At 37.7% G+C, this 62,168-nt stretch overlaps 1 protein-coding gene across 2 annotated transcripts; it reads left to right on the forward strand.

The window, feature by feature from the left end:
• Positions 1-5,622: 5,622 nt before the first annotated feature.
• Positions 5,623-47,098, forward strand: Fbxo33 (F-box protein 33). Of its 2 annotated transcripts, XM_074068088.1 has the most exons (5): positions 5,623-6,481; positions 41,476-41,586; positions 42,749-42,953; positions 43,044-43,434; positions 45,074-47,098. In XM_074068088.1, the coding sequence occupies exons 1-5, from the start codon at positions 5,874-5,876 to the stop codon at positions 45,343-45,345; spliced, it is 1,587 nt and encodes a 528-aa protein (XP_073924189.1). In that variant the 5' UTR covers positions 5,623-5,873; the 3' UTR covers positions 45,346-47,098. The 2 variants fall into 2 exon arrangements, with proteins under 2 accessions (XP_073924189.1, XP_020039029.1); XM_020183440.2 differs by having other exon boundaries at positions 5,626-6,481; positions 42,749-43,434.
• The last annotated feature ends 15,070 nt before the right edge of the window (positions 47,099-62,168 follow it).

Consider the following 62,168-nt stretch of genomic DNA (forward strand, 5'->3'; position numbering starts at 1 on the left):
AATCCTACTAAGAAGCAGAATTTTATTTTAAGGAAGATTGATATACTTTATTTAGGAAACATTCCTAGTAATTAAAAGCTAATCATTAATGATGCCCAACAAGGTAGCTTGTTGCTAGTAAAATGCTAAGGAAAAAGTATCAATCTCAAATCAGTCACAGTCAACTTCCAGGTCATAAAAAAAACCCAGAAAACTAGACATCCTTATACATTGCTGGTAGGAATGAAAAATAGCATAGCCACTTTGGAAAACAGTTTGGCAGTCTAACAAAAAGTTAAATACAAGCTGGGCATAGTGGCACACACAAGCCACTCCAGAGGTGGAGGTAGGAGGATCGCAGTCTGAGAACTCCTGGATAAAAGCATGAGACCCTACCTGAGAAAATATATTATAAAGCAAAGAACTGGGGGCATGTTTGCCTAGTAAGGATAAAGTCCCAAGTTCAATCCCCAGTACCCCCAAAAAAAATTATACATAGAACTACCACTCAATCCATGAATTTCAGTCCCAGGCATCGCCCCAATTGAAATTAAAACAAATGCCCAAGTGCTGGGGATGCTGGGGTATAGTTCAGTTGCAGAGCATTTGCCTAGCATTTGTGATACACTGGATTCATTCCCCAGCACTGAAAAAAAAATCCACGCAAAGACTTACACATGAATGTTCACAGCAGCATTATTAATAACAGCCCTGAACCGAAAACAATCCAAGTACCCATCAACTGGGAATGGGAAGAATAACAACAAAAATTGGTGTAACAGAATGCTATTCAGCAACACAAAGGAATAAATTACTAATGTATTCATGGATAAACCTCAAAAACTTTATACTAAGTGGGGCTAGGAATGCAGCTCGGCAGAGCACTTGCTTAGCAAGCACAAGACCCTGAGTTCAAACCCCAGTACCACACAAAAGCAATAAAAAAATAAATAAATATGTGTATGTATAATCAAGTACACAGCCTCAGGCATTTGAAAAATTATTCTAAGTGAAAGATGCCTGAGAGAAATCATATATGACTCCATTTATTTGAAATATCCAGAAAAAACCAAATTTATAGAGACAAAAGGTACAGCTGATGGAGTGACTCAAGTGACAAGAATGCCAGCCTAGCAAGCCTAGCAAACTTGAGACCCTTAGTTCAAACCCCACTACCACAAAAAAAAAGTGTGAAGAGACAAAAGGTACATCATAGAAGTTGTGGGGGTGGAGAGATGGAGAAGTGGCAATTAGCTGTAGATGGGCATGACGAATTTTATTACAGGGATAAAAATGTTCTAAAAACAGTGATGGCTGTACAACTGACAAAATTACTAAAAATCACTCAATTGTATATATGGGCAAATTTTAATGACATGCAAAATATATCTCAAATAGTGCATTTTAAGAATCAGAGAACAGCAGAGCTACAGGGATCTTTGCCAAAACTCTGCTTGCACAGATGAACCAAGTAAAGACCACAAAGGTTAAGCAACTTGTTTAAAGATCACCCAGATAGATTATGGCAAATTCAAAAGAGAAGAAAAAAAAAAAAGATCAAAATCCAGCCTCACCTTCTCTCCTGGTTAGGGTTAACTTCTATTAAAACTGCTCAATTTTTAAAACTATAACAATGATTACATAGAAGACTGACACGTTCTGGAAAAATCAAAATTTGAGAAGGAAAAATTATTTGATTAAAACCTATAAAACATTCATAAATACACACCAGTACTCAGAAAAAAAAGCTAAAAACATCATTTGTCACCTTTAAGGTCAAATAACTTACTTTCAAAATGGGTAATAAAAAAAAAGAACTAAGCATTTTTTCCTGCCTTTTCAGTACAAGCTGTATTTCAGGGTTACTAAATATTTCTGGTTTATGAAAGAAAACAATACAAACTAATAAATGTAGATGGAATAAAAGAATAAAAATTAGCATTTTACAATCCCTAATAAAATTGTGATTCAGGAAAGCACTATGAATTGGTGCTAAACTCATTAACTGAATGGTTGATGTGAAAGCTGAACATCTGTAGAAAACAAAAATGACACTTCACGAGGGATGGTGGAGTGGCTCAAGCAAGAGTGCCTGCCTACACTATTCACAATAGCCAAGTAATGGAAACAGCCAAGATGCCCCACCACTGATGAATGGATTAAGAAAATGTGGTATCTATACACAATGGAATTCTATGCAGCCATGAAGAAGAACGAAATGTTATCATTCGCTGGTAAATGGATGGAATTGGAGAACATCATTCTGAGTGAGGTTAGCCTGGCCCAAAAGACCAAAAATCGTATGTTCTCCCTCATATGCGGACATTAGATCAAGGGCAAACACAACAAGGGGATTGGACTATCAGCACATGATAAAAGCGAGAGCACACAAGGGAGGGGTGAGGATAGGTAAGACACCTAAAAAACTAGCTAGCATTTGTTGCCCTTAACGCAGAGAAACTAAAGCAGATACCTTAAAGCAACTGAGGCCAATAGGAAAAGGGGAACAGGTACTAGAGAAAAGGTTAGATCAAAAAGAATTAACCTAGAAGGTAACACCCACGCACAGGAAATCAATGTGAGTCAATGCCCTATATAGCTATCCTTATCTCAACCAGCAAAAACCCTTGTTCCTTCCTATTATTGCTTATACTCTCTCTACAACAAAATTAGAAATAAGGGCAAAATAGTTTCTGCTGGGTATTGGGGGGGAGAGGGAGGGGGTGGAGTGGGTGGTAAGGGAGGGGGTGGGGGCAGGGGGGAGAAATGAATCAAGCCTTGTATGCACATAAGAATAATAAAAGAAAAATGAAAAAAAAAAAAGAGTGCCTGCCTAGCAAGCATGAAGTCCTAAATTCAAACTCCACTGCCACCAAAAAAAAAAAAACCCCCAAAAACAAAAACAACAGGCACTTCACAGATTAAGGAGAAAAAAAGAAGAAAATGCAACACAGAACTTTACATGGAAGGTCAAGGGGTCAACAACCTAATCCAGAAAATCTTTTTTTAAAAAAACTGATAGTTATTGAACAAGACTGTGAGATTCAATGCAAAGTATTCACCTACTTTGCTTGGAACTTTTTTTTTTTTTCTGTGCTGGGATTTGAACTCAAGGCCTACACCTTGAGCCACTTCACCCGCCCTTTTTGTGGTGGGTTTTTTCGAGATAAGTTCTCACTATTTGCCTGGGCTAGCTTTGAACCACGATCTTCCTGATCACTTGCCTCCTGAATAGGTAGGATTACAGATGTGAGCCACCAGCGCCCGGCTCTTTGCTTGGAATTTGAACCTTATGTAAAATCTTTAACCTAATCAATCCTTCAGCTTTAATCTTCACATTTGTAAGAAATACAGGACAACTGGTGACATGGCTCAAGTGGTAAAGTGCTTGAACAGCAAGCATGTGGCCCTTTGTTCAAGTCCCATACCACCAAAAAAATATCCCAAAACTCAAGAGACTAGAAGATGTTAACTAAGCATTAAGAGAAAGTAGTCAACTCAGCCATGAAGAAGAATGAAATCTTATCATTTGCAGGTAAATGGATGGAACTGGAGAACATCATTCTGAGTGAGGTTAGCCAGGCCCAGAAGACCAAAAGTCATATGTTCTCCCTCATATGTGGACATTAGATCAAGGGCAAACACAAGGGGACTGGACTTTGATCACATGATGAGGCAAGAACACACAAGGGAGGTATGAGGATAGGCAAGAAACCCAAAAAAACAAGATAGCATTTGATGTCCTCAATGCAAAGGAACTAATGTAGAAACTTTAAAGCGACAGAGGCCAATAGAAGGGGACCAGGAATTCCAGAAGAATTAATTTAGAATGTAACACATATGTACAGGAAAGCAATGTGAGTAAATTCCCTGTATAGCTATCCTTATCTTAACTAGCAAAAACCCTTGGTCCTTCCTATTATTGTTTATACTCTCTCTTCAACAAAATTAGAGATAAGGCCAAAATAGTTTCTGCCTGGTAGGGAGGGGGGAGAGGGAGAGGGGAAGGGGGGGAAGGGAGGAGAAATGACCCAAACATTGTATGCACATATGAATAAAAGTAATAAAAAAAAAAAAGAGAAAGTAGTCAGACGGTGAGCAGCAAATTATTCTGCAGGGCAATTTGCCTGATCTCTTTGGAAAATCAGAATGTAAACATGAAGTTATGAGACAAGTGCAAGATTAATCTTTTTAATTTTTAGATTAAAAGTCATGAGATGCACAACCAAATACAAGTGTTGTCCATAACTGGCTCCCGGTTTGGCCAGAGCAGTAGTAAAAGTCGGAGGGTTGGGGGGAATGGAACCATAAATCTGAATATGGAATACTTCATAATATTCAAAAAATTATTTTATGAGGTGTGATGTCATTTTTTTAAACAGGAGTGTTTTATTGAGATGTACACTGAAATATTGAGAAGCTCTAGATGTCCATCACTCACTTCAAAATACTTCAATGAATTTAAGAAATTAAAATTCAGGTCTTAACTTCCTAGTTCACTGCTGTTACCACTGAATGGTCGTTAAATATTAATTGGACATAACATTTAGGGCTGGTAGAGCGGCTCAAGTGGTAGAGTGCCTGCCTAGCAAGCATGAGGCACTGAGTTCAAGCCCCGGTACCGCCAATAAAAAGGCTGTAACAATTACACACAAATCTTGCAGACTAGGTTCAGAGAAGTGACCTACAAATAATTTTTAAAAAACAGCTACCTGAAGAGAACTCAGAAATAATTACTGGAGACCTAGTAGGTGCAAGACACCAAAATGTACCAAAGAATCACGAAAGGAGGGCTTTTTGTCTTCGTGTACTGAAAACATCTTTAACAGCTAGAGAACAAGACTGTTTCCAACCACAGTTAAGGTTTGAAGAGGACTCCCTAAAGCAGTCCTCAGCTATTACATAAATCACCTAATGCTTTCTGACTTACCTGCCACTTACAACCTAGTTAATTACTTCGCAGGTTGTGGTGAAACTAAGGGACAATGTTTGGAAATGTTTGATAAGAGAACCTCTGCCACCCCTAGCTTCTTTTCAAGGAGGGCCCCTAAGTCTCAGCACCAGGGGCTGGGTGGGTCCCTTCCTCGAGCCACTGGAGATCGGATTCACTGGCCATTTCCCCTCACGGTCTAAATCCGGAGGGTGGCGATGTTCTCACTCCTTTCCACTTGGGGGGCGCAGGGTCCATGTGGACGGCCAGCTAGAAGCAGGTCGTCCGGCCTCCTGCCCGCCCTGCCCGCGCCGCGCCCTCCTTCGTGACCCCTCGGTTGGCGTTAGCATGCCTGCTCCGCTCCTCCTTCGCCTTAGTGGCGCAATCTCGTAAATTCTTGATGCTCTGAGCAGGTGCATACCTGCACTATGGCTCAATCCAGCGACTAGGAAACTTGTAAGAGAAGCATCAAGCCCTCTCGCACTGAGCCGCTGTTCTACCATTTGCACAGACCAAAAAGCCAACTTACAAGCACTTACTGACCCTAGGAGCGCCCACTGCAGCCCCGCCCCCGCACCGCGCCGCCTGCGTGCGTCAGAGGTCACGTGCCACCTCCCTCCCTACTGGCTCCCCTCTTCCGGAAGTCCGCGCCGGGCTCCTCCCACCAACGGTGACGTCAAACTCAGGCCCTACCACTTCCCAGCCCTCCGCCTCCAGGCGTGGGGAGGGTTACGGTTTCCTTCCAATAAGCTCTGTCGCTTCCGGCCTCCTAGAGCGTACCAGCGAGGGTTTTGAGGTTACTGACCCCGCAAGACTCTGGAAGCCTGTGAGTAGAGTTTGAAAGGCCAGGGGCTGGCTCTCTGCAGGCTACGCCCGCAGAAGCCTTTCCCCCTCGCCGCAACTTGTGCTCCACTTGGTTCCGCCGAGACCCACGACGGTTCCGCCCCCTTCTTCCTTGTCATTGATGTTGTTGTTCTTGTCAGTGCCGCATCCCCGACCGCCGGGAGCTCGAACCCGAGCCGGGGCCACCCGGGTGGCGCGGTGGCGGCGGCAGCGGCTGCGGCTGCAGCAGCTGAGACGGCTGCGGGGGCTGCTCCGGGGACTGCGGCGGCGGCCCGGAGCCGGCAGCCGGCGGCGGGGCCGGATGGCACTGTGCGGGCAGACGGCGGGCGCCGCGTCGCTACCCAGCGAGCTGATCGTGCATATCTTCTCCTTCCTGCCCGCGCCCGACCGCCTGCGGGCCTCGGCTTCCTGCTCGCACTGGCGCGAGTGTCTCTTCTACCCGGCTCTGTGGCCCCAGCTCCGCATCTGCCTCCGCGTCTCGCCCACGGAGCAGCCCCGGCTCGAATTCCTCATGCGCAAGTGCGGCTGGTTCGTGCGAGAGTTGCGTGTAGAGTTCTTCGCCGAGAATTACCTGAGCGGAGGTGGCGGCCCGGGCGAAGGAGGAGGCGCGGACACCCGGACTGGCGGGGACGAGGTCGAGGCCCTGCAGCTCTCCTCCCCGTGGCTGGAGGTGCTGCGCACCTATCTGGAGCTGGTGCTCTGTGTGCTGCTCAGCATCAGGAACAACAGGTAGGCTTGTCCTGGCCCTGGCCCTGTCGCCCCCTTCCCCTGTCTCCGAAGTGGGTTCATGGGACGCGCCGGTCCGCTCAGCGTCGCTTGCTTCAGTGGCTGGGGGTGTCGGTTCCAACCGGCAAGAAGGGCATAGTCATAAAGTGATGGGCTCGGGGGTGGTCGGACACCGCTCCTGGCGCCTTCCGGGCGCTGTCCCATTCGTCCGCTCTGTGTCCTGGGATGGAGGGGACAGGTGCTGTCGTTTCTTTATTTTCTACAGGGGAGGTTTGAGGCTAGGGAAAAACAAAAATGTAATCTGGGTTTTCTGACTCTGAACTTAAGCTTCAGGAATAGGTAATAAGTGGTTGCTGGGTGTCCCACAGTTACACGAGAATCTCCCAAAAAGAAATCGTCTGGGCTAGGCCCAAAGAATAGGAGAAGGAGAGTTTGTTAAAGGTATTGAGGAAGAGGTTGATTGTCAGGGTTGGAAGTCCCTCCCCACTCACCAGCAGACTGAACTTATTCCCAATGATTCACCTGAAAATAACAACATTGTAGCCTGGGGGTGAGGGGAGAGCACTAGCCAGTGTCTACAAGGGAGAGAGAAAAATTGTCCTTGTTTTGCATCAGGACTTCACCGAAATTCTAGAACAAATTCCCCATCTTCTGATACAGTATCCTAATTATTGTTTTCGTTTGTTTCTCTATCACCCTATTAACTTATAGGGTTCTCTAAAACCCTATTAACTTATATTTTTATGTCTGGATATTCTAAGCTTACAGTGAAACTCAAGTTGAAAGAAAGTTCACAAAAAGGAGAACTTTACCTATTAATAATGCTTGTGGTGGTTTACGAATACTTTCACATTTCTTTCTTATTTGAGCCTCTCAGCAACCCTGTGAGTCAGGACAGTAATTATCTCATTTTATAGAAAGGAAGGTGACCCTTAATAGGGTCAAGTGATGTGCACGTTGTCACCCAGCATTGTTTTTCTTCAATAGCTGTGGCCTTCCTTTTGCAATAAATACACCACCATTATTATGTTAAGTAGGGTTGTGAGCAGGCCCTGAGTAATGCTGAGCATCTGTATGTATCCATATATAGATATGTTTCCACAATTCTGTGACTGAATCAAGAAGTTAAGAGATAAGCATTTGTAGCCTCAAGCTGCATGCCCTTATTCCAGTGGCCTGGGTATTTCCCCAGCTTTTCACATCAAATCGTTCTACTTCCTTACTTTGATTTTATTTGGCAAGAGAGGCTGTTAAAGCGAAAAAATAGTCTTAATCAGGTTGGAGACTATTTCTCAGAATTGAATGTATGACTTGAGGACCAACTGACATAGAGGTTGGTGACCAACTTACCGATGAGACCAAAATTAGGAGTAAGGTAGTGAGCAGCAATTAGATTTTTCTGTTCTGAAATCAGATAGCTAATCTGTATAACCATCCAAAACATGTGTTCCTTTGGTAAGAATGAACCTCAGATAGTGCCTAGTTTCTTTTAGGTATTGTAATGTTTGGATGGATGGATGAAATAGTAGTATATCACATCTTCCCTTTGGTCAGTTCTCGCCTCTTCCTCACCCCTACCACTTTAATTAGCTTCCTTATCTTCCTTTGTGTAAGGCCATCTATGCCTGCCCTTGTAGTCTGCTATCAGTTCTATACAAATAACAGCAGTCTGTCACCTGTTTTAAGGTTTTCTTGTCATCTGTTGTAGTGATGGAGCTGCACATTGTGCTGCTTTGGTAGGACATTCGTTATGTATGTCTGAAATTAAAGAGCAGTGTAATTATGTATCTTATTTGTACTAATGATATTTCCAATTTTTACAACATATGTTTATACATTTGAAAATAAGTTAATGTCTATTTTTTAAAATGTCAAGATACTCTGGTAATATTGGATTTATTAATTCAAATGTTAAAAATATAAATGAGATTACTTTCCTTTAAGTTTTAACAAATTTTAAAATGTTTTAAGCCAAGTTGTTTAATAATTTTGGTAAGTCCTGTTATTTCTTTAATAGCTCTTGTGATTATTCTACAATCACAAACTACAGACTTCAGATTCATTTGAAGACCCACAACAGTGTATAACAACTTCATTTAGTAGTTTTTTTGTTTTTTTGGTCTTACAAGCCACAAAATTTAATAGCTAATAAGAAGAATGAATGTTTGACATTCTTCTTTCTAAAGTCGCAGTGTTTTTGCTTTATGGTTTCTGCCATTTTATAAGTAAAGGAGAAGATGAATCATACTAGATCATAAACATTCTGCTACCAGGTTTTGTGCTGATTTGTTTTATACAGTTCATACGATCCAGACTATTGTTTTATTTTGTTGCAGTTATTTTCAGACCCTCAGGAAAAAAATTAAACCCATGACCAAAATTAACCCCATGACCTTGAATTGTAGGAGATTTACAAGCATATTGATCTTTTGAGAGGATAATTGACATTTTGTTTGGCCTGATTTGGATTAAGCATCCACATGTACTGTAAGTGTGATTAGGTGTTAGCAAGGACAAATGATAATCAAAGAGGCATAAAATTGCCTTCTAGAAGGTAAAACACATTCCTTCAGGTTTCAGAAATCCCCTCTGTATTTGATAAATAGAGCAGAAATATAGTAAGTACTCATTAAATTGTATTATAGCTTTAAATTATTCTGCAATTTTGCTAAAAGAAATTTTAGGGTATAGCTCAGTGGTAGAGCATTTGCCTAGCACTGCAAAAAAAATTATACTCCATTCAAAACAACAAATTTAGAAATGCATTTATAGTTTTGAATCTGGTCATCAGATTGAATACTGACTGTTGAAAAGCTATATAGTATTTCAGGGTTCTTAGGGAAAATGAGGGTTCCTGGTCAATAAGATTTATAATATGTAATAAGACTCACTAAAAAGACTTATTCTCTTTCTTCTTCTCCTTTTCTCTATCTGTGTGTGTGTGTGTGTGCATGCGTGTGCATGCATGTGTGCTGAGGATCAAACCCCAGGCCTCATGCATACCAGGCAACTGCAGTTAGTACTTTAATAGTAGCCCTGGATACGTCATCATCTAATTTATGTTTTCCGCACTGCATAAATATTTTACATAAGCTTTTCTTGAATGAAATACTAATTGGGGCAGTACTTTTTTAAAAGAATCAGTTTGTACTAGGCCAGAGATATTTTATATGAGGTTGCTTTTTCTTTTTTAAATTCTGGATTATAGTTAATCCTATAGATATGTAGATTGACCATTTCATGATTGTGTCTAGTTCTGTGACCTCTGTGTTAGTCAGTATTCCTTTGCTATACTAAATACCTAGATAAATCAACTTATATAAGTAGAAAAGGTTTGTTTTGACTCTCAGTTTTGGAAGTTTTGGTCCATGGTTGATTGGTTCCATTACTTTGGGGCCTATGGCAAGATAGTAGATCAAGGCAAGGAACACATAGTAAAGCAAAAAGCTGCTTGCCTCATGTTCAGTATGTGAAGGAGAAAGAAAGAAGAAGAGAACTGAGACCCACAGTTCCCTTGGAGGGTACACCCCCAGTGACCTAAATCTTCCCAGTAGGCCTTACTTCTTGAATTTTTAACCACCTTCCAATTGTGTTTGGACTATGGACCAAACCTTTAACACATAGGCCTTTGGAGGACAATCTAGATCCAAAATATAGCACTCTTATAATAAAGGGTCTAGATTTGGTCTCGTTAATTTGGCAAACACAGTGAAGAAGTCATACTTTTATATGGTTTCCTCAAAATCAGTCTACCAAGACACAATAACTAATAAGGCCTTTTAAAAATATAGTTTAAAAATAAGCTGTAAGTTCTTTGGACACATCAGATTACTATCTAAGATGGTAGGAAATGCCTTGTTATTGCTAACATCCTTCAGCCTTACTTTTCTTGAAATATTTTTCCTGTCAAAGGTAATATATACTTTGGAACAGCATTTCACTTTTGGGGGCTTACTTTTTTATTTGCTTCATTTACAGAAAAAATAAGCCCATTTACAGAAAAAATAAAATATGTTGGGGCTCTGACCAATGTATACTGCCCAAGTAGTAGTTGCCTAAAGAGATGACAAGTGACACTGCATTCCCAACAGACTCCTTACCTTAAAATTGACATATGAACCTGGTTTCCTAGGGATAGCCTCAAGGTCATTGAGAAGAGAGGCTAAAGAAACTAATTTCTTGAGAGGGCAGCTATGAGAAAGATTAGGGCTCTCTATAGTTTATAGGTACATTCTTGTTTATTGAGAAACTGATTGGATGAAGATTGAATGTAAAAGTGAAAAAAAAACTAGTAAAAGTAAAATGTTTTTTCAGATTTCAATGAAACCATTAAACAGGTTTTGAGTGAAATAACTAAATTATTTCCATTTATTTGCATTTTAATGTACTGTTATTTCCTGAGACAGCCCTGAAAGCATTTACCCAACATGACCAATTTATATAGGACCTCAGATGATAGTTACAGAAAATTTGGAGGTTATTTTCCCTCCAAATATTGAGAGCCTAGTATTTTGCAAATAGTGAAAAGCAGCTCCCTGTTCTCATGGAGTCTATATTCTATAAGGGGAAAAAGAGAACTCAGTAACCAAATAAAAGATTATTTCAGGTTATGAAAATGAATGGAAACCTGATAATGAAAGAGAACTATGTAATAGCGAGCAGGTAGCAATGTTAGAGTAGTCCATGAGAACCTCTCTTGAGGACACTTGAACTATCTAAGAATGACAGGAGTTGCCCATCTGAATATCTAAGAAACTAGCATTCCAAACACAAGAAACAGTAAACACCAAGGCCTTAAACCAGATGAGTTTTGTGACTGTAGGAACAGTAGGAAAGAGTGACAGGACCATCGCAAATGAGTGTTTGAGTCGAGTCATGATGAGCTCTGATAGGTAAAGGAAGGAAGCAATGGGTTATGTGAGCTTCTGCAATAAAGTTTGGTTTGTATTCCAATAATAAAAGTCATTGACAAAAATTTTAGGGACAAGAGCAATGTAATCTAATTTGCATTTTAAGATAATCTCTCTGGTAGCTGTATAATGAGTAAGAAGGAGCCAGAGGACAATCAAGGAGCAAATTGGGAAGCTATTGGATTAATGTAGGCAAGTAGCTTTGCCCATGGTGGAGACCGTAGAGATCGAAAGAAGTGGACAGATTTGGAATTACAGAGCCAAGAGGACTTACTAAGTTGATCTGAATGGTAAGAGAAAAGGAGGAAGCAAAATTTTTTGACCATTTCTAAGACTCAACTCAATTTTCTTGTTATTATCGTTAAAGTTATTTTGTGATAGCATGTTAAATAGCAATTTTAAACATTAATTGTATTTAAATGTATCTTTTACTTTTGGGATTTGGGATGAGGGCAATTCTTAGATGGAACTAATAAATTCTGAGAAATAACTTTAGTTAATAGATTTTAATAAAACTAATAAGACACACTACTTCCGGCCAGGAACTTAGTTCTGGGCTCTAATGTTGTGCTGTCCAATATGGTAGCCACTAGCGAGCCACTACCACATTTCAAGTTCTCTATAGTCGCAGGTGGTTAGTGGCTTCTACAGTATACAAGCATAGAATAGAAGAGACCGTTTCTATCTGTTGCAGAAAGTTCTACTAGGTAACATTTTCTAGTGTTCGTTTTTGTTTGATTTGTTAGGACTTTTCATTGACATTTTTGAGGGGGGGAAATGTTATTAGCAAATGCTGTGTGTGTCTGTAAAACACACGGTAAAATTGACCAGGCGCTGATTGCTCACGCCTATAGTCCTAGCTACTCAGGAGGCAGAGATCAGGAGGATTGCAGTTTGAAGCCAACCTGAGCAAATAGTTTGTGAGACCCTCTCGAAAAACCCATCACGAAAAAGGGCTGGTAGAGTGGCTCAAGGTGTAGGCCCTGAGTTCAAACCGCAGTAGAGCCAAAAAAAAAAAAAAAACCACTTAAAATTGGGCATAGGCTAAGAATAATAGAAATGGCCTGCAAGAACTTTATGTAATTATGGTGATTACTTTAGCTTTCATTGATTTAGGAAAGGAAAAAAATACCACATTGTATTATCTCTTTTTTGGCATTGAGAAAGGTTTTAACCTTCTCATGAGTACCTTTTTTAAAGAACTAGGTTCTTTTGTCCTCCTTGTTTTCATAGCTAATTACACTTAGCTGTACAATTTAAATATAATTTACAGTGACTACATTTTGCATTTTTCCACACATCCTTGTCACATCAAAGAAATAGTTTTGGATCCTTCAGATGAGCAGATAAAGGAAGTCCCCCAGCTCTGGGTTACAGAAGAAAGAACGAGGCCATCATGCCCAAGGCTTCTGGAGCTTTGAGTCTCAGTGGCATTAAATAATCCAACTAGAATCGGAGAAAATGGTAATAAGTTTTAGCCCTCTGCAGTTGGACCTTGAGGAATATTTCTTAGGCACATAGATGGTTAATGTTGCTTTCAAAGAATTGCCTGACTGACCTACTAAGTCTACAGTTGTAGTTTTTTCTGAGAGTGTTATAAACCGTAATACGGAAATTGTTATGCTAAAATGAAAACAAGATATCATAAAGTATGTTTTTTCAGTAATTATGGTTAAAAGTTAATTACAGTCTGGGCATGGTGACATATATTTGTAATCTAAATGATTCAGAAGCCGAGACCGAAGAATTTCTTGAGCCTAGGACTTTGAGACCAGCCTGGGCAACATCTCAAAAAAGAAAAGAGAAGTACAAATCGCAGATTATGAGAAAAAGAAATTTCCATTTTCTGGACAAATGTGTTATTTTAGAGGGATTCCTAGTATATAATATAACTGAAAACTGTTCTGAAAGCTTAGTTACCTTAGGTGAACTAAGGTGACTATATTATTCAACAGGTTATTTATTGATTGTCAGGTCCTCTTCTAGAAACTGGTAAAATACATAGTATGTCAGTTGGTAATATATGCTGTGAAGAAAAAACCCAGCAAAGGAAGATAGAATTGGTAGAAGTAGAAGGAGCACTACTGTCAAAATAGGACATTAAGGAAGGTCTCAACTGCAGAAGTGGTTTTTGAAGGACAGGAGAGACCAATTCATGTATCTGTCTGCTAGGGATTGACTCGAGATGAAGTAGCAGTAGGCGCCATGGTCTGCAGTGGGAGCCTGACAGGCATTTTTAAGAGATAGCACAAAAAGCAGTAAGACTTAGAGGAGAATAAGGGGAAGAGGGTGTGGGAACTTGTAAGCCCCTTATTAGGCTCTTGTAAGGACTTTGCCTTTTACTCTAAAATGAGGAGCCATCCAAGGGTTTTGAGCTAAGGAATGGTGTGGTCTGATGTTTCAAAAGGTTCATTCTGGGTACTGTGTTGGTAATAGTTTGTAGCTTGACAAGGTTAGAAGCAATGTCCATGACAGTCCAGGAGGCTGTTGCAGTAATCCAGACACAGGAGAGGATGCTGATGCCTTGAACTGTGGTGTGAGCAGTAGAAGTGATGAGTAATCAGATTCTGTGTTTATTTGATTGTTTGTTTGTTTTTCAGACAGGCTGGCCGTGAACTGTGTAGCCCAGGTCAAGCTCTAACTCTCAATCCTCCTGCCTCAGCCTCCTAAGCATTGGAATTACAGGTGTGTACCAGCAAACCCAGCTGTATTTGTTGTTATTAGGAGAGGTTTTCTGGAAGTGAATGAGCATAAAAATTATGTAATTGTTTTGCTAACATTATAATGCTCTTTTAATTGTTATTCTTTATCTATTCTTTTTAAATAAAAAGATTTTTTACTTTTTGGTTGTTCATTTTATCTTCCTTTGTATTAATTATTTGTATTAGGACTTTGACACAGCTTATTTTCTGAAAATACTTCTTATCTTTGGTGTTTGACACCTTACTACTAAGTACTTGTACAGCAGTGCTCTGTTTATATAGGCCATGGATAAATTTGGGGTACTCTATTGCATTTCTTCATAAACTTCCTGATATTCATTATTGTAGTCATTTGTAATTTTCCTTTTTCTCACTCCTTTTCACTCACTTCTGCTTATAAATACTCATTATTCCTTGTACTTTTTTTATGTCAGACCCTCACTTGAATAGTGGATTCAAGTGATAGGACTTGGTGGAAAGGAAGCAGGTGGTACTCCAAACAAGCATTGTTCCCCATCCTTGCTCCCAAATCTCTGGTCTCATCACCTATAACATGAGGCCACAGCTTAGCAGGTTGTATCCAGTGTTGGTACCTAGTTGTTCTCTCTATTCCCTTTTACCATTTGAAACAATAATGAGCAATGTGTTGCTAAATGAAAGAAGCTGATCTGAAAAGGTTACCTACTCTGTGATATTCCTTTATTCAAAAGAATGGAATCTTTTTGAGGCTTAAATATTGAATTTTGCTTAATGCATTTCTACATCGCTTTTGCTTTTCATAATATAATAAAAACCTTTCAAATCTAGTCTAAAAAAATACTGAGCAATGTGAAAGCTATATGCAATTTCCTTGGCTTCTCCACATGGTCTACAATCTAATTTTAGCATGATATATTTGAAAGTGCTCTTGAGTTGACAATTGTTTTTCTGTTTTTTTAAAGTTAGTATTTTCAAACACATTTTTTAATTATAAGAAACAGCCAGGCACAATGGCTCACTTCTGTAATCCCAGCTACTTGGGAGGCAGCAATCAGAAGGATCATGGTTCAAGGCTAGCTCAAGCAAAAAGTTAGTAAGATCCCTGTCTCAGTCAATAAGCCAGATGTGGTACTACTGGCCTATGATTCCAGCTATGCAGGAGGCTATAGGTAGGAGAGTATCAGTCTGAGGCTGGCCTAGAGCAAAACACATGAGACCTTTCCTGAAAACTAAAGCCAAAAGGGCTGGGAATGTGTCTAGCACACCCAAGGCCATGAGTTCAAATCTCAGTACTGTCAAAAAGGAGAATATGCACAACATTGTGAGTGAGATCCTGAGTTCTGTACTTGGCTTTGCCTTAACTAGTTACAATCTTAGACAGTCACTTCAGTTTTCTCATCTATAAAGGGAGAAGATTAATTGGCTTCCACAAATCTTAGAAGTCTGCCTATTATTACACCTGTAAAGAAAGTTTGTGACTTTACTATTGATTCTGTAACAGGATTATTACCATTTTATTGCTACAGTTAGAATTTTTGTTCAGTTGCCCTTGAGTGGTGTGTTTCCAGCATTGCTAGGACATTTAAAAATATTGCACTGCTGAAACTAAAACTAGAAATCTTCCAGTGCATGTCCTTATATTAACTTGTTAAATTTTAGTATGGTTCAGTCTGTTAACTTAATAAATGATTTTAAAGTTTATTTTTTATAAAAGTTAATGCTATGTACTGTTGCTTTAAGTGTTTTTCTGAATTCTCAAATAATGTTTGTAATAATAGAAAATTTGAAAAATATAGAAAAAATAAACAACCGGATATGATCATTGGTAAAATTCGATGCATCAGAAGTCCAAATCCTCATTTTCTCACAGAAACATTGAGGTAATATTCACATAAAAGTATGTTTATAAGAAGTCCAGAATCCAGTGAAGAAGTTGTAGCTCCCCAGATAAGCACAAAGCTGAAAAAGTTTATACTGTTGTAAGAGGAGGAAATTCACTTTGCTTATGTCAGCCCCTCCCCACACCAGCTTAGCTAAAGGCCAAGAAAATCTACTGTGATTTCTTCTGTGGTGTACAAGGAAAGCATGGAACATGCACTTGGCCATCTGGTCTCCTAGCCTTTTGGTGTACTCCCTAATGAGCCAGTTTCTGTCTTAACCTCACACCAGTACAGAAAGACTAGTGGAGCACAAGACTTATGGGACAATTAAGAACAAGGGAAAAGGAGTGCTTACTCTCCTAGAGTTGGCAGTGTTGTGCAAATCCAGGAAAAGATTCAGAACTGAGGCTTTTCTTCCAAGAGGGGAGAGAAATGAATTGAAGCTTGTACCCTGTCTTTCAGTGTGATTCCCCAAAGAGCTGGCTTCTATTTTGGCTCACACAGAATACAGAAGGACCAGTAGAGCCTAGGTGCCTGGGATACTTAGGAACAAAGGAAAAGGGGAATAACACAGCACAAGAATAATTTTTTAAAAAGTAAAAGGATGAGCACCTCCAATGGCAAATACTATTCTGTGAGATTTCTTCAAATGCATAGACACCAGTATGACCATACAGTAATATCTCCTTATCCATTGTTAACTTTCTGAGATTTCAGTTACCATCAACTATGGTACAAAAATATTAAATGGAAAAATTTCAGAAATAATTTTTAAATCACATGCCATTCTGACAGCATGATAAGATCGTGTGCCAGATCATCCCTTTGTTCAGCATATCTATACCACCCACTCAGCCATCTAATCAGATTGACTGTCAAGGCATCACCGTGCTTGCACTCAAGTAATCCATATTTTACTTAATGACCCCAAAGCACAAGAGTAGATATGCCGAAGGAAAGCCTTGAAGTGCTCCCTTTAAGAAAAAGGTAAAAGTTATTAACTTAAGGAAAGAAAATCATATACTAAGATTGGTAGAATCCACAGTGCAAACAAATCTATCTGAAACTGTAAAAGCTCTGGCCACAGTGTATGCTAAGTGCTTAGTTAAGATAGAAAAAGCACTACATTTATGAATGAAAGACGTGAACTGAAACACATTCCAATCAATAACAGCATATTGCTCCAGCAAGCATTAAGCCTGTATAAAGACTTTGACAAGGAATGCCCTGAAACAAGTGACACCAAGCTGTTGACTTAAAACACAGATTAGGAAATGGATTTAGGTTAAAAGATACCAAATTACTTGAGGGGCTTTGTCTGCCACCGAAAAATCTGCTACCTTTCTGGAAGAATTGAAGATTGACCAAAGAGAGATAGGCTACCATCCAAATCTTCAGTTACAGCAAAACCAGGCTGTTCTGGAAGAAGATGCTCAATAGAGTTTACGTTCATAAAAATGCAGAGGAGGAAACGACATAAAACATTGAAGGACAAATCAACTGTGGTTCTATGTGGCAGTAGTATCAGGCATATGAGAAAGCAGGAGTAGTGTACAAAGTGAAGAACCCAGGGGCTCTCAGAATCAAAAATTATGTTTTGAGAGATCACATTCATACAACTTCTGTTATATTGTTGTAATTGTTGTAGTTTATTATTGCTGGTTATTTCTTTCTGTGTCTAATTTATAAATTAAATTTTATCATCGATATCTGCATAGAGGATAAAAACATAGAGAGAGAGTTCAATACTATCCATGGTCCCAAGCATCCACCTGGAGGGGGCAGGGAATCTTAGAACATATTTCCCTTCAAATTAGGAAGAACCAGTATGTAAGGAACATGGAAAAAAATTTTAAATGACACAAAGAAGATAAGTAACCAACTCATAAGAAATGGAGACTTATGAATTTCTTGGAAAAGAATTCAAATTAATCATCATTTAAAAGCTCAGTAAGTTTCAAGAAAACACTGATGAGCCATGGTTATCACTGATAATCCCAGCCCTTGGAAGACTGAGGCAGAGGATCATAAGACCAACCAGTACTGCATAACAAGACCCTGTGTCAAAAAAGAAAAAGGAAAGAAAAGAAAACACTAGTATGTAACCAAATAAAATCAAGAAGTCAATACATGAGCAAATTGAGAATATTTACAAAGAGATAGAAATGATTTTTAAAAATAAGAGCCAAATAAATGCTGCAGCTGAAGAGTACAATAATTGAACCGAAAAAATCACTGAAGAAGTTCAGCAGCAGACATGATCAAGCAGAAGAATTAAATCAGGCAACTCAAAGATAGATCATTTAAAATATTAAGTCAGAGGAACAAAAGAAAAATGACAAAGAGTGAATAGGGCCTATGGGAATTATATGACTACATCAAAAGGAGCAAATATAAGCAATGGAAGGAACAGAAAGGCTATATTAAATAATGGCTAAACATTTCCCATATTTGAAGATAGAAATAGGCATACAGATGCATGAAGCCCAAAGTCTACAAAACAGGATGAATCCAAATTGGTCCACACCAACACCATTCTAGTCAAATTGTCAGAATTCCAAAGGTAAGGGAAAAATTTGAAAACACCAAAAGAGAAATGATTTCTCACATACAAAAGAGCCTCCGTAGGACTATGGCAGATTTCTCAACAAAAACCTTACAGGCTAGGAGAGAGTATGCAGAGAGTGAGATGAAACGATATATTCAAGGTGCTAGAAGAAAAAAAACCCACCAACCAAGGATAATGCTCAGCTATTCAGCAAAATTGTCTAAGCCAACCCAAGCAAAAGTGTGAGGAGACCTGATCTGAAAAACAAAACTAAAGCAAAAAAGGGCTGGGGGTGTGATTCAAATGGTAGAGTACTTGCCTAGCCAGCACAAGGTCCTGAGTTTAAACACCAGTGCTGCCAAAATAAATAAATCTCAATAGTGAAGGTAAATATATAGCTATAAAATGCTCTAACATTGTAATATTTGTGCTCTCTAGTATAAACATTAAAAGACAAAATATTAACTACAAAAATTAATGGGAACATAATACAAAAATGTGTAATTTGGAACATCAGCAACAAAAGTGTGTAGGGATAAATGTTCAGGGATTTTGTACTTGAGTGATGCTATCTTAGCTATTCTATCTATAAGATTATGTAAGCCCCATGGTAATCATAAAGAAAGAATCATGTAGTAGATACATAAAAGATAAAGCATAAGATTATAAAAAACAGATCACAGAGGAAGGCAGCAAGAGAAGAAAAAAAGGAATGAAAGAACTCTAATACAAAAGAAAATGCCAATAGTCTTTACTTATAATAATTATTAAAAATGCAGGTGGATTAAATTCCCTCATCAAAAGCTGTAGAGTGGAAGAATAGATTTTTAAAGAAAATCAGTAAGGAAACAATGAACTTTAACCACACTATGGACCAAAAGGCATACAGTATATTTCATTCACCTGCAGCAGACACATATTCTTCTCAAGCACACACAGAATATTCTCCTGTATAGAGCACATATTTGGCCACAAAGCTACTGTTAATAAATTTAAGAAGATTGAAGTCACATTTCATATCTTTTCTTACCACAGTGACATGAAACCAGAAATCAGTAACAGGAGAAAAATTGAAAACTTGACAATATATTTCTAAACAAACAATGGGTCAAGTAAGAAATCCAAAGAAAATCAAACAAGTAAATCAGACAAGTAAATGTAAACACAACATAACACAACTTAGAGTGTGCATCAAAAGGAATACTAATGGGAAGATTTATAGCAACAAACACTTAAATTAAGAAAGGAAAATCTTCAAGAACTTAACTTTAAAACCCAAGGAATTAGAAAAAGTACAAACTGAGCCTTAGCAGAAAGAAGGAAATAATAAGTTAGAGCAAAAATGAAATAGTAGGAAAAAAACAGTAGAAAATATGAACAAAGCTAAGAGATTCTGCTTAAAAAGAAAATTGTCATGCCCCAGCACTGACGAATGGATTAAGAAAATGTGGTATCTATACACAATGGAATTTTATGCAGCCATGAAGAAGAACGAAATGTTATCATTCGCTGGTAAATGGATGGAATTGGAGAACATCATTCTGAGTGAGGTTAGCCTGGCTCAAAAAACCAAAAATCGTATGTTCTCCCTCATATGTGGACATTAGATCAAGGGCAAACACAACAAGGGGATTGGACTATCAGCACATGATAAAAGCGAGAGCACACAAGTAAGGGGTGAGGATAGGTAAGACACCTAAAAAACTAGCTAGCATTTGTTGCCCTTAACGCAGAGAAACTAAAGCAGATACCTTAAAGCAACTGAGGCCAATAGGAAAAGGGGAACAGGTACTAGAGAAAAGGTTAGATCAAAAAGAATCAACCTAGAAGGTAACACCCACGCACAGGAAATCAATGTGAGTCAATGCCCTGTATAGCTATCCTTATCTCAACCAGCAAAAACCCTTGTTCCTTCCTATTATTGCTTATACTCTCTCTACAACAAAATTAGAAATAAGGGCAAAATAGTTTCTGCTGGGTATTGAGGGGGGGGAGAGGGAGGGGGTGGAGTGGGTGGTAAGGGAGGGGGTGGGGGCAGGGGGGAGAAATCACCCAAGCCTTGTATGCACATATGAATAATAAAAGAAAAATGGAAAAAAAAAAAGAAAATTGTCAAGTCTTCAGGTATAGTAAGAAAAAAGACTCAAGCAGACATCAAAAAGTGTAGAAAACCTGATACCACTAGCATAAGAGGAATGCTGTGAACAGTCATGCTGTAGTATATGCTAAGAGAAATCCTACAGACATACACCCTATCAAAACTGAACCATGAGGAAACAGAAGATATGATAGTGCAATATGAGAAAAGAAATTTAATCAGTAATCAAAATCCACCTCCCAAAAAAATGGCTAAGGATATAATTCAGTAGTAGAGTGTTTGCATGGCATGTACCAGGCTCTAGTTTCAATCCTCGGCACTAGAAAAGGAAAAAAAAAAAAAAAAACTGACTCCATTGCCGAATTCTACCAAATATTTAATAAGAATTAATGCTTCTCAAATGCTTGTAAAAATAAACTGAATGGGAGGGAATACTTCCAGACTTGTTTTATGAGGCCAGCATTACTCTGCTATTAAGCCAGACAAGGACAGCATAAGAAAATTACAGGTCAATATCCTAAGGAGCATTGGAGAGAAAATCTTCAAAATTCCAGCAAACCAAATGCATTAAAGGAATAGTTATCATGATTAAGTGGGATTTATTACTATACACAAAGATGGCTCACTATATAAAATCAGTAAATGTGACCTACTACGTTAATAGAAGAAAAGACAAAAACTATAGATGCAGAAAAAGCATTTGACATTCAACATTCTTCAATGATTAAAAAATGCTCAAAAATTAGATATAGAAGTAATGTGACTCAACATAAAGACTATATATGACAGATCCACAATAAACATCATATTCATGGTGAAAAACTGGAACCTTTTCCTCTAAAATCAGGAACAAGAAATGGATGCCCACTAATGGCACTTGTAGTTAACATAGTGTTAGAAGCTCCTAGCCAGAGTAATTAGGCAAGGAAAAGAAACGAAAAGACACCCAAATCGAAAAGGAAGAAATGAAAGTGGCTATATTTGTAAATGGCATGTTATATAAAGAAAAACACTGAAGACTCCACAAAATGCTGTTACAACTAATAAATTCAGCAAAGTTGGTGAACGCAAAATCAACATACAAAAATCAGTTGAATTTCTATGCAGTAACAGTAAACTATTGGAAAAGGAAGCTAAAACAGTCCCATTTACAATAGCATCAAAAACAGGAATAAACTTAACCAAATATGTGAAAGATTGTACTGAAAACTAAAACACTGAAGAAAGAAATTAAAGCATGCACAAATAAATGAAGAGACATCCCATGTTCATGGATTAGAGGAATTAATATTGTTAAAAGGTGCATGCTACCCAAAGTGACTCCACAGATTCTGTATAATTTCTACCAATATCCAATATCAGTTTTTACAGAAATAGAAAAAAATTGTAAAGGTCATGCAGAACCACAAGGGCTCCAAGCAGTTAAAGCAATCTTGAGAAACAGCAAAGCTGGAGGTTTCACACTTCTGATTTCAAAATATATATTTACAAACCTACAATGTTAAAACAGTGTGGTACTGAAATTAATACAAGATATACAGATCAATGGATAGGTCAGAAGTAACCTACACATTTATGATCAATTTTTGACACCAGCACCAAGAACACACAATGGAGTAAGGATAGTCTCTTCAACAAACAGTATTGGAAAAACTGAATATCCACACACAAAAAAAGGAAATTGGATCCTGTCTTACCTGTTATCCATAAATCAACTCAAAATTGATTAAAAACCTAAATAGTAAGACCTGAAACTGTAAATTTTTCAGGGAAAACTTCTGGCATTGACCTTAACACTAATTTCTTATTTCTGACACAGGTAACAAAACTGAAAACCAAAAATAGATAAAGAGGAACTAAGCTTTTGCACAGCAAAGGAAGAGATCAACAAGATGAAAAGCTACAAAAATGGGAGAAAATATGGGCACACCATCTAGCAGATACATGGCAAGATCCAAAATATGTAAGAACTTCCTGCAACTCAATAGCAAAAAAACAAAAAAATTTAAAACAGGCAGCAAGCAAAGACTTGCATATAGTTGATTGACTTCATATACTTATGCAGGATAAGACAAAGTAACCTCTTGAAATGGTTTTGAGTGGGGTGGGAGGGAGTCAGGAGGAGAGACAGTGGGGGTGATCTAACCAATATAAGCCTAATTGGAATTGTTACAATGAATCCCCCTCCCCCTGTACAATGAATATATCCTAATAAATAATGATAAATAAAGCTTGAATTAATATTTCTCTAAAAAGTCATACAAATGAGCACCATACCAAAAGGTTCTCAGCATCACTAATTATTAAGGAAATGCAAATCAAAACTACAATATCACCTCATACTTATCAGTATGGCTGTTATTAAATAAATAAATAAATAATAACCATTAATGAGAATGTGAATTGGAGCCTCTGCTAGCCAGCCTTTTTGTTGCTATGATTGAGTAATTAAGAAAAACAATTTTAAAGCATGAAGGGTTTATTTTTTGGCTCTTGGTTTCAGAAGGTTTCAGACCACAGTTAGCTAGCTTCTTTGCTTTTAGGTCTGTAGAAACACAGAAACACCGTGAAGTAAGGACATGGAGGAGGAAAACTGTTTACCTCATGGCAGCCAGAAAGCAAAGAGGAGGGTACTAGGGCCGAGATACACCCTTCCAAAGCACACCCCAGTGACCCACTGGGGTCCTCCAACTAGGCACCACCTTCCACAGTTCTACCTCCTTCCATAGGATTAGGTCAGAGCTCTCGTGGGCTAGTTATCTCTGGAAATGTTCTCACTGACAGAGGGGTGAGAGCTAGGCTGCTCTCAATCCAGTCAAGTTAACAATCAAGATTAATCATCACAGAGCCCTTATACACTGGAATGTAGAATGGTATAGCCACTGTGGAAAACAGTATAGTAGTTTCTCAAAAATTTTAAAACGGAACTACCATATGATCCAGCAATCCTACTTCTTATTTGTATGCAAAGGAATTAGAATCAGGAGCTTGCAGGTGTGGCTCAGTGGTAAAGTGCACACCTAGTATGCATGAGGCCCTGAGAATATTAGAATCAGTGTCTCAGAGGGCTATCGGGCTGGTGGACTGACCCAAGTAGTAAAGTGCCTGCCTAGAAAGTAGTAGGCCCTGAGTTCAAGCCCAGTACCATTACAAAAAGAAAAGAGAAGAACTCAAATATCTGTACCTTTATGTTCATTGCAGTGACGTTGACAATAGTCAAGATGTGGAAACAACCCACATGCCCATCAAAAGGTGAATAACTAAAGATGCAGTATATATATGAACAATGGGATATTAACCTTTAAAAATTAAGGAAATCTTGCCATTGTGACAATATGTATGAACCTAGACGACATAATGCTAGTTGAAATAAGCCAGTCACAGAAGGATAAATGCTATGTGATTCCACTTACATGAGATACCTAAATTAGCAAAACTCACAGAAACAGAGAATAGAATGGTGGTTATCAGGTGCCACAGGGAGAGGAAAGTGAGTTGCTCAATAGTATAAAGTTTCTTTTCTACAAGATGACAAAGTTCTACAGATATGCTCTACATCTTGGTTCCTATACTTAATAACATGATATTGGGCACTTTATTAACAGGATAAAGTCCCTGTTAACTAACACACACAAAAGAACCCAAGGAAGATAATGAGTTTGTTTAGTGTCCTGATTGTGGAGTCATTACAGATGCTTGCATGAGTACAAAAGTCATTGAGATGTATATTTTAAATGTGTGCAGTATTTTGTGTATCTGTTATACCTCGAAAGTTTTTGTTGTTTAAGGCAGAGAGACAGTACATACCTGTAACTCAGTATCTATAATTATATATATATATATATATATATGTGTGTATATACATATATACACATATATATATACATATATATAACCTACCAGAACCTAATGCCATTGAATGTCTGAATCAAGCCAGTAGCTTCCCTTGTACTTGATCCTATGTTGATCATGCAACTTTAAGAAAATTTGTCTTGCCTTACACTTTTCTAAAAGAAAGGGAATGGGCTAATCTGATCATTCAGTGTAACAGTTTTTTTCTCATGTTAGTTTCTTGTGAATTGACTTAGCAGAATTAGTCTTCATGATTCTGTTTCTGTGGTGAGTCTAAATATACATGCTATAAAGATTATAGATCATATTGTGGCTTACTCACCAAAATAAGGACACTTCATGGGACATTTTAGAAACTCATCAGCATGGGCAATGCACTCTTTCAGACTTCTTTTAGGTTTCTAGAGTGTAGATACTTACTCTTTTCATTTGTTTTCAGAATGCTTTTTTTTCAAATTCGTATAACTAAATCATAAATACACCACCAGTGAATTTATCACTCTGATTTTATGGCTAAAATTGTGTAAAATAATCCAAACTAGTGAGTGACATCCATGTTATATTTAGTTGGAGGCTTTGACTGGTAAAGACTTTGTAAGCTTCTAGGTTTGAGATTTACAAGTGTCTTTTTAAAAAAAAATGTTTTGGTTAGCTGAGATATTTTGTCCTTGATATATGAATATGGGTCCTTAAAAGTGCATATAACTTCTTTAGTAGGTCACAGTTTGTTTCATTAAACTCCTGTGGAGTTAAGAATCAAATCTATAGAAGAATGAATACATTTTATCAAGATTTGGCAGGTTTTTAATAATAAAATTTGATGACTAGTTTTTTAAAACTTCTATCATGATGTGTATGTACTATATGATATTTAAAGTGAAAGTTACTCTTTTTTATACCTTTATTTTAAGCATTTATAAAATTTGAACATCTAAGCCTCCTGCAGACTCTATCACATAAAACATGTTGCTCATTTTTATAAACATCCTTCCCATGAAAGCTAACAGACATAAAATTTACATATCCTTTAATTCTTCCCCAGTCTTAACCCTTGTGTATTTAGCATTTCATATCTATGTTCCCTGTAAGGCAGTAGATCTCAGTTGGCAAGTACCTGCCTACCCCATACCCACCCCAAACTCTGCTGAAAACCTTTTGTAAGGAAGAAATGTTACTGGTAGGAATGGATTATGAACGTAAACATTGAAGAGGAAAGTCTTTTTTTAAATATGTTTGTATATGTTGTGTGCATATACATGTGTGTATATATAACAGATTCTAAAACTTATATGGAAAGGCATAAGACCTAGTATCCCCAACACAATATTGAAGAAGAACAAAATTGGAGGACTGATACTGCCTTACTTCAAGACTACTAGAAAGCTACAGTTACCAAGACAGTGTTAAAGTGCCAAAAAGAAAAAAAGACAGGTGGCTTAGTGAAACCCACAAGTATTTAGTCAGCTGATTTTTGACAAAGGAACAAAGACAATACAACGGGAAAAGATAGTCTTTTCAACAAATGGTATTGGAATCACTAGGCACCCACCTATAAAAAAATGAGAAACAGATTATACACCCTCACAAAAATTAAAACAAATAAGTGTAAATATAATGTGGAAAACTTTAAAATTGCTACAAGAAAACATAGGAAAAAACTTAAAACATCTTGAAATTGACAGTGACTTCTTAGATGCAAAACTGAAAGCACAATCAATGAAAAACAGAAACAATAAGCCATGTGCCGGTGGCTGACACCTGTAATCCTAACTATTCAGGAAACAGAAATCAGGAGGATCACAGTTCAAAGCCAGCCCAGGCAAATAGTTCACTACACCCTATCTCGAAAAACCCTATCACAAAATAGTGGGCTGGTGGAGTGGCTCAAGGTGAAGACCCTGAGTTCAAGCCCTAGTACCACAAAAAAAACAGAAAGAAAAGCTAAAACCTCATTAAAATTAATACATATATACATATGTGTGCTCTGCAAAAGACACTATCAAGAGAATAAAAGGAGAAGCCACAGAAACTTTGTAAGAAACACATTTTGCCAGGTGCTGATGGCTCACACCTGTAATCCTAACTACTTGAAAGTCTTCAGTTTGAGGCCAGCCCAAGCAAACAGATTTCATCTCCAAAATAACCAGAACAAAATGGACTGGAGGTATGACTCAAGCAGTAAAGTACCTACTTTGTAAGCATGAAGCCCTGGGTTCAAACCCCAGTCCCACAAATAAAAAGAAATACATTTTTGTTACCCAAAGTATAAACAACTCTGAAAACTCCACAATAACAAAACAGCCCAACTAAAAATTAGGCCAGGGTGGGTAAATATGGTTGAAATACATAGTATACAAGTATGAAAATATCACATTGAAACCCACTATTTTGTACCATTAATAAAATCTTGAGCAGACATCTTATAACCAAAGAAGATATGTACATGGCAAAGAAACATGTAAAAAGATGTTCCACATCATATAGCCTCAGGGAAATAAACATTAAAACAAGATGCCATTGCATACTTAGTAGAATTGGGGGGAAAAAAATTTAAACCAGAGCAATGATAACACTAAATAGTAGTGAAAATGTGGGATGCAAAATGGGACAGTCACTTTGAAAAACATTTAGACATTTACTTTCAAAATAAACAAACTCTTACACCATCCATCAATCTTACTGCTCCTTGGTATTTACAGAGAAAGTGGAAGACATATGTCCACACAAAAGCCTGTATGTGGATATTTATACCAGCTTTACTAATAATTGCCAAAACATGAAAACAACCAACATGTCCTTCATATATGAACTTAAATAAACTGCTATAACCAGACAATGAGATACTATCCAGCACTAAAAAGAAGTAAACTATCAAACCGTGAAAAGACATGAAGAAAACGTAAATTCATACTATAAAGTAAAAGAAGACTAAAAAGTCTATATATGGAATGCTTCTAACTGTATGACATTCTAGAAAAGAAAAAGTGTAAGTACAATAAAAAGATCAGTATGGAAGTTCCTCAGAAAATTTAAAAATAGAACTGCCATATGATCCAGCAATACCACTTCTGGATACAGATCCAAAAGAACCAAAAGTCAGCTTATTATAGAGATACCTGTATGCCCATGTTTAGTCACTGCATTACTCACAGCAGCCAAATTATGGAATTAGCCTCATTGCCTATCAGTGGATGAGTGAATAAAGAAAACTCCATATACCAATGGAGTTTTATTCAGCCATAAAAAAGGATGAAATGTTGTTTACAGGAAAAAAGGATGGAACTGGAGATCATGTTAAGTGAAGTAAGCCAGTACCACAAAGACAAGTATCCAACGTTTCCTCTCATGTGTAATTTATTTTTAAAAAAATAAGACATGTTTGTTACTTTCTCCTTTATTCATCTTGTAGTTTTATTTGTTTACTGAGTTAAACATGTTTGATTCTTCCCTAATATTGTATGTTCATCTGTGTTCTCATGAAATTTATTTCTTCCTGACCGGTCGCTCACTGGCTTTATTCCTTATCTGTGTGTAGCATTCATTTAAGTATCTTCTAAATTACTGACTTAGTGGTAATGAATTGCTTTAATTTGTGCTTACCTTGAAAGTTTTATTTCTCCATTAATTTTAAAGAATAACTTTTCTGGATATGGTAATCTTAGTTGGTAGTTATTTACTCTCAGGGTTTGAAACACATCATTCCATGTTTCCCTGACTTTTAGTGTTTCTCCTGAGAAGTCTGAGTTAATTTTGATGAGTTTGCTTGTATATGTTACTTGGCACTTTTCTGTTGCAGGTTTCAGTAGTCTTTCTTCTGTATTCTTTGCTTTTTAACTATAATATAAGTTAAAGAGGTTCTTTTCTCATCGTGTCTATTTGGGGTTCTAAATACCTCCTGTATTCAAATGTCCATATCTTTTCCTAGATTTTGAAATTTTGTAATTTCATCAAGTAGCATTTCTGTGTTTTTAGTTTATAACTCAGCTCCTTCTTCTACCCCAAGGATTCTTAGGCCTGGTGTCTTGACCATATCCCAGAGTTTGTGAAATTGTGGCCATGATTGGTTTGGTTTTTTTCTTTGCTGTTATGTGAATGTAATAGTGCCTCAATCTTGTCTTCATTCTTATTTTCAACTTTGTCTTGTGTTCTTTCTTCTGTTTGGTCTAGTCTGTTGGTGATGCTTTCCATCAAATTTTTTATTTGATTTATTGAGATTTTCACTTCCAAGATTTCCATTTGGTTTTTTGATTTATTTTTGTTTTTTTATTTTTCAAAACTCTGTCTTTTTTGCTGAATTTCTCATCCAAGTTGCTGAATTTCTCATCCAGGTCTTGAATTGACTCCCTGGCTTCATTCATCTGTTTATTTGAATCTTCTTTGAGGCTGCTGATTTTTTTTTAAAGCAAATTGTATTTATTCTGCTTTTCTATGAATTGTATCTTTTGTTTCCTTTCAAATACATAGGTTTTACCATTCAAACATATATAGATAGGACCTGTAAATTTTAAACCCAAAAAAACATATAATTTATAATTAACTATGGAAATTATTGTAATGAGGAAATGTTATATGAAGGATTCAAAAGATGTTTATTACTATTGATTATTTTTAAACTGAACTTTGGGATTTTATCCAACCTTTGAAGCACTTCAATATCGTTGGGTTCAATTATTAAGGAATTATGAACTTTTGGAGGAGCCATATTGCCTTGCTTTTTCATATTTCTTATGTTTCTGTGTTGCAGTTTCATCAGTTGGGATGAATACCTTTTATATGGAGGTCATCTTTGATCATAGCTTTCTCTTGAACTCTCTTGGAGGAGAGAGAGCAGACCACTGTAACAACAACAGTTCAAATATAAACTGGCTATTTATATGCAGTTAAAAAAAAGTAGTTGGAAGCATCATTTTACACCCCCCAATAAAGATAGAAAAGAATGAAAGTAGGATATTTATTGGATAAACCAGGTCATTAAAAATGCCTTTACTTAATAATTGTGTAATAAAAACAAGGGATGGGGGAAGGAGAAAAGAAACAAGATCAGAAAGAGGGAAAGTATGTGGCATGAAAGGTGTAAGAAATAATAGTGAAAGAAAACACAATAAAACCTACAGAGAAAAAGACCAGTTAATATTTCTTCTTTGAGGAGATAGAGGATGGAGATGCTTCACTTTTTTCCTAGGCTTGTCATTTTACAGGTTACTTGATTTGTGGGACATGAGAATATTGAGTCATTTTTTTTTCTCTGAAAACCAAACAGGTTAGACCAGAAAGGGCTGTTTGCAGGCTGAGCCCTACCCTACATTTCTTGCCAGGGTGCTCAAATACTGTGATCATTGCCAGGCTGATTTCCAGCCAGTGTTCTCCTTATGCAGATTCAGCAGTACATCAGAAGTAAGCTGCTCCCACCAACTTAGCCTGAGTACTGCCCAGCCAGAGGCACTCAGCCAGTACAGGCATGGGCAATAGGCAAGTGTCTCTCTGAAGCACTGAGACTCTAGAAAGCAGTCACAAAAAGCCTGCTGTGCTGATGGGACAAGGTACAGGTACCAAGTGATCCACATGTCCTGGCTACGCTAGTCTCTATTCCTGCCCCCGACTATTGTTCACACACAGCTGGTCTCACCTCTTGCCTGAGGTCAGAATGCAATTCTCATCTGTAAGTGTCCGCTGCTCTCCTCTGCAGCACAGCCCACACTTCCCACCATGTAGACCTTGTCCTTGAATCTCTACCCAACTCACAACCGATTTCCTGGACCCACACTGATTGTCCAATTAGTCATTCACTTAGCCAGGGGGATGGAGGGCTCTGGGGCTTGGATATAAAAATGCAGGAGCTTTTGCTCTCCCCAGCTGAAAAGTTTGGTAGTAAGACTTCTCTTAAACTAATCCCCTACCATGGATGGCACCAGTGAGCAAGCCAGGAAGTATGCAGGGGGGAGGGGTTCTCCAGCATCTGCTTGGTGTGTGGATTGCAGATTTCCTGTCTTTTGCAGAGTATTGTGTTGCGCATCAAAGCTTTCCTTTCCTCTATTTCTTAAAGCCCCTCTAAGAGGGATTCTCCCCCTTCCCCACAGTTTCACCTGATACCTGGTGTTAGTGTCCATTGTTTCTTTCACACATCCTAAGTTCACAATTTCAGGAGTTACATGTTGCTGGTCTACTGCTTACTGTTACATTCCTGTGCCTTCCATGCCACTCACCTCTCCCTGCAGCCATGCAACCAATGTTTTGTTTCAGACTCCTGGAGACACATGAAAGTGCTGGGTGTCTCTTATCTGCCACCTTCTCCTCTTCATGTGTTGGAAACTTATCCTGAAATTCATATGTTAATGGTATTTGGACCTGTGACCATTGGAAGGTAATTAGGATTAGATGAATCATATGTGTAAGTCCCCTGTTGTCATTAGTTGCTTTTGAAAGGAAGAGAGCAGGAATTAGCATGCTTGATCTTTCATGCCACATAATTCTTCCCCCTTCCTGCTATGTTATGATTCATAACATAGATGCTCTTGCACTTCCCAGCCTCTAGAACTCTGAGCTAGGTTTGTAAATTGCCTAGTTTTGGCTATTTTGTTATAGCAACAGGAAAATGAACTATGACAGATGAGATTAAACTTGAAATTGTATTGCTTTTAACTTTGTGTCTTAGTTCAAGATATGAGAATTAGTTGTACTGGTTTCAAGTCAAAGAAATAATTAAGATTTTTTAATGCTAGGATTTAAATGTGGTTTTTTTTTCCCTCTCTCTGGTTATTTTGGTGATAGGGTCTCGCTTTTGCTCAGGCCCACCTGGACCTCCATCCTCCTATTTTAAACTTCCCACTGTCGGTGAAATGACAGGTTCATGCTACCATTTCCAGCTTTGTTTTCTGTTGAGATGGGGGGTAGGGGAGTCTCACAAACTTTTTGCCCAAGATGGCCTGGAACAACATTCTCCCAGTCTTAGCCTCCCTTGGTGTGCATTCTTAATAGAAAATTTTATAAATTTCATGAACTTTCCATTCATTTCCCAGTTTAAAACAAATCACCTACTTTAGCTGTACTTCCTTGCATTTACAAATATTTTCCCATGCAACTGGGCACCAGTGGCTCATGCCTGTGATCCTAGCTACTTAGGAGACAGAGATCAGGATTGTGGTTCAAGGCCAAACCCAGGCAAATAGTTCACAGACCCTATCACAAGAATACCCACCACAGAAAAAGGGCTGGAGGAGTGGCTCAGGTGGTAGAGCACTTGCCTAGGCAAGCATGAAGTCCTGAGTTCAAACCCCAGCGCCACAAAAAAATAAATTAAATAAATAAATAAAAATTTCTCATGCCAAGGGGCTTCTAAACTCAGAAGCTGGGAAGGCACTTCATTTTTAAAATAGGAAACAGTTAAGACTTGCATTTTTTTTTTCATTTTTCTTTTATTATTCATATGTGCATACAAGGCTTGGTTCATTTCTCCCCCCTGCCCCCACCCCCTCCCTTACCACCCACTCCACCCCTCCCTCTCCCCCCCACTCAATACCCAGCAGAAACTATTTTGCCCTTATTTCTAATTTTGTTGTAGAGAGAGTAGAAGCAATAATAGGAAGGAACAAGGGTTTTTGCTGGTTGAGATAAGGATAGCTATATAGGGCATTGACTTGCATTTTTAATATTATTTGCATACCAAATTATTAGTGAAGGAATCCAACAAAGAAAATACTTGCCCATTTGCTTAGTGTTTTATTGGGCATTTATGTTGGTTTTACAGACATATACAGCCTAAAAATATAAAAGCAAGTTGTCTTTAAAAAATTGTAAATTCAAAATTAGAGATAAGGACAAAATAGTTTCTGCTGGGTATTGAGGAGGGGAGCGGGAGGGGGTGGAGTGGGTGGTAAGGGAGGGGGTGGGGGCAGGGGGGAGAAATAAACCAAGCCTTGTATGCACATATGAATAATAAAAGAAAAATGAAAAAAAAAAATTGTAAATTCAGAACTGGTAGAGTGGCTCAAGTGGTAAAGGGCCACCCTAGCAAGCATAAGGCCGTGAGTTCAAACCCCAGTACCAGCTCCCCCCTAAATTATAATTTCACAGCTCTCTGAGAGTGAGTAAAACAAAGTGCCAAAATTTAAGAGGCCTTACTTTATTTGAGAGACTGAGAAGACAATAAACAGTCCTTATTGAATTACAAAAAAAAAAAAAAGAAAAAGAAAAAGTTGGGCTAGAATTTTTTGAGAGTTATCAAATACTATATTTATTATGAAATACTGCATTTGTAGCAAAGTTCTTTTAAGAATTTCCAAACTAATGACCCAAGCATTGTATGCACATATGAATAATAAAAAAATAAAAATTTTTTAAAAATACAACTTGCATTCCTCAGATAAAAAAAAATTATTTCACTTCATTGACATTGACCTTGCTGTGATTCCTATTCTCAAAAAAAAAAAAAAAAAAAATTTCCAAACTAAAGGAAGGGCAGCCCACCTGTACTTCAAGATGGGGGAGCAGGGGGCTGAGGCATTGGTGCTGAGAAACCCTGTGGCTAATGTAATGCTGACAACAGGTTCAAGATTGGTAATGATAGCTAAGTGTAGAAAAGTCACCTAGTGTGAAAGAAAAAGAATCTTTACTCTTTAACAAGAAGGAAAAAAGACAGCAGTGAAAGGTAGCCCGTGAGCAGCAAGGAGAAACCAAAAGATGAGGTCAATAAAGTCCCCAAAACAAAAAAGAAGAAACTGGGAAAAAATAAGAGGAAAAAGGAAGACAATGAGTACAAAAAAAAAAGTAAAGAAAGAGGTAGAATTAAAGAAAAAAGGAAGAAGAATAATAGGAAACAAAAAGAAGAAGAGAGAAAAAAACCAATAGAGAAGACAAAAACATCAGTTAAAAAGCCACTTCTCAGGTGAAAGAAAGAAGAATCTGTTCAGCTTCGTCAGGAAGCTCAGGAGTGTCATCAACTAAGAAAGGAACCTCATAGCAAAAACCAAAATGATCTAGACAGCCAACCATAGGGAAGTTTCTTTAACTGCCTAGACTCAAGTTTGAAGACAAATACATTGCAGAAGCTGAACTAAAAGGGTCTGATATGAACTGTGCTGGGCACCTAATACTCTCTTTCACTAACACCATGCTGACTTTACCCCTCACTTCCTCAGGTCTTGGGGAAACATTTTAAAGCAAGGAAAGAAAACTCCTAAAATTCCAAAGCTAAGAATTTACATTTCATCTCATAATCAGTAGTAGTTGAGATTTTCACTGACAAGGAAGGTCTGTCCTTCATCTATGAACAGCTAAAAAATATGAAGTCTGATCAAGAATCTCATGTTCAGGTTTCTGTGGCAATTTGTTTCTGTCACCATTCTAGAGATGACATTGCTGGAAAGAGTGCTGCAGAGTTGAGTTTTCTGTCTGATGAGATGATTAGTCCAGAGAAACACCATCCGTTCCAGAATCTTTCAATACCTTGAAAGGGATCACGAGGAGCTCAAATACTGAGAGAAAAAGCAGGTGGTCTTCAAATGTTCCTCAGAACTGAGAATTTATATTGGAGCTCATATTTTAAATTTTTCAAAGTATAACAATGTAAGTACTCGTGTCTAAATAGGAATCTGCAATAGATTTTGTTGCTGATTTTAAAATCTGTCAAGTAAGTGGTGAGTTGCACTTTGTAGATGTTTTCTTACTGTGATTCCAAAAACTCCTTAGTATTGAGAACTAAATTTTCTTTTTCTGATAAATAAAATACTTTGGAAAAGAGTTTCCAAAGTAAAATCTTTTTATTTCACCAGAGACTAAGACATTCCTGATAAATTGTGGCGCGGGAGTGAAGTTCAGTAGTGAAGCACTCACCTGTTATGTTCAAGGTGCTTAGCACTGCCAAAAAAACAATAAAAATAAAATATAAACCGTAAGTAGATGTTCATCAGAGAACAGACACCATCAGGATGTGTATTGTCATTAGTACTGACACTACTTTTATTTCCTTCCCTTTCAAATACTACCTCTTGGGGCTGGCGGAATGACTCAGGTGGTAGAGTGAAACCCTGAGTTCAAACCTCAGTGCCAAGAAAAAAAAGTCCAAATCCTAAATCTAATGTAAATTGTAGTCAAGGAATATAACAGCTCAGTTTAAATTTACATAAATGAATAATGCTATCAATGAGAAGCTCATATTCATCATTCCAAGAACAATTAATGTGGGTAATCATAATTGAAAGTGTTATTTGCATTAGTAGTTTTGATGCTAAAAATCCTAGAAACTTTGAGAATTGTAGTAAGAGCTTAGTCATATGCGGCAGCTGCTAAATTTCAACACCCAGCCCCAAAAAAGATGGATGATCATTTGATCCAAAATGGCAAAAGAAGTTTTGTTTTGTTTTTAATTTATGGGTGAGAATGGTCACTACTCAGTAGTGTAAAATCATGGCATTTAAAATTGCTTTCTCTGTTCTTTTCCCAAGTAAACACTTTTTCATGGAGTAATTTTTTTTGGCAGTGCTAGGGATTAAACATATTCTTGCACATGTGAGGCAAGTGTTCTGTCACTGAGCTACATGCCCAACCCAGTTCACTCATTTTTAAGAGTACAGTTCAGCAAAAGTGTTTATGGATTAACTCAGTTGTATAACTGCAACCATAATTAAGAGAGAATGCTCTCATCACTCCACAAGCTCTCTCATGTCTCATGTCATAGAAATTTCTCATACAATAAGTATGACTGCTGTGCTTTTGCTATAAACCCATGTCATAGTATGTGTAAGTATTCTATTTTTTCTTGTTGCTGAGGAGTATTCTATTGTATACCCATGCTGTGATACTCACCAGTTGGTGAATAATTGGATTGTTTCTGGGTTTTTTTTTTTCCTATTATTAATAAAGTTACTATGAACTTTTGTATGAAGCTCATTGTATAGATACATGCTTTCATTTCTCTTGGGTAAATTACCAGAGTTGAGATTACTGATCATATAAATGTATTTAACTACTAAAAAAATTACTGATGTTTGCCTACCAAGCATGAGGCCCTGAGTTCGATACTCAGTACCACCAAAAAAAAAGAAAGAAATCAACAATTTTCAAAGTGCATCATTTTGCATTCCCAGAAACAATACATGAGAGTTCTAGTTGCTTTATGTCCTTGCCAACAGTTGCTCTTGTTAGTCTCCTTAATTTTAGACATTCCAGTTTGTAAGTTCACACTCATTGAGGTCTTAATTTTCATTTCCCTGGTGGATGATCATGAAGAGCATCTTTTCATGGGTAGTTTGCCTTTCATGCATCTTTGGTGTACTATCTGTACAAATCTATTACCATATTTTCATCAGCTGGTTTGTCTTACTAAGTAATAAGAATTCTTTGTATATTTTGTATATTTCAATAGTTTTTAAATTAAGTATGTCCTGCAAATATTTCTGGTATTGTGTAGATTGCCTCTTCATTTTTAACTATCTTTCAAACACCAAAAGGTTTTAATTTTAATGAAGATTAACTTACCATTTTTTTCTTTCAGTGGTTCACACTTTTTGTGTCCTACCTAAAAAATATTTCCTAATCCATTATTTTTTTTTCTTTTATTCATATGTGCATAAAATGTTTGGGTCATTTCTCCTCCCTTCCCCCCTTCCCCCTTCCTTCCCTCTCCCCTCCACCCCCTCGCTACCAGGCAGAAATTATTTTGCCCTTATCTCTAATTTTGTTGAAGAGAGAGTATAAGCAATAATAGGAAGGACCAAGGGTTTTTGCTAGTTGAGATAAGGATAGCTATACAGGGAGTTGACTTGCATTGCTTTCCTGTGCATGTGTGTTACCTTCTAAATTAATTCTCGAACTAACCTTTTGTCTAGTTCCTGATCCCCTTCTCCTATTGGCCTCTGTCGCTTTAAAATATCTGCATTAGTTTCTCTGTGTTGAGGGCAACAAATGCTATCTAGTTTTTTGGGTGTCTTACCTATCCTCATACCTCCCTTGTGTGCTCTCACTTCATCATGTGATCAAAGTCCAATCCCCTAGTTGTGTTTAGTCTTGATCTAATGTCTGCATATGAGGGAGAACATATGATTTTTGGTCTTTTGGGCCAGGCTAACCTCACTCAGAATGATGTTCTCCAATTCCATCCATTTACCTGCAAATGATAAGATTTCATTCTTCTTCATGGGTGAGTAAAATTCAATTGTGTATAAATACAACATTTTCTTGATCCATTCGTCAGTAGTGGGGCATCTTGGCTGTTTCCATAACTTGGCTATTGTGAATAGTGCTGCAGTAAACATGGGTGTGCAAGTGCCTCTGGAGTAACCTGTGTCACATTCTTTTAGGTATATCCCCAAGAGTGGTATTGCTGGATCATATGGTAGATCTATGTTTAGATTTTTAAGAAGCCTCCAAGTTTTTTTCCAGAGTGGTTGTACTAGTTTGCATTCCCACCAGCAGTGTAAAAGGGTTCCTGTTTCCCCGAATCCTCGCCAACACCTGTTGTTAGTGGTGTTGCTAATGATGGCTATTCTAACAGGGGTGAGGTGGAATCTTAGTGTGGTTTTAATTTGTATTTCCTTCATGGCTAGAGATGGTGAGCAATTTTTCATGTGTTTTTTGTCCATTTGAATTTCTTCTTTTGATAAAGTTCTGTTTAGTTCACTTGCCCATTTCTTTATTGGTTCATTAATTTGGGGAGAGTTTAGTTTTTTTGAGTTCCCTGTATATTCTGGTTATCAGTCCTTTGTCTGATGTGCAGCTGGCAAATATTTTCTCCTACTCTGTGGATGGTCTCTTCAGTTTAGAGACCATTTCTTTTGTTGAGCAGAAGCTTTTTAGTTTTATGAAGTCCCATTTATCTATGCTGTCTCTTAGTTGCTGTGCTGCTGGGGCTCCATTGAGAAAGTCCTTGCCTATACCTATTAGTTCCAAAGTATTTCCTTCTTTTTCCTGTACCAACTTTAGAGTTTGGGGTCTGATATTAAGGTCCTTGATCCATTTTGAGTTAATATTGGTATAGGGTGATAAGCATGGATCTAGTTTCAGTGTTTTGCAGACTGCTAACCAGTTTTCCCAGCAGTTTTTGTTGAAGAGGCTGCTTTTTCTCCATCGTATATTTTTAGCGCCTTTGTCAAAGATAAGTTGGTTACAGTTGTGTGGCTTCATATCCGGGTCCTCTATTCTGTTCCACTGGTCTTCATGTCTGTTTTTGTGCCAGTACCATGCTGTTTTTATTGCTATTGCAATAAAGTCGGGTATTGTGATACCTCCTGCATTGTTCTTTTGACTGAGTATTGCCTTGGCTATTCATGGCCTCTTGTGTTTCCAAATAAATTTAATGGTAGTAACCCATTATTTTAACTTTATTACAGTCTTAGCTATTATGTTTAGGTGGATGATCCATTTCAAATTAATTTTTCAATATAGTGTGAGCTAAAGAACCATTTTTTTTAAACTATCCTTTTTCCATGGAATTGACCTTTGTCAAAAATGTGAGTTTTCATTTCATTTCTCATTTCCTGAACATTATATGGATGCAGTGACCATATATGCGTGAGATCTATCTCCTGGATTCTCTGTTCTGTCCCCCTGATCTTTGTGTTTGCACTTAAGCCAGTAATACCACCATGTCTTCCTCAATCTATGGCTTTATAATAAACCTGAAATCACATGGTGTAAATAAATCCAATTTTGTTCTTTTCAAAACTTGTTTTGACTATTCTGGTTTATTTGCTTTTTCTTACTTCTTTTAGAAACAGCTGGGTGCATTTGATTGAAATTATGTTGAGTCTGTTATCATTTTGTGGAGCATTAACATGCTTACAACATTTACTCTTCCAATAGACAAACTTAATATGTTTCTCCATTTATTTACGTCTTTCTTCACATCACTTAACATTGTTTTGTGGTTTTTCAGTGTACAGGTCCTGTACTTTTTGTTCCTTTAGTTCCAGTGACTCCGAAGTATTTAACATTTTGATGCTATTATAACTAGAACTTTAAAACTTTTAATTTCCTAATATTTATTGCTACTGTACAGAATACAGTTGATTTTTAATATATTGACTTTGTATCCTGCAGCCTTACTAAAGTTACTTATTAGTTGTAGTAGTGTTTTTTAAATTCCTTAGAATTTTTCATGTAAATTACCATGCAATTGGCAAGTAGAACAGTTTTATGTCTTCCAATCCATGTGTACCATTTATTGATAAGTACTTGCATGGAATATATATAGTACATAAAAATGCACATATATATATATGAACAGTATATTGTTAATAGCTGGTGTAAGTTCCTTGTTTACTAATTCCTTCATTTGCCATTTCTGAATATATTTTTGTTTTATTTTTCTCCTAATTGTGAGTCATTTTTTTTTCTTTTTCTTCATATGGGGTAATTTTTTATTGCATTCCAAACATTATTACTTTTATATTGTTGAGTCTTGGTTTTTGGTTTTGTTAAAGAGTATGAACTTTGGTCTGACACATAGTTAATTTCACATAGCTAATTTATGTGAAATCAGTTTGATCCTTTTGAACCTTGCTTTTAAGCTATGTTAGGGCAGACCCAAAACACCGTTTGACTAATTTTTTTTTTTTTTTTTTTTTTTTTTCATTTTTCTTTTATTATTCATATATGCATACAAGGCTTGGTTCATTTCTCCCCTCTGCCCCCACCCCCTCCCTTACCACCCACTCCACCCCCTCCCGCTCCCCCCCTCAATACCCAGCAGAAACTATTTTGCCCTTATCTCTAATTTTGTTGTAGAGAGAGTATAAGCAATAATAGGAAGGAACAAGGGGTTTTGCTGGTTGAGATAAGGATAGCTATACAGGGCATTGACTCACATTGATTTCCTGTGTGTGGGTGTTACCTTCTAGGTTAATTCTTTTTGATCTAACCTTTTCTCTAGTTCCTGGTCCCCTTTTCCTATTGGCCTCAGTTGCTTTAAGGTATCTGCTTTAGTTTCTCTGCGTTAAGGGCAACAAATGCTAGCTAGTTTTTTAGGTGTCTTACCTATCCTCACCCCTCCCTTGTGTGCTCTCGCTTTTATCATGTGCTCATAGTCCAATCCCCTTGTTGTGTTTGCCCTTGATCTAATGTCCACATATGAGGGAGAACATACGATTTTTGGTCTTTTGAGCCAGGCTAACCTCACTCAGAATGATGTTCTCCAATTCCATCCATTTACCAGCGAATGATAACATTTCGTTCTTCTTCACCGTTTGACTAATTAATCAAACACTTAGGACAGATTAATCTCAACTACCAAGACACAGCTTTCTGAGAACACCCAATGTCCCTGCATTCCAAGATTCCTTGACTCTGGCTAATGGGAGCATGAGTTCTTCTTGCTGCTTTGTCTGCCTTCTCCAGCTTTGTGCAGTTTTGCCCTAAACAAATGAAGATCATTTCTCAGCTCAAGACCTGACCATTGTCTTTCCAGATTATCTGCAAATCTGTGGAGTGCTCTTTCTCTGCATTTCCTTTCTCTGGTACTCTACCTTGCAAATTCTAGCCTATAAATTTCCCTAAAATCTATGCTGTTTTGATTTCCCCACCCTATGTTGTGACCTGGAATCTCTTTACAGGCCACAATCTGAGGCAGTCATCACATTCACCTCATTTTTCTCACCCTTTTAGGAATCACAATCCTATACTGCTAACTGTCCAATGTCTGAAACAGCTTCATATGTCCTATAGAATTTTTTTAGTTATTTGTAGTGGGAGGGAAGTTCTTGTGGCTCTTTGATTATTTATGGGAAAAGTAAAAGTCTTTTATATATGTGTTTTAAAATCAGTGTTACAGATATATAATAGTTAATTATTATAGATATGTAATAGTTAATGGAAGTAGGATTGAAGGGAGAAAAATTATTATGACTCTTCTCTGTAAATATTACTAGAAATTCAATGTGATATTTTTCTACTGTATTTAAAAGCTCATTCACCAAAAAGAAATACTCTTTTAGAAGTCTTTAATTTTTTATTTTTATTTTTAGAAAAGATTAGGAAAAAATTTACTTATTTATAATTTGTGGGTGTGCTAACAAACTTAGAATAAATAAAGGAGGGTTGGTGGGATGGCTTAAGTAGTAGAGTGCCGATTCAAACCCTAGTACCACCAGAAAGAAAAGAAAGAATGAGAGGGAAAATACTGGACAGGAGGCATGACTCAAGTGGTAGAGCATACACCTAGCAAGCACAAGGCCCTGAATTCAAACCCCAGTTACCACCCAAAAAAAGGGGGAGAACTACTTTAAGAGAAAGCATAGTTATATATTATAATAATGTGTCCTTTGGATTCTGGTACTGTTACCCTTCTCTCAAAAGCAGTTTTTTTACAAAGCAGGCGCTTTCTATTTCTTGAGCCACAGCTACAGTCCATTTTGCTCTGGTTGTTTTGGAGATGAGGTCTCAAACCACAGTCCTCCTGATCTTCGTTCCCAAGTATCTGAGATTACAGTAAAGAGTCTCTCAGGCCTGGCTAGGGTTAGGTTTTTTAAAGGATCACATTGAGGCCAGCCTGGGCAAAAAGTTTAGGAGACCCCATCTCAACCAATGGTTGGGCACAGTAATTCCCCAGCTACGTGGCAAAGCACAAGTAGGAGTATCAAGGTCCAGCCCTCCAGGGCATAAAACGAGACCCTATCTGAAAAATAACCAAAACAAAAAAGACTGGCAGTGAGACTCCAATGGTAGAGCACCTGCATAGCAAGTGTGAGGCCTTGAATTCAACCTCTAGTACTTCCAAAAATAATAAGAAGTAAATAATGTCCACAAATAAATTATGTCATTTCATGCTAACCTGACTGCTGTATCTACTTTTCAATATCATAAGATGTTTTTATTGTAGTGGAGGTGTTTTGCCTGTGTTGGGGTTTGAACTCGGGTCATCACCATTGCTAGGGTCAGGTGCTCTACCACTTGAGCCCACTCCACCAGACTCTTTAATTTTAGTCAAAAATATTTCTTACAGAGATGATAACTTCAGGGCAGTACCCCCACTTTTGAGCATTTTATATGTTATATTTTATGTATTATTTAGAAAATCATTTTAAATATTTTTTCTTGTAGGAATCTCCAAAAGTTTAGTCTTTTTGGAGATATAAGTGTTCTACAACAGCAAGGAAGTTTGTCAAATACATACCTCAGCAAGGTGGATCCTGATGGCAAAAAAATTAAACAGTAAGTTATATTGTTGATGGAAAGGGGGTTGTATTAATAATGATTACAGCTTTTTTCTAAAAAATCATAAGACACAGCACAATAGTCTTTTCTAAAAAAAACATATGTCCTAGAACTTTCTTAATGATTCATTGCAATGATCAGTACAGTAGACCATTGATGTCCTTGGGTAGATAGCTCCAGGAAGAATGCCATTGAGGAAAAACACCAAATGTTCAGGATGCATAGAGTTCAGCCCTGTACTGTGGAGCCTTAACTCATTTTTCCCTTAATGTTGCCCACCTTCCACTAAAGACGTGCTGCCTTTCAACAAATCCAAATTTTTCTCTGTCATTTAAATTAACCACATTATATGCCCTTTTTGGCTTGGAGAATTGCCATAACTTTTATCTTGCTTTGTGGTCACTGTTTGCTTTTTTTTTAGTAAAAGTAGCAGTAAAATTTGTTAGGAGAGGAATATGCTTTCAACAGACTAAAAGCAGGTTGTCTCTAAAGTGAGAATAAAAGAGGCTGGGTTGGGGTGGGGGAGAGAGAGATTTCCTGTTTCCCGTGCAGGAAATGGAGAAAAAAACTCCACCGTGTGCTTTTTGGGAGACATATTTTCATAAAATTAATGGCAGGGAAACAGCAGATCACCCAACAATTTAAACACAACCGGCGATAACACAGGACTGACTGAAAGTTTTTCTGCATCAAGTGAATTGCGTAATATGCATGCAAGAATTTAAAATTTTTGTTTTGAAGGTTTTTTTTTATTTTTTTACCATGCTTGTTCAAAACCACATGTAATAAACCTGCAAATAAGGCCACTTCACATCAGAAATCTTTAGGACAGGTCAAGTAACTTGCTAGATAATTATTGCTGTTGAAAGCTATTATTTCTGTACTTGTCTTTGCTACAACATAACTGTATGTCGTCTGTCTTTTCTATCATAATAGTACAAAATGCTGTTTTCCTTGCACTAGAAACATACTTCTATGTGCTTAATATATCTAAATGTTCCAAGTATATTTTAACAGTGTTTGTTGTGGGTTGAATAAAAATTAGCTGATGAAAGAAAATGTATATAAGCATTGCATGACATTTATTGCCTATTTTTAAAAGTCAGTGTTAAAAGATTAAAGTGAGGATGAGATTATGTGGCATGTGTTTTCCTTGTAGAATTCAGCAGCTGTTTGAAGAAATACTGAGTAATAGTAGGCAACTGAAATGGCTGTCCTGTGGGTTTATGCTGGAAATAGTAACCCCAACATCACTGTCATCTCTCTCTAACTCTGTTGCTAACACCATGGAGCACCTGAGTTTACTGGACAACAATATTCCTGGTAGCAGCACTCTGATCACTGCAGTTGAACTAGAGCGATTTGTGAGTCTGCGTTCTCTCGCCTTGGATTTCTGTGACTTTACAGCTGAGATGGCAAGAGTCTTAACTGATAGCAACCATGTGCCTTTGCAGCGACTGTCTCTCCTGGTTCACAATGTTTCTGTGATGCACAAGTCTCTGGACAACATGCCAAACGATGAGCACTGGAAAGCCCTGTCACGAAAGAGCACCAGCCTTCGGGTCTACATAATGGCTTTTGATGTCAAAAGTGAAGACATGTTAAAGATTCTGAAACCCAGTATACCACTAGAGAGGATTCATTTTGACAGCTATGTCACCTGTGTGTCAGGGGCTATTGTTGATCTTATATCCAGGCAGTATGACAAGTTCCTCACCCATTTTATATTGATGAATGATGTGATTGACACATCCGGCTTCCCAGATCTTAGTGACAACCGAAATGAAGATCCATTGGTTTTATTAGCATGGAGGTGCACAAAGCTCAGTCTTTTGGCAATTCATGGTATGTGATTTTGCTACTATAATTTAATATTGGCATTATACTTAAAATATTTTATGCTAGTAAATATACCACAAGTAGAAAGTCATACCTCAATCCCAAGGGTTCCATTCCAGCTTCCCTGTTAATTTTTTTCTTCTACCATGTGGTATTTCACAAGAATGACATTTGAAATTAATTTAGTTAAGAAAACATAGGGCTGGGCTGGAGGAGTGGCTCAAGTAGTAGAGCGCTGACCTAGCAAGCACAAGATCCTACATTCAAACCCCAATACCACCAAAAAAAAAAAAAAGAGAGAAAGAAAGAAAAGAAAATACACATATGTTAAATGTTAAATGTAAATGTATGTATAAATGGGAGTATGTCCCATTCCTATATGGGAATAGGTGTGGCTTAACACAGAAGGAAGGAAAAGTATGATTTCTTTTATGTTTGCAGCCTAGTCCTTTAGACTTTTGGTATTCTATTCATTTGTATGATTTTATATATATATATATATATTTTTTTTTTTTTTTTTTTTTTTTTTTGTCAATACTGGAGGTTGAACTCAGGGCCTCACAGTTGCTCTCCCACTTGAGCTATTCCACCAGCCCAATGTATGATATGTTTTTAAATGATCCACGATTAGGTATATATTTATTTCTTAATAGGACCATGCATGTTAATATATGAAATATTTCATTTGAATTGTGTTGCTATTCTAAGAAATTAAAAGAACACTTCTTTTTTCTGATACTTACAAGACAGTTACAAAATAATCTATAAGAATATTTTAAACTCTGTGCATTAGTTCCGTTTCATTATTTTTTGACTAGTTTGTATATTATAAAGAATTCATAAGCTATCAAAAGCATCTATGTTATCTACAGAACAATTCAACCAATATTCACACTGTTTCATTATTTTGAAACTCCTTTTTAAAAAAATTTTGGCCTACATTCCTGTATGGGAATAGGTGTGGCTTTCAGGTTTTGCTTTCTAATTTGGCCAGTCATCAGAAGTAGTAGCAAAAAACAGATCAGTATTGAAAATGGTAAGTAAAATGGGGACAAAGAAATGTCAAATTGTTTAAAAGTTAACTGAAGCCAGCCTTTTAAAAGCGTTTTAAATTTTTAAGATATTAGATATATGTAAAGTTCCTCCAATACCTATCCATCCCCCATTATCCCTTCCCAGAAGTGACCATTATTCTGCAGTTGAGACATAACATTCCTGTGGCTATTTGTTACTGACAGTTAACAGTTTATCTTCAGTTTAGAGTTTCACCTCATAACTTTGTATTGTGAAATACAAAGTGATAATCATCATCCAGCTATAAAATTTATTTACATATACTTTAAATGTCTCCTGTTTTACTGAATGAAGAATCAGATCAGATAATACTTAACAGTTCACCATCCACAATGATGTTCTGGAAGAAGACAGTGTCAAACTCCTAGCTCCCCCTCACTGGACCCTTGAGCTGAGGTCATGCTTCCTTTTCCAATTTCAGTATTTTTAAAAGGAGAAGGACCAACATGGTAAGAAACTAATTTGAAGCTTCTCAAGAAGCATTGAGTGAGGGAAAGACTAACTTATCAAAGAAACAAAATAAAACACAGATACAAGAAAATAACATTGTTGTCTTGCGCTTCTTTCTAAGGTTACACAGTATGGGCACACAACCTCATTGCCATTGCTCGTCTTCGTGGCTCTGACCTAAGAGTGCTTGAAGTCACGGAAGAAAGCATTGATTTTGACCAAGGTGAACTGGCCGACCAGGATGTAGATCCAGTGCATAACCTCATTGAGCAGGTATCCCTGGGCCTTAGTCAACCTTGGCATGCAGTAATGGACATTGAATCACTCAGTGTCTTCACTGAACCAAATCGTCATTTTTACAGAGAGATGCAAAGCTTCAGCGAAGACATTTAGCTTTTTTAAAATGTACGATTCCTGTGGTTACATATGCAAGTAGGGTCCCATTATGTTTTTTTTTTTCAGTAGTGTGAATTAATTAATCCCTTTGTGCTGTGTTTAATCAGTATTAGCTTTATAGAATTATATGTGTATATTCTACTTCTTGATCAAAGAACGTAGTCAGGTATTGGTTTAGAAGTTCAAAGTGACAATGTATAGGGCTTTCACGGTTAATGGAATTGTTACCAAACCTTAAAGATATATAACTGAAGACTGAGGTTGCTGGCTAACTTTGTTTTTCACTGAGTTACTCTGCCTTTTTGACGTTTTTATTCTTTGTGTGTCAGAATTAAGAGCTCAGGAGCCAAAATATTTTTATATATATATATATCTGTAGACTGGTGGATTTGTATGCAGTGCACTTCATGTATGTATTCCAACAGCATTTCATTAATTTTCATTTGAAACAGAAAGGAAACAGAAAGGAAGATAATATCCCAAATGAGTTACCTTTAACAGAAAGCCAATAATAATTGATATCACCAATTACCGTTCTCAATTTCATAGTACTAGGTTAGAACATTGCTTAGTCCTTTTTTTAAAAAATGCATTTACATAAACATGAATACTCAGATTGTTGGATTTTTAGAACTGTCTGACATGATTTTATTCATCAATTACATTACATTCAGGTTAGCTTTTTAGTCCAGATTTCAAGTAGCAAAACAAGAAAGAAAACTGTATTCCAGGGTGAAACCTTGTAAACAAAATCAGAATACAGAGCTGTAAACACACATGCTTGCAAACAAACATTAGTCGTGAAATCCCTGGCAACAAGTCACTGGATTTTCTCTGTCAGCACGCGTGTCAGCTGCCAAAGAATAGACTTAAATGAAGAAGTGCCCACATGCTGGCAGGGGCCGGCCCCTCCGGCCAGCCAGATACTGCTGGATTGTAATATTTAAGGTCGAATTTCGACCTCTGGTACACAGCTGTGCTGTGGCTCAGTCAGCAACCTCAGAACTCTGAAAAAAAAAACAAAAAACAAAAGAAAAAAAAGAAAAAAAAAAACCACGCACCTGTTTCACTGTGAATAGTGAATGTAAAGGAAAGAAAGGAAAAACTGAAACCTTGTTCTATCACAGGGATGAGCTGCTATGATACATGAAGAACATTCCATGAAGTATGTTTTAAAACCTTGTTATATCTGAGAGGCTTTAAAAGCCGATTTAACTGTTTCAGGGCAACCGCGGTACAGACGTGGTCTCTGTGAGACTTCCACCTGACCCCAGTTTTAAGTGGTACGAATGTTGTGCATTTAATGTTAAAGGACAGTCTGCAATAATAAAGTAAGTAGCCAGCGTGGGTGCCCAGCAGTGCTGAGACCTGGCTGCTCTATTGTAAGCTTTGGAAACACAATTTATGCAACAGATGTCCAGATATGATTCTATTTATGGAAAAAGTTTATATGTTTTACAAATGGTTTTACCATCTTATATTAAATGACCTTTTGACAGGTGTGCACTGTTTTGTCTCCAGTGAGCACATACCATGCGGGTTTTACATGTACATCAGTAGTGTGAATCAACTGCACAGTGTGTGTAAATGCCAGATGTGGCGAGATTTTATCTTGTATATGTGATCAGATAAATAACTCCTGACAGAAACTGTAAGGAGACCAGCTGAATGTTTGACCTGATGACTGATGTTGTATGGTTTATGTTAAATGTGCATTCTTTTAATCAGTGAATAAAGCATTAAAAAGTAACCATTGTAATATATTTTATTGTACATGAAGCATGAAAACTTGTAGTGTTAATTAAATAATCCTTATATTGTATATTATCACGTTAGCCGCTATTGTATTCTGGTGCAGCAAAGCATAAATTTGGGAATACATCATAAAAAGTCTTAGGCTGAATAGCTTAGGGTTTTAGTTTTTTAAAAAATTCACTTTGATAAAAGACAAGCTTGAAAGCTAGCTAACACAAATCTCCAGTTGTACACTTACACATTATTGTTATTTTTTTTAAGTCCTGTACTATATGCAAAAATATTTAGATGTGCCAGTACTAAAATACCTCACAAACCCCTTTATTGCTTTGGTTTTCTTGATTCTTTTCAAATTTTATTTTTGAATTAACATACATTAATAATTTGAGGAGGTTTCATTGTGATAATTCCATACGTGCATACAGCATACTTTAAAACAAGTTCACCCCCTCCATTCTACTCCTATTCCCCTTCTACCCACTTTTTCAAGCAGTATTTGGTAGGTTTCATTATGCTGTCATCATATACATATACATAGCATACTTCCATCTACCTCACCTCTTAGTATCCTTTCCTCCTCCCATTCATCCCCCCCCAGATGTCCCCTTTTTGTATCATCATCATCATCCTTTTAGGTCTAGGTTCTACAAATGAGCAAGAACATGTGACATTTGGCCTTCTGAGCTTGGCTTATCTCACTCAGCATGATGATCTCCAGTTCCATCCATTTTCCTGCAAATGACATAATTTCACTTTTCTTTTTTCCATTTTTGAGACCGTCCACTGTCATAGATGGTAAAGAAAATAGCTTCTTTTCCTTCTTTAAGCATTCAGACTTCTTTTTGACAAAGGCACTGCTTCCTCATGGAATAGTCTGGTGTTCAGAAAGTAATTGTCTTATACCTATCGATTCCTTATTTCTTGGAATAATGCCTCATGAGTTACGCAGCCTGTTTAAACATATATTTAAAATCTACCCAAAATGTATGAAAAAGGAAAGTCTATGAATTTATATTTATGGCTAGCATGCAAGTGAAGGTCATTGTATAGTAAAGCACTGGAGTAAGACACTCACATCTATTTTTTGGTCTGAATTCTGGCTCCAACATAGCTTGAACACAATAGGATGGTGGAGTGGCCCAAGTGGTAGAGCACTTGCCTAGCAAGTGTAAGGCCCTGAGTTCAAACCCCAGTTCCACCCAAAAGAAAAACAAAAACTGCTTGAGCACAAACTCCTCTTTGAACTTCAGTATCCTATGAATTGCACTTGGTTAGTCAACACTGTTTCTTCACTGAAATTCTCAACTGTTCTTACCCAAATAGCTCACAGACAAATAAAATCATCTTTGAACAAAAGCATTAAATATTTTCGACATAGTTTGCTAAACTATGAAATTGTGTATCTAAACTTACTTTCCCAGAGTAGTGGTAAAATGCTTGCTTACCAAGGTCAAGGCCTTAGGTTTCACCCCCCCCACCACCACCACCAGCACAGCCAAAAGAAAGAATATTCTTTCCATTTCTCCCACCACCCTTAGAATAAAGAAGCTGGGGAGCCAGTGGCGTGAGACTTAGGAGGGTCAGAGTGCTCACAGTTGAACACAAAGATGCAGAAGCTAACTTGCTTGGGCTTGTAACATGAATCAGAGCACATCTTCATGAAGCCAGTAACACAGCACAGTGCTGATGGAGTAACATAAAACAGATGTGAATAATACACAGGGGCCACGCCACACTGTCTGTGTCAGTGCTTCCCAGCCTTCTCCACATCCTGGCACACAAAAACATCATACATCATGCTGGCATAAACTTAAAAAAAAGGGAAATACATATATTTCTTGCTGTGTACTTGAAAAAATAAAAGGATTTAAGGAGAAAATGAATTCATGTAGAAGTTTCAAATAAAATCTAGTCAAATGTTTTAATGGCTAACCTCTTTAAAATTTTAATACTGCCTCCAATAAGAAACACTCGACAAACAGGTGACAGTGCTTTTTATGTTTTTACAACCATTCAAAAATGCAGAGCTGGTAAAGTGGCTCAAGTGGTAGAGCACTTGCCTAGCAAGCATGAGGCCCTGAATTCAAACCCCAGTTCTTCCCACCAATACATATATGTGTGTATGTGTGTGTGTGTGTGTGTATGTATATGTTTATACATGCACACGTCTATATATATGTATATATGTAGTTGAAATTAAGAAATTTAAGTTTTTCCTTTCTCTGATAAATATGCTTGCTGAGATTACTTGTATTGTGAATTAATTTCAAATTCAAATGGATTTTTTCATAAGTATTTCAAAACAATGAAGCTCTAATTTGTTATCTCCCTCGCATAAATCTGCTACTGGCTGAGACATCCCTAAGAGCACACATCAGCCACCAACAGACACAAGCTAAATATCTGATACCTGAAGGCTATTCGAGGCCTGCAGGGAGTCCTCTTCCCATCACCCCCAGAACCAAGCAGCTCAATGCCAATACTTGAGTCATCCCACACTTGGGTTTCCTACCCTGCTGCACTGCCTTTCTCACGACTTTCTGGGCCCCCTTTGCCACGATGGCCAATGCAGCCCTCTCAAGCAGGCTGTCGGACCCAGCACCATTCTTGCCACTCAGAAAAGGCTGAAAGCATCAGGAGGCAATCTGTTCAGGCTCCTGGCTGCCCCAAGACATTGTACACCTTGCACGCACTTTGGTGCAGTCTACTAATCGTGAATAAGTTTTAAGGATAATTAAATCATCCTTTCTAAAAGATTTTTTTAAATCAAATGAGATTGTGTATTATATGGCAAGGAAGAGGAAAACAGTTGAAACTTGAATTGGCACATCCACTGAGGAAAGCAAATTTGCAGTAGCTTATGAAATGGAAGTCTACCCTATGACGCAGTATTGAAACTTCTAGATGTATTCCCAATACCATGTCTATTTTGTTTTCATGGCCCCTATAGTTCCTAAAGGAATCCTGAAGAACCATATAGCCCTTTGTACATTTTTTAAGTTAAATAACTGGTCATAATCTTAACAGACATATACATTAAAATTTAAAATGAATTATGCACATCACTTTTTAAGTTGTTCATAATGGAACCTAAATGCTGTTGTTTGGTACTGCCACCATCCGTTTAAACACTAATTGAGCTAGCAGAGTGCCACAAATGGCTGCCTAGCAAGCCTAATAAGCATGAGTTCAAACCCCAGTACTGCCAAAACAACAAAAAGACTATATAAAAATTGTAATTAACCAATCATTTGGAGATTTTTTTCTCATTTTCATCATTTTCCTCCTGAAGCTCATATATTACATCAGTTATCTCTGAGTGCATCTTCAAGTTTTGGTCTTGGATAATGGAATTACTTTTTTTGGACTTTTTCTCAGTGAGGGCACTTTGGAGGACCTGCAGTTCTGAAGCAGGCCTGGGGAGGCCCTGTGAGCCTAAGGACTTCTGATGGAGCCTGCCCAGCCAGGGTCTGGACAGTCCTTCTGCAAAACTTGCACCTGACCTTCCCATTTGGCCTCAACAAAGAAACTGGACATACTGGTTGTGTGGCCTACAGGCTTTCAAGGTGTCCACCAGCCCGTGGGACTCCCCATGCTCATCCTGACACTGCTTGCTGCTTTCCCTCGCTCACCTGCACTTCAGCCTAGCCTTACAAAGCAGCCGTGGGCCACTCAGAGCCTGTGGGACCATCTGGGCCTGAGCCCCCTCCAAGTACGTCACTTCCTGATGGCCTCCCTCATTCCTAGGGGGCCAAATTGCCTCCTTAAGTCTTATAACTGCGCTGGTCATAGTTAATAATTCTTTATATTAAGCTTCCCCTGCTTAAACTGTGGTTTCTCAACCCAGACTGCTACACATGTCCTTCCTAACTATCCCATGGCATTTTATCCTTACACAATATACTTTTGTTAGAGGTCTTTTGCTAATTACCTACACATTTTCTACAACAAAAAGTATAAATTTAAAATGCACAATTTTTAAATGTTTATAAGTTTGTGTTAAATTACTCTAGTTTTTATATATATTAAATAATCAAAAATATGAATATTATAAATTTAGATTGGTTATACAGAGTAAACATATTAAAACTGCATTTCTTAAAGAAATGGGGACGACTGTCCTTTTCTACCCATTAGTTCAGGCACCTGTAGGTGACTATTACTACTAGTTCCTGAAATGAGTCAGTTTCACCATAAATTATTTTTTTACTTTTAAATGCTAAGAAGTAAGTAGACAAAAGGTCTTGTTATAGCAATGCCACTAATTCTTCAAATTCAGCATATAGTTTACTTTTAAAAAGTGGTCTATAATCAAAAATTTTAGGTAAGACGGTTGAAACAGTCAGTTTTTTACTTTCTCGGCACTGATCCCAACACTTCCAATTGTCCCTTTGGTTTTACGAGGTTTGTACACCTTGGTATTACACACAGCAGTAACGCTGGGATGTGGTGAGAGGTGTGTGCTATTTTTGTGACATGGGACAGGTGATCACAAAAGGAGGCAAGAAGAGAACCCGCGCCTTCTTCCTAAGTAAGTCCACCCTCAGGCAGAACAGCTATGGAAGATGGAAGGTGAGACTGTGAATTTTCTTTAAAAGTATACCTGAATACCCGTGGAAAGTTTCTGTATATATCACAGGAACATACCCCAATTTGAAAACTATAACTAGAGAACTATTGCCCACATGACAAAGAACTAGCATGTTTACTTCTGCATTGTTAATAATAGAAACAAGAGGCAACTTAAATGTCCGTTAATAGCCGACTGAAATCCTTATTGCATATTTATCCAATAAAACACCATGCAGCAGGCAAAATGAACCAACTAGATCTACAGTTGGTAACATGGATGAGTCTTAAACAATGTTGAGTGTGAAAAGCCAACTTCTAAAAATATATCTATATATAATTATACTATTTATTTTTGTTGGTACTGGGGTTTGAACTCAGGTCCCCACACTTGCTAAACAGGTGCTTTACCACTTGAGCCACTCTCCTGACCCTTTTTTTTGCTTTAGCTCTTTTTCAGATAAGGTCTCATGTTTTTGCCAGGGGCTGGCCTATAACTGTGATACTACTACCTATGCCTCCTGCAAAGTTGGGATTATAGATGTGTACCACCACAAGTGGTTTGTTAGTGAAGATGAGGGTTTCGCTTTTGTTCAGGCTGGCCTCAAAACCACAGTTCTCCCAATCTTCCCCCTCCTGAGTTTATGTACATTTGTAAAAAACTGGGAAAATAAATCCACAGATTTTACATGAGCAACATTTAACAGGAAAAACAAAAAACAAATATACCCTCTAGGGCAAGGATTGGTATAAATGGGCATGAGCATAACTGTATCTTAACTTTTTTACTTGAAAACAATAAGGCAAAACATTAAACTGTGCTCTAAATAACAGGTAAAGGGGTACTGATTATGTTATTTGTCCTTACCCATATATCTAAAATAATTTGTAATTTGTCAGTATGATCAAAGTCACCAATAAATGCATCTTTATGGACCAACTTGGTTGGTAATCCTCGTTGAGTCTAAAATGTGATTTAATCTACACTGTGCTGCTGTAAAAGGACACCTGAGACTGGGACTTTGATTTCTCACAGTTCTGGAGGTGGGTTTGGTGTCTGAGAACCAGCGTCCCATTCCAGGACGGCATCATAAATGCTACATCCTCCAGAGAGGAGGGACGAAGAGGGAACCCACTCCCACAAGGCCTTTCATCTCCTGAACAGCTCACTTAAACCCCTCCCTCCCAACACTGTTGTACTGGGGATTAAGTTTTTAACCAATACTTTTGGGAGGGGACACAAACCTTCATACAATATTAGTGACTAAAGACAGACACAGTATTGAGCCCTGGCTGAATCTAAAATGTGACCAAGGCACAAAGATAAGGGTATTCCCATTCACCCTCTCTAAGGTTCTCAATGCAGACAGAAAATGGAAGCCATGTATGGTGATGTGTTAATTATCTTGATGGTTGTAATCATTTCACAATGTGTCTTTATATCAAAATATCACATTTCCTATTTTAAATATATAACAATTTTTGTCAAACATGCCTTCAAAAAGTTGAAAAAGTCAGTGAAATTAATGCCATCATATTTCAATTATGAATGTTGTTAAAGTAATACTTATTTAATATATGAAGTATAGCCAAGGATCCAGAAGTGAACATAAGAGATTTGTGGTGTTGGATTTGTCCCCATCCTAATACTTAAAGGTGTCACACTCTGAAGAGCCATTTCTGCTTCCCCTTGGCTCCGTTTGTCATCTTTTCAGCTAATTCTAAAAAGCCTGTCCACCTGGTTCCTGTCTACAGTACATTAAAAGATCAGGGAAGGGGTGACGGTGGGAGACACAGAGGCTTACACACTTGAAAGGGAGGTGGCAGCTAGTTTTTGCCATCTGTGGAGAGTTTTAGAACAGTCTTCAACACCAGATACCAAGCTTGAAAAGAATATGATAAATATTTGTAATGACCCAGAACCAATATGGAAATATTACATTATCTCTATAACATGGGTAATAAGTTAATGGAGCATTTATTTTGGAAACATTGCTGCAGAAGACATGTAAGTTTGTGTTTAAAAGAATGGGCTTACTCAAGAAATACTGATCCTTCTTTTTTGGCAGTACTGGAGCTTAAACTCAGGGCCTCATGCCTGCTAGGCAGGCACTCTACCACTTGAGCCAATCCACCAGCCCTTAATCAGGAAATATTTACTTAAGAGAATTCTCTGAGAAAACACTTGAAAAAATGCTAGGAAATATCCAGACACATTTGAAGCACTTCATAAGCAACCATTTTCTTATTTGATTTTCGAAGCAGCCCTGGAGTAAATATCATCCCCATTTCACATATCAGAAAACTGAGGCACATGGAAGTTATGAATCTTCCTCTAAGTTGTAAACCTAGTAAATGTTTTGAGAATTTAAACCCACATGATAGGACTTCTACATTATAGCACCACTTGTGTGACAGTGTCCTATCACTCTAAAACTGTCTACACTGCTGTTTGGGCAGAAAAATGCTGTTTTTCCACTTTGTTTTTAGAATGCATAGGTGTTACAGTTCCATATATACTGGTATGTATCCATACACTAGTACTCTCACTGTATTTCTAAAAGTGCATTAACTGCCCATGTGTGCTGTGTATCACCAATTCTGAGTCAAACGCAATGGAATGATCATAAAGGATATGAATGTGTGTCTAACATACAGAGGACATGTGTAGATGTGAAAACTAGGTAGAAGTGCAAAATGTACTATATGGCATTATTTTTTCTATTTTTAGTAAGAAAAGACAAAGTTACGTGGTTTGCCTACATAGTGTTGGACAAGATATGATTAGAATAGGCACTGCCTTGTAGTCATTTTATTTCTGGGAGCTAAGAACTCTACTCACCTGAGGTGATCATGGATGGAGATGCCCAAGTATTTGCGATATATGTAGTTTTGGTCCTTTATAAACATCATCTTAGCAGTTACTTGTGGGTCCAACAAATGGAGGGACTTTTTTAAAGGCTAGTTGGTCAACTCACAGTCTTGTTAACATATTAGCTCATTACCTTGATCATGTTTTCCTCTAAATTAATAAAACCAAAAGACTTTTTTGATACCTTATCAGATCCATGTAGTTGATAGACTCCTTTCTCCAAAATAAGGAAATTAAATTCTCCTTTAACATAGTAGATTCCACCCAACACAAAACAGGACTGGTGGAGTGGCTCATGGTAGAGTTCCTGCCTAACATAGTAGATTCCTTGGAAGGGCACTAATAGTATATGATAATTTTATTAAAATACCAACAAGATAAGTGAAACTTAAAGGTTTCTTTTCTATAGATTTGAATACTAAAATACACTCTAAAGACAAACTATTTCAAAATGTAAAATTAACACAAATATTTAGCAATTTAAAAAACAATCAAAAGATTCCAAGATGGCAGCTAGAGGGAGGAAGCAGAAAGCGTGCCTCCTCTAATGAAATCTTGGAGAGACACGGGAGACACACCTTGCAGGCAAAGCCACCAAAAAGAGGCAAAACTTTGACTCCTCCACACCTCCACCTGCGCAGAGAATCTCCACTTCACATTGAATGGAAAAACCAGGAGGGCCCACGGGCCACAAGATGCCCGCGCCCACATGGCCTGGGAAGACATGGACAAGGTGAGCTAAGTGGTATGCGGTACTTCCACAGACAACCCCGGGCCAGAGCAGCATAGCCCCCTGGACAGACCAACCCCCACCTGGGAAAAAAAGAGAAACTGAGTAATAAGCAATAAGAACAATAAAGACACATAGCAAAGAGGGTGGGGTGCCCTGAGCACCGAAGGGGGGGGAGGGGAATCCCTCCCGCAACTGTAAATAAACAAGCCAGGCCTGGCTGGAGAGGGCGGGAGCAGGGGCGCGTGCTAGCAACCAGGAGCGGGAAAGCTTGTGAGAGTGGCAGAGGGAGGAAAACTCCACAGGAGGAGGGGAAGACCCACTTCCCACGTGAGCTGTAAACAAACACGAGCCAGCCGGCAGGAGCAGCAGCACACACCCAGCAATCAGGAGTGGGAAAGCTTGTAAAAGTGGTGATGGGAGGAAAACTCCACAGGAGGGGTGGAAGACCCACTCCCACGTGAACTGTAAATAAACACACAGGCCTGAGAAAGCGGGCGCAGTGTCACGTCCTCCAGTGTGCTTGGAAAGGGGAAAGCTTGTAGCAGAGGTTCACGCACAGGAGAACTCTGAGTAAACAAAGCCTGCAGGGCCAGGTGATTACTAAGCTCACCCCAGAGATCTGCATAAATAACACCTCCAGCAACAGCAGGCTGACAGCAGTGGGCAAGCAAGCCACAGCTGCAGATAGCCATTCAAAGAACTGTCTCCGGACTCTTTTTTTTCACTCTCCCTACCTTGGATGAGAAAACAACCAAACTATACCTGCATGCTGAAAAACTTACTAAAACTGTATTGCATTTGAACTTGGGACACTTTGGGTTTTTTTTTTTGTGCAGTTTTGTTCTACCTTATGTTTCCCCTTTGATGAGACAACTACAGAACAACATCTGCGGCACCATCTCCAGGATTGGAGGCTGAGGGATGGACACCAAAATTATTAAGACTGAAACTTCCTTGCATTTGAACTTGGAGGGTTTTTTTTTATTTTCTATTTTTTATTTTGTTTTATTTTATTTTTATATATATTTTTCTTCTTTTGTTTACTTATTTTTTATTTTTATTCTTATATTTCCTCTTTTTATTTTTAATTTTCAATCCTCTCTCTGTCTCTCTAATGCCTTTTCAGCTTATGGTTGATTAGTACACTGTCTCTCCCTGTTTATATATTTGAAACTTTTTTTGTTTCTTTCTTTGTTTTGTTTTGTTTTGTCTTTTTCTACTTAATTGTTTTTCCCTTTTCCTTTAACTTCTTTGCTTTCCATCCCCTCTCACATTTCCATTCTAAATATCACTAGTGCTATTATTATAAGCCAGAAAATACTTAATTGCACACAGTACAGGGACAGTAACAACACCAAGGGCAATGATGGGAAGACAGAAAAAACAGGGAAACCAGTTTCCCCACAGCAAAAAATTAGTACAGTATTCAGAGGGAAATGAAGAAAACACATACTAAGATCCAGACTCCAACAAAATGAATATAAACTATGCCTAAGAACCCAATGAAGCCCACAATAATAATTTAAAAGAAGACATACTACAGGTACTCAATGAGAATTTTATAGAGATGATACTGGATATGGTCAACCAAAATGTACAGGAGACACTCAAGAAATTCCAAGACAACCAAAATAGAGAATTTGAAAAAGCAAAACAAGAAATAAAGGAAACCACACAAGCACTGTATAAACACCAAAGTGAAACAGACAACACAATTAATAAAGAGATAAATGAACTCAGGACAAAAATAGACAACATTAAAGAGGAAACGACCCAGGATATGGAAAACCTCAGAAAAAAGAATGAAATAAAATTGCAAAACAAAATGGAAGGCCAATCCAGCAGAATAGAACAAACAGAAGACTGAATCTCAGAACTCGAAGATGAAATGGTAATTAAAGGAAAAACCAAAGAACTATTAATTAAACAACTCAAGACCTGTGAAAAGAAAATGCAAGAACTCACTGACTCCATCAAAAGACCAAACTTGAGAATCATGGGCATTGAAGAAGGAAAAGAGATGCAAGCAAAGGGAATGTGTAATATGGTCAACAAAATAATAACAGAAAATTTCCCAAATCTAGAGAAAGATACTCCCATACAGATGCAAGAGGCCTCCATGACATCAAACAGACCAGATCAAAATAGAACTACTCCATGGAATATCATTAAAACAACAAGTTTAGAAACTAGGGAAAGAATATTGAAGGCTGTAAGACAGAAAAAACAAATAACATACAATGGTAAACCCATCAAAATCACAGCAAACTTCTCAACAGAAACATTAAAAGCAAGAAGAGCTTGGGGTGAGATCTTCTGGGCACTGAATGAAAATAACTTCAACCCCAGGATACTCTACCCAGCAAAACTATCATTCAAAATAGATGGAGCAATAAAAGTCTTCCATGATAAGCAGAAACTAAAACAATATGTGACCACAAAGCCACCACTACAAAAGATTCTTCAAGGGATTCTGCACAAAGAAAGTGAAATCCAACTTAACCATGAAAGAGCAGGCAGCACCAACTACAGGAAAAGAAAAAGCAAGAAAGTACAGAGTAACCTCAACTTAGGTACACACAATCAAACCTTCAAACAACTAAGACAAATAAATGACAGGAATCACTACATACCTATCAGTACTAACATTTAATGTTAACAGACTTAATTCACCCATCAAAAGGCACCGCTTGACGAAATGGATTAAAAAGGAAGATCCAACAATTTGTTGCTTACCGGAGACCCATATCACCGACAGAAATAAGCATAGGCTTAGGATGAAAGGCTGGAAGAAGATTTACCAAGCCAATGGCCCCCGAAAACAGGCAGGAGTAGCAATACTTATCTCTGACAAAGTAGACTTCAAACCTACATTGATGAAATGAGATAAAGAAGGACATTACATACTGATAATAAAAGGGGAAATAGACCAAAAGGAAATAATAATTATCAACCTATATGCACCCAATGTCAATGCACCCAATTTCATCAAAACATACCCTGAAAGACTTAAAAGCATATGTTATTTTTTTTTCATTTTTCTTTTATTATTCATATGTGCATACAAGGATTGGTTCATTTCTCCCCACTGCCCCCACCCCCTCCCTTACCACCCACTCCACCCCCTCCCTCTCCCCCGCCCTCAATACCCAGCAGAAACTATTTTGCCCTTATTTCTAATTTTGTTGTAGAGAGAGTATAAGCAATAATAGGAAGGAACAAGGGTTTTTGCTGGTTGAGATAAGGATAGCTATACAGGGCATTGACTCACATTGATTTCCTGTGCGTGGGTGTTACCTTCTAGGTTATTTCTTTTTGATCTAACCTTTTCTCTAGTACCTGTTCCCCTTTTCCTATTGGCCTCAGTTGCTTTAAGGTATCTGCTTTAGTTTCTCTGCGTTAAGGGCAACAAATGCTAGCTAGTTTTTTAGGTGTCTTACCTATCCTCATCCCTCCCTTGTGTGCTCTCGCTTTTATCATGTGCTCATAGTCCAATCCCCTTGTTGTGTTTGCTCTTGATCTAATGTCCACATATGAGGGAGAACATATGATTTTTGGTCTTTTGGGCCAGGCTAACCTCACTCAGAATGATGTTCTCCAATTCCATCCATTTACCAGCGAATGATAACATTTCGTTCTTCTTCATGGCTGCATAAAATTCCATTGTGTATAGATACCACATTTTCTTAATCCATTCGTCAGTGGTGGGGCATCTTGGCTGTTTCCATAACTTGGCTATTGTGAATAGTGCCGCAATAAACATGGATGTGCAGGTGCCTCTGGAGTAACAGTCTTTTGGGTATATCCCCAAGAGTGGTATTGCTGGATCAAATGGTAGATCGATGTCCAGTAAAAGCATATATTAACTCCAACACAGTGGTCGTGAGAGACTTTAACACCCCATTATCATTAATAGATAGGTCATCCAAACAAAAAATCAATAAAGAAATCCAAGATCTAAAATATACAATAGATCAAATGGACCTACTTGATGTCTACAGAACATTTCATCCAACTTCTACACAATATACATTCTTCTCAGCAGTCCACGGGACCTTCTCCAAAATAGATCATATCCTAGGGCACAAAGCAAGCCTCAACAAATATAAGAAAATAGAAATTATATCATGCATTCTATCTGATCACAGTACAATAAAACTAGAACTCAACAACAAAAGTAAAGACAAAAAACATGCAAACAGCTGGAAACTGAATAACTCATTACTTAATGAACAATGGGTCATTGATGAACTAAAAGAGGAAATTAAAAAGTTCCTGGAAGTCAATGAAAATGAAAACATAACCTACCAGAACCTATGGGACACAGCAAAGGCAGTCCTGGGAGGAAAGGAGTGCATATATTAAAAAGACTGAAAGATCCCAAATCAATGACCTAACGATACTTCTCAAACTCCTAGAAAAACAAGAACAAGCAAATCCCAAAACAAATAGAAGGAGAGAAATAATAAAAATAAGAGCTGAAATCAACAAAATAGAAACCAAAAAAACCATACAAAGGATTAATGAAACAAAATTTGGTTCTTTGAAAAAATAAACAAGATTGACAGACCCCTGGCAAACCTGACTAAAATGAGGAGAGAAAAAACCCAAATTAGTAGAATCAGGAATGCAAAAGGGGAGATAACAACAAATACCATGGAAGTCTAAGAAATCATCAGAGACTACTTTGAGAACCTATATTCAAACAAATTTGAAAATCTTAAAGAAATGGACAGATTTCTAGATATATATGATCATCCAAAACTAAATCAAGAGGAAATTAATCACCTAAATAGATCTATAACACAAAATGAAATTGAAGCAGCAATCAAGAATCTCCCCAAAAAGAACAGTCCAGGACCTGATGGATTCTCTGCTGAATTCTATCAGACCTTTAAAGAAGAACTGATACCAACCCTCCTTAAACTGTTCCACCAAATAGAAAAGGAAGGAAAACTGCCTAACACATTTTATGAAGCCAGTATTACACTTATCCCAAAACCAGGCAAAGACACCTCCAAAAAGGAGAACAATAGGCCAATTTCCTTAATGAACACTGATGCAAAAATCCTCAACAAAATAATGGCAAACCCCAGCAGCACAACAACTAAGAGATAGCATAGATAAATGGGACTTCATAAAACTAAAAAGCTTCGCTCATCAAAAGAAATGGTCTCTAAACTGAAGAGAACACTCACAGAGTGGAAGAAAATATTTCTGAGCAACACATCAGACAAAGGACTGATAACCAGAATATACAGGGAACTTAAAAAACTAAATTCTCCCAAAACTAATGAACCAATAAAGAAATGGGCAAGTGAACTAAACAGAACTTTCTCAAAAGAAGAAATTCAAATGGCCAAAAAAAATGCTCACCATCTCTAGCAATAAAGGAAATGCAATTAAAACCACACTAAGATTCCACCTCACCCCTGTTAGAATAGCCATCATTAGCAACACCACCACCAACAGGTGTTGACGAGGATGCGGGGAAAAAGGAACGCTCTTACACTGTTGGTGGGAATGTAAACTAGTACAACCACTCTGGAAAAAAATTTGGAGGCTACTTAAAAAGCTAAACATTGATCTACCATTTGATCAGCAATACCACTTTTGGGGATATACCCAAAAGACTGTGACACAGGTTACTCCAGAGGCACTGCACACACGTTTATTGCAGCACTATTCACAATAGCCAAGTTATGGAAACAGCCAAGATGCCCCACCACTGATGAGTGGATTAAGAAAAGGAGGTATCTATACACAATGGGATTTTATGTAGCCATGAAAAAGAACGAAATGTTATCATTCGCTATTAAATGGATGGATTTGGAGAACATCATTCTGAGTGAGGTTAGCCTGGCCCAAAAGACCAAAAATCATATGTTCTCCCTCATATGCGGACATTAGATCAAGGCCAAACACAACAAGGGGATTGGACTTTGAGCACATGATAAAAGCAAGAGCATGCAAGGGAGGGGAGAGGATAGGTAAGACACCTAAAAAATTAGCTAGCATTTGTTGCCCTCAACGCAGAGAAACTAAAGTAGATGCCTTTAAAGCAACTGAGGCCAATAGGAGAAGGGGACCAGGAACTAGAGAAAAGGTTAGATCAAAAAGAATTAACCTAGAAGGTAAGACATTTCCTTTTTCCAAATAAAGATAACCACAATCATGTTTGTTCTCAATATTATTACTGCCATTGAGCATTTCTCACGTTAGTACCCTTACATGTGTTATTTTGGATCTGTATCATCATTGATGAGAAAACTGTTATCAGTTTGCTTTTGCATATAGGTTGTCTACCTCACTTGTTGCTTTTTATTTTTGAGACCAGGTCTCAATATGTAGCTCTGGCTGCCCTTGAACTCACAATCCTCCTGCCTCTACCTTCCAAGGCTAGCTTCACTGTATGCTTTTAAGTTTTCACTTCCTTACTATTCTGTAGATTGACAATGGTTTATCTTAAGTGCAGCTATGTACGTTTGGGAACCTGTTTTGGACTCAGAGCTTCTGCAATCGAGGAATTATGTCTTTCATCAGTTCTGGGGAATTCCCAGCTACTATTTCTTTGAATGGAGACTGAGTTCTCATCTCCCTCTGGAACTCCTAGAAGACTCCTATTGGATATTTCGTTCTGTCTTCCATGTCCTTTAACCTCTCTCATAATTTCTACCTCTTTATTTCTGTACTACATTCTGGTAATTTCCTCAGAGCTACAAATCAGCTCACAGATTCTCTCTTTAGCAAGGTCCAATCTGTTTAACTTACCCCTTGTTTTTTTAATGACTGTTCTCTCATTTCTACACATGGCATTTGATTCTAGTCAAATATGCGTCAGTCTTTTTCACAGTATTCTGTTCTTTGTGGCTTTTTTTTCTCTCAACTGCT

Source organism: Castor canadensis, chromosome 3, assembly GCF_047511655.1.
Source record: "Castor canadensis chromosome 3, mCasCan1.hap1v2, whole genome shotgun sequence".
In the NCBI taxonomy this organism is placed as follows: domain Eukaryota; kingdom Metazoa; phylum Chordata; class Mammalia; order Rodentia; family Castoridae; genus Castor; species Castor canadensis.

What these genes read in the sequence shown, in the direction of transcription:
- Fbxo33 (XM_020183440.2), top strand. Translation starts at nt 5,874, where the DNA reads ATGTTGTTGTTCTTGTCAGTGCCGCATCCCCGACCGCCGGGAGCTCGA. An exon ending in CTCAGCATCAGGAACAACAG is followed by an intron (nt 6,482 to 41,475) that starts GTAGGCTTGTCC and finishes TTTTTCTTGTAG; the next exon opens with GAATCTCCAAAAGTTTAGTC. An exon ending in GATGGCAAAAAAATTAAACA is followed by an intron (nt 41,587 to 42,748) that starts GTAAGTTATATT and finishes TTTTCCTTGTAG; the next exon opens with AATTCAGCAGCTGTTTGAAG.